Source organism: Larus michahellis, chromosome 7 (genome assembly GCF_964199755.1).
Source record: "Larus michahellis chromosome 7, bLarMic1.1, whole genome shotgun sequence".
Taxonomy (NCBI): Eukaryota; Metazoa; Chordata; class Aves; order Charadriiformes; family Laridae; genus Larus; species Larus michahellis.
Genome location: NC_133902.1, coordinates 3960109 through 4028333, shown reverse-complemented (window position 1 = coordinate 4028333; position 68225 = coordinate 3960109). Strand labels below are relative to the sequence as shown.

Sequence of the window (68225 nt, the reverse complement as noted above, 5' to 3'; positions counted from 1 at the left end):
CTTCCTAGCGAGGTGATGCTCAGGTGGCTGAGGGACCCTTCCTTATGGGGCGATGCTCAGATGGATGAAGGGACCCTTACCCACAGGGCAATGTTTGGTGGGGCAGTGGGGCCCCTTCCTTGTGGGATGATGTTCAGGTGCGTGAGGGACAGAATCGCACAGCGGTTGAAGTTGGGAGGGACCACAGGAGGTCATCACCCAACCCCCTGCTCAAGCAGGGCCACCCAGAGCCGGTTGCCCAGGACTGTGCCCAGAGGGCTTTTGGATACCTCCAAGGATGGTGACTCCACCACCTCCCTGGGCAGCCTGTGCTCCCCTCACAGTAAAAAATGTTTCCTGGTGTTCAGAGAGGCCCTGGGCTTCAGCCTGTGCCCGTTGACCCTGGTCCTGGCACAGGGCACCACTGAGCCTGGCCTCATCCTCTCTGCACCCTCCCTCCAGGGGCGTGTGTACACTGAGAAGGTCCCCCAAGCCTTCTCTTCTCCCAGCTGAGCAGTCCCAGCTCTCTCAGCCTCTCCTCATAGGAGAGAAGCTCCAGTTCTTTAGTCTTCTTCACTGGACCCTCTCCAGTACGTCCAGGTCTCTCTCGTACTGGGGAGCCCAGCACCAGACCCAGCACTCCAGGAGTGGCCTCCCCAGCGCTGAGCAGAGGAGAAGGATCTTCTCCCTTTTCCTGCTGGCAAAGTTCCTCCTAACGCAGCCCAAGACACCATTCCCCTCCTTTTCCCCAAGGGCACGTTGCTGCTTCGTGGTCAACTTGGTGTCCACCAAGACCCCCAGGGTCTTATCTGATGAGCTGCGGTCCAGCCGGGCGGCCTCTGGGACATCCCCGTGCCTGGGGCTGTTCCTCCCCAGGGGCAGGGCTTTGCGCTTCCCTTTGTTGAACTTCGTGAGGTCTCTGTCAGCTGGAGAGGGCAATGGGACCCCTTCCTTGTGGGATGATGCCTGATAGGGTGATGGGACCCCTTCCCTGCAGGCTGGTGCTCAGGCAGGTGAGGATCCCGTCCCTGTGGGGTGATGCTTGGTGAGACGATGGGACCCCTTCCCTTATGGATGATGCTTCAACGCGGCAGTAGAACCCCTTCTTTATGGAGTGATGCTCGGTGAAACGAGGGCACCTACCCCTGCAAGGTGACATGTTCGGGGGCAATGGGACCCCTTTCTTGTGGGGTGGTGCTCAGTCAGATAAGGGCACCCATCCCTGCAAGGTGATGTTTTGGGGGGGAAAAATGGGACCCCTTCCCTGCCGGGTGATGTTTAGGCAGGCGAGGAGCCTGTGGGGTGATGATTAGCGGAGTGATAGGAGCCTTTCCCTTATGGGTGATGCTTTTTGGGGCGATGGGACCCCTTTCTTGTGGGGTGATGCCTGATGGGGTGATGGAACCCCTTCCTTTCTGGGCGATGCTTCATGGGACAGTAGGACCCCTTCCTTGCGGGACAATGCTCAAGATGGGCGAGGACCACTTCTAGTGGAGTGATACTTGGGGCAAGGGAGGTGATGGGACCCTTCCCTTTCAGGCAATGCTTCATGAGGCAGTAGGACCCCTTTCCTTGTGGGGTGATGCTCAGTCAGACAAGGGCACCCATCCCTGCAAGGTGATGTTTTGTGGGGTGAGGGGACCTCTTTCTTGTGGGGTGATACTTGATGGGGTGATGGAATCCCTTCCCTTTCAGGCAATGCTTCATGGGGCAGTGGGACCCCTTCCTTGTGGGGCAATTCTCAGCCAAACAAGGGCACCCATCCCTGTGAGGCAACGTTTCAGGGGGCAATGGGACCCCTTTCTTGCGGGGTGACGCTTGATGGAGCAATGGGACCCTTTCCCTGCGGGGTGACACTCAGGTGGGTGAAGACCCCATCCTTGTGGGACGATGCTCCATGGGGCGACGGGACCCCCTTCCCTTTCAAGTGATGCTTGGTGGGGCGATTAGACCCCTTTCTCGTGGGACCACGCTCGCTCAGACAAGGGCACCCATCCCCGCAAGGTGACGTTTTGTGGGGTGAGGGGCTCCCTTTCTTGTGGGGCGACGCTTGACGGGGCGAGGGGACCCCTTCCCTTTCGGATGACGCTCCGTGGGGCAGTGAGACCCCTTCCCTTTCGGGTGATGCTCCATGGGGTGACGGGACCACCACCACCCCCCCCCCGACATGGGCCAACACCTTCAAAGCCTCAGCGACCACCGCCTTCCTCCCCCCCCCCAGGTGACCTCCCCCTTCTTTCCACCCACAACAGCGGGTCCCCGCGACACTTCCCGCCCCGTTCCGCCGCGACGGGGACACGGCGGCAGCCACTCGTGGAAAGCCCACGAGATGGCAGCAACGGGCCACGCTCCGGGATGCGACCCCCCCCTCTCCCCCTCCCCCCCCACCGCCTCCATCGCCCCCTCGGGGGCCGTTTCCCCCCCCCCCCCAACTCCATCCCGCCCCGGTCCCCCGACGCGCACCGGGGGTGCGCGTCGGGGGACCGGGGCGGGATGGAGTTGGGGGGGGGGGGGGAAGAAGAAGCGGCCCCCGAGGGGGCGGCGGAGCTGCGCAGCCGGTTGCAGGTGGGCCGGCCCCGGTTGCTGACTAATCCCGGGGCTGAGTCACGGTTGCGGCGGGGAACGCTGCGGCAGCGACACCCGCTCTCCTCCCCCCCCCGCCAACCTCCCGCGCCGCCCCCCAGAACCGGAGAGCCCCGACGGGGCGGGCGCCGGTCCTGCGTGGAGGAAAAAAAAAAAAAAAAAAAGGGAGGGGGCGGAGGACACCCCCATATCCGAGGTGGGGGGGGTGGGGGGGGGTTAAAGGAGTTTTGGGGGGGGGGGGAGGGGTTAGAGGGGGTGGCATCACCCTAAGGTGAGCAGTTGATGGAGGACGGGGGGGGGTTTTATGGGGGGGGGGTGTCATTCTCTGAATCCCTCTGCAGGTATTTTGGGGGTGTAAGTGAGGAATTAAGGGGTGGGGGGGTTGTGGCCTGAGTGTCGTCGTCGTCGTCGCGTCGTGTCCCCCCCCCCGTCCCCCCCCCCCCCATAGCAGCGTGCGGCCTTGCGCAGCGGCGGATGCTGGCGGGCGCGGATGCTGCTGTCAATGACAACGCCGCTGTTGCTGTGGCGACCGGTGTGATGCTTCGCCAGAGCAGAGTGAGGTCAGAAGGCTCCAGCAGGAATGGGGGGGGGGGGAAGGATAGATCCCCACCACCACCACGTTCCACACACCCCCCCCCCCCCGGACACGACTCTAGGCCCACCTTGGGAGGGTTAGAGGGGGAGGGATGGCACTTAGGACAGAGAGGGGGCAAAATTAATTCAGCTGCGAAGTCGCAGCCCGGCCGGCTCTGGGGTACCGATGGCTTTTTTTTGGGGGGGGGACGACAAGCCCCAGCAGGACCATGGGCCAAACCCCACTGTGAGGCTGGAGGGGTCAGGGCAGGACGGTGCTGCAATGGGGTGCCCTCCCCCCCTCCATACTCTAAACTCACCCCCCCACACACACACACCCCACTTCGTGCTGCCCCATCCTCCTGCAGGGCATCAGGCTGGCACCCATGGGTGCCGGCGGCACCCGAGGGATGGGGGTTCTTTGTGGGGGCAGGCAGGAGGTGCTGCCCAGGACACTGCCGTGGGTGGGAGGTGCAGGTGGGCAGGGGGCACCCCCCAGGCTGGTGGTCAGGTGTGGGCACCCCTGGAGTCCGGTGCAACCCCTTCCCGTCATGGGGGGGGGGGGGTTCAGGCGGCCCCACATCGCCAGCCCCACGGCGACGCCAGGAGGCCAGGATGGGGGGCCACGCTCTGGCCCAGCGGGGTGGTTGGAGGGCGATGGGTGCCCTGGACCCCTGTGGATGCCGCGGGGGGGGGACACCGTGGGACTGGGGCAGGGGGTGCCCCACAGCGCAGCCCTCGGTGTCGCGGGACCCTCTGCTGGTGCCTGGGGGGGTGCCCGTGGTAGGGATGCGGGGTGCTGGGTGCTGCTCCTCAGTGCACCCCGAGGAGCCGGGGACCGGGGGGAGAGCCGGGGGGGCCCGGGAGGGGGACGGGGGTCCCGGTGCAGCCCGGACCCCCTGCCCGTCTCCGAGCCGCTGTCCTCCCCCCGCGCCGATATAAATAGTAGCGTCTTCCCGTTCCCTAAATTTCCTCGCTGACGTAGCGCTCACGTCATTGTGTAGGTTGATGCTTTTCTATGAATGAGCCCGAGATCCCCGTTACTACGAGCCCGATCCTATAAAAGCCCCGCGCGCTGCGGACAGCGCAGCTCCGCCACCGGCGCCGTTCCCCGCCGGGAGCCGCGGGGCCCCGGGACCGGGCAGGGAGGCGCCGGGGCCCGCAGGAGGTAAGGCACCGGCAGGGCTGGCCCCCCCCCCAGGTAAGCAGGGATGGAGCCCGGTGCGGGGGCGGGAGGGGGCAGCGAGCGCTGCACCTGCCCGCCCCGGGAGGTGGGGGGGGGGGGGGCGGGAGACACAGACACACGACGGGGACCGGGGGACCGGGGGTGGGGGGGGTTGGCTCTGCGGCGGGCGGGGGCGGCGCGGTGGCGCCTGGCGCAGCCCCACGTGCGGGGCCGGGAGGCGGGGGGCGGCGGGGGCGGCGGGGCCGGGGGCGGTGCGCGGGGGCGGGCGCTGTGCGCGGAGCCGCCCCGGGGGGGCGCACGGCGGGGCCCGGCCGCCCGCACCTTGCGGGGGTTTTGGCGGGGGGGGGGCGGGGAGAGAAGAGGGGGAGAAGCGCATCCGTGTGTGTGTGTGTGTGTGTGTGTCCGTCCCGCTGAGGGTGACACCGGCCCCCCGCTCCGAGCCTCTCCGGATCCAACCCCGACGGGACCCCCCCCCCCCCAGCCCCACACCGCGGTGCCGCTGTGCCCGGCACCCCCGCACCACCACCACCACCCCCCCCGCCTCGGTTCCCCCGCACTACGTTGCGATGCCATCCCTGCAGCCCGGGAGGGGGGGGTGTCCATCGTCTTCACCCCGGTGTCTTGCCCCCCTCCCCACCCCCGCACCCCCCCCCCCACCTTCCCGGGGAGGGGGGGCGTCGGAAGAGCGCGGAGACCCCGTCGAGGAGAGCCCGAGTCAGCGCGTCGGCACCTTGGCTCTAGACTGCTTACTGCTGCGTAGGGACAGGACAGTAACAGTCTACAGTCATGGCTACTGAAGCATGACCCACCGCCGGCCCCGCCACCGGCACCGGCCCCGCCACCGGCCCCGGCCCCGGCCCCGCCGCAGCGCCGGGGGGGGGGGGGGGAGTGGGGGGAGGAGGAGCTGTCCGTGGTGCTGAGCCGTCGGGGAGCCCTCCCCGCCGCGGGGGGGGTGGGAAGCGCCGGAGGGAGGCGGGGGGGGGGGGTTGTCCCGGTGCCCGCCTGATCCCGCTCTCTCTTTCCCCCCCCGCAGACACCGAGCCCGCCACGGCGGATGGCCCCCCCCCTCCCCTTCCCGCTGCAGCCCAGGTAGGACGGGTGCCCCCCCGCCCCGCGGACACGCGTGGGAGGGCGAGGAGCGGTGGGGGGGTGGGGGGTGGGGGGGGCGGGCGGGGAGGGGGGAGGATGCTACCGACACCCCCCCTCCCCAGCACCGGGAGCCCCCCCCGCGCCGCGGGAGGGGTGTCGGGCGCGCTCGCTGCGGTGGCGGGGCCGCCTCCTCGCCGTCGCCAAGGCACCGGCTGCCCCCCCCCGCCCCGTTTCCCCCCCCCCCCCCCCCCCACACTCCCCGACGCCGCCCGGGCGACCGTGGCTTTAGATTGTTACTGTGCCGCTGGGGGGGTAACAGTCTACAGCCATGGTCGCCGGGCCCGGCGCACTCGCACCGCGGGCAGCACCGGCCCCACCCCCACCCCCCGGCGGTACCGGAGGCGGCGGCGGAGGGGGCGGGCGGGGGGGGTCCCGTCGGGGGCGGCCCGCCTCCCGGGGCAGTAGGAGCTCACATGCAGGGTGCAGCTCGCCGCACATCAACTCTTACTGTTCGGGGGGGCGGGCGCCGAGCGGCTCCTCCTCGGGCAGCGGGAACGGCGGGGACCCCCCCCCCTTCCTTCACCCCTCCTCCCCATCCTGCCCCCCCGCCCCGCAGCCCCTCACCTGCCCTCCCGGCGGGGGCAGCCCCGGAAGGGCCCCGCCGGGATCGTCCCGCCGCATCTGGAAGCGGCTCCCGGAGCGCGTCGGACGCCGCCGTGCCGTGTTCCCCCCCGCCCCGTCCCCCCCCCACCGCCGCCGGTGTGCGCGGTGCAGCGGCGGGGCTGGGGCGGGGGGGGCGGGGGACAGCGGGCCGTTGCCGGGAGCGGAGCGCGGGCCGGTGGCGGGGCTGGCGCGGAGGGGACTGAGCGCGGCCCGACGGGACGGGACGGGACGGGACGCGACGGGACGGGGCGGGCGGCGGCCGGGGGCGGTCGCAGGTTGCACAACCCGCCCGGCGCGGCCAGGAGATTCCTGAGAGGCGAAGTCAGAGCGGCCCGGCCTGCCCCGGCACCGGGCACCGGGCCCTCGGCAGCCGGCGGTGACTGGTGACGGCCGGGCAGGGCCCCTCGCAGGGGGCACCTGAGACCCAAAGCCCCGGAGACACAGCGGGGGGGCGTTGGACGAGACCCCGGAGGGATTGAGGGGGTGCCTTGTCACGTGGAGGTGGGTGATGGGGACACTGGGGATGGGGGGGACAGGCCTGCGTGGGGTGAGCGTGGCATCGGCAGCACGGGGACACAGCCCCCGGACAAGGACGTGCAGCCCGGGGGAGGTGGGGGGCTGTAGCCCCAGCACGGGACTCCCAGGGGTGTCCCTGGACCCCCCACTGGTGCCACCTAAGCTCAAGTAGGTGCTGTGCCAGGCCCCCCACCCACGCTCCCCCTCTCCAGAGCAGCCTCCTTAGGAGCACCCACCCATCGGGGTCCTGCACCCGGCAGCTCTGCCCTCACCCAGAGGGGCATGGCCACCGTCAGGTCCCCAGGGGCCAGCAGGGCTGTGGTGGGGCAGAGCAGCCGCGGGCAGGGGGATATCACAGGCACCAGGTCTCCACCATGTGCTGCCCCATCTCCTGCCGGTCCCCTTTGCTGCCCGCTTCCGCTTTTCCCGCTGCTGCACACCTCCAGGAAGGGGATTTTTGGGCCACCCCACCATCGCCCAGGTAAAACGCAGCTGTTTGACACATGGTGGCCCAGCGCAGCCGTGCCACAAATGTGCCACTGGCCATGAAAGCCACCCTCCATCCACTGGAAAAACCTCCCTGCTCCTGCCCGGGGTGGGCAACGGCAACAGCAGCGCATAGAGGTCCAGGCCACAGCGGTATCCGTGTCCCTTCCAGGGCATCCCCAGGTGAGGGGACACATCCCACTGGCTTCACCGTGGCCCCTCGGACCCCACGCTCCGGCCTCGGGAAGTCTCCTGCTGCACTGTTGTTGTTTTGAAGGCCAAATCTCTCCCGCTGACACCCTGGAATTAAGTTTTTCTTCCAGAGTCCTTAAAAATATCCTGGATTTCTGACACCGGGACTCAGCTTCCGACGGTGTTTCCAAGCCACCGGGCCTGGGGCCAGCCATCAGAGCCGGGGGAGAGAGGCCATCCAGCTCCCGTGCTCCTCCTCAGCGCGGAGATGATGGCAGTGCCGGGGAGGAACGCGGTGGTGCCGGGGAGGAACGCGGTGCCTGCCATGGCCGAGCCGTTATTTGCCATTTCTACGGCAGGACGGTGCCCAGCGGGGCACAGGCACAGCACAAACGCTGCCGTACCTCATCCTCGCTCCCGGCACTTCGGCGAGCATCCCTGCACATGGCCGGGAGGGTGGGAAGGTTCTTCCTTGGGGTCCTCCAGCAACCCCACAGAGCCCCACGGCTGAGGACTGGGCTCCCCCCCCAGGGGCTCCCCCCGCCCGGGATTTCTCCACACATCCTTGTGAGAGCACGTGGCTCGAAAAAACAGCTTCTGGCGGAAGCCTGTGACCCACTCCCGGCTTCACCAAGGAGCACCCGTGACTTGCTGGCACCCTGGGAATTTGGGGTGGGCCAGGGGGGGCTGAGCCGGCGAGGCTGGCGGGGGGGGCGCAGGGAGAGGTGCCCCACGAAAGGCAGGGCAGCCGCCCGCCCCCCCGGCCGCCCGCACACGCTGTCGCTGCCATCTGACAGCTCTTGGCGAAAATGGCCTTTTGTGATTCAGCCGTGTTTATCCCAGCCCGCGGCCCGGCCCAGCGTGGGTTTCCATGGAAAACTTCCATCCAAAACAAGGAGAGAAGGAGCTACAGCGGGAGTGACTCAGCCACAACTGGAAGCTTCTGCGGGTAAAGCGGGGAGGACGGGGTGGGGGGGGGCTGTTCCCAATGGCTCGGTCCCGCTCTGGCAACGGGGCCTGGGGATGGCCCCCAGCTCTCCCCTGCCCGGGGGAGCCCCCGTGACTCAGGGGGAGCCATGTTATCTGTGAAACACGTCACCTTCCCCGAGCATCCCCCTCCCTGCACCGGGCCCCGCTGGTGGGGACAGGGGGAGGAAGAGCGTGAGATGAGTAAGGCTCAAATCCCGGCAAGATCCGCACCCGATGCCAGGCTCGGCGGGACGGCGGGACTTTTTTCCAGCGCTGCCCACGGGAGCCGGTGCCCGGCGAGCCCAGCGCGGGCGGCTGGCAGGGTGGGCAGCGGAGGAGGGCCTGAGTCAGCAGCGGCGCAGGGAGAAGGGGCGCGGGGAGCTGGGGAGGGGGTGGTGGGTGTTTGTGGGGAGGCGGCAGCAGCGCTGGCAGCGTCTCTGCCCGTGCTGGTCCTCTCCTGCCTTCCCTGGGACACCGGGAGAGGGCTGGGGGCTCTGCTCAGCCTGGGGCGGGGGGCAGAGCAAAGCTGTGCTCAGGACAGGCTCCTGGCAAGCGCAGCCACTGGGGGCACGCAGGGGGCTCCCACTGCTGTGCTGGGGGACAGAAAGCCCCCCCCCCCCCCGCCAAAACACCCAGGCTCCCAGTGCCGCTGGGTAACACCGGTGGCCGTCCCCAGGTCACTTGTCCCCCAGGCCACCATCACAGCTGCATCACCCTCCCAGCAACCCCCACACACTGTTTTGGGGGAAATCCCAGCTCCTCTGGGCCATGCGGGGTAGGGGAAGAGGAAACTCCCCCCCTCCAGCCACCACGCTGAGCGAGGGCGAGGACCTCGGTCAGTCTGGTCTCCGGGCTCACCCCCACGGGCAGGCGATGAAGGCACCTGCGACCCGAGATCAGCTCTGGATCTGCGAGAGGTGGGCAGGGGCCGGCGCAAAGGCGTCTGGCCGGTGGAGAAGCAGGCGCAGGGCAGGATTCCTGGGATAAACCCCTCCATCCAGCAGGGACAGCCGGTGATGCCCACGGGAGCCGCTTCCCTCCTCCCATCACACCAGGGGCCAAGCACCACCTTCCTCCGCTGCTCACACAGGCGCCTCCGGCAGCTGCGGGGCGTGTTAATTTGTTTTTATTAATTTGTTTAAACCCGGTACAGGAGCCACCTGGCAGGAGCCATCTTTTCACACACGCTGGCAAGAGGAGGCAGGTACCGTAGCACCCCGGCTCGGGTCACCCATCCCTCAACGCCCCTCCACCAACCCGCCCCACAGGAGCTTCCTGCGGGGCCGGCGCCGTTCTGCTCACTCACCGCACGCCTGGGCTCCTTCTCCCTTCACAACATCAGCGAGCTGCGGAGGCGGCTCCCCCTGGGAGCGGGGAGATGCCGGCCGGCGGCTGCGGGGCCGCAGTGCGGGCTGCCGGTGAGCGGACATGGCTGCAGTGCCTCCTCCGCACCGTCCCGCGGAGCCGCTGGGGCCAGAGTGGGGGAGATGCTGCGCCGGGAGACCACCGCAGCGAGCGTGTAGCTCTACGATAATTAAACAGCTAACGAATGGCGGGTAGGCGAAGCCCTGTCTGCCACCACCAAGGGCTGAGGTGGGGGGAGCGGCAGAGACAAAGGTCCTGCTGCTTTGTCACGGTGGGCTGCTGCGTTCAGCCTCGCAGCCTCAAGCTGTGTCCCTCCCCCCAAAAAAAAAGGCCTCTGGTGTCCCCAACGCAGTGACAGACACCCCACACCTTCACATCACAGGCAGCACAGAGGTGACACAGCCCACCTGGTGCCGCTCTGCGAGGTGGCAAAGCCACCCAAGCCCCGCCAGCCCCCCAGGAGTGAGGCCAGCCCAGGGCTGGGCTGCAGGGAAACCAGCCGCATCCTCCCACCATGCTGCCGGTAACCGGCAAGATACCAGAGGGCAAAACTCACAGGTGCGGGAACCACTCATTTCTGCCACATTGCTTTTAACCCGCGGCAGCTCCCAGGCCTGTTCCTGGCTAAGGGAACATGAGAAGCGCTTCTGTCCCCACTCCTGCACCACAGTGTCCTCCATCCCTCGCAACACCGGCCCCGCGCTGCCCCGCTGCTCCCCAGGTCCCAGCACTGCACAAGAAGGGGGCAAACTGAGAAGTTTCATCCTATTTCTCTCTTGTACCAACTTTATCGCGCTGTACCCCCAAAGAAAGCTGTGCTTAGAGAAGCCCTGTGAGCCCGGCAACTCTGGGCTGCAGACTGGAAAGCCCAGCCTGCCCCAGCAGCGGTCAAGCAGGACACCTGTAATTGTAACAGCAATAAAGATTTCCACGTGCTTCTGGAAAATGTCAGAGCCAAAAACGTAGTGACAAATTTTTCTTGTTCACAAATGCACTTTCTACAGAGGAAGATACAAAAGCCTCGCAACACACGCACACTGAACCAGCAGACACCCCGTTTCAGAAGCGAACACCAGCCCTGGCACTGCCAGGGATAAGAGGTTTTTCTAGACCCAGACCAGCTGGAAGGTTGGCTTAATAGCTTTCACCAGCAATAATAAAAAACACAAACCTTTGGGGTACAAGCGCTGCAGGAGCTGTGTGCTCTGCAGACGTTTCCTGTGGCCAAGCTAAGGGACCCCAATTTTGAAGAGCTATTCAAGTCTCTGAAAATACCCCAGACACACAGAACAGCGTCACCCTCCTGTCCTCAAACCCTTCACCGTCATACGCACACACCCACATATCCAACAAAGCTGCAGACAAAAAAAGAAAGGAAGATAACGAAGAACCATTTAGCCTGGCCCTGGGTTGACACTGCGCTGTGAGCTGATGAGGACTCTCTGGCCCCTCTGGAAGGCACGGAAACACAGGGATGTTTCACCAGGATGGCAGGCTGCATGTGGCTCGCTGGAGCCCCGTTTATTACAGAGACTGTTATCAAATGGCCCCAGCCCCTGGGGGCTCAGCCTGGCCCTGTCCGGGGCAGAATTGGTCCAAAAAGTCCAGGTAGGCCTTCTTCTGGGGCGCAGCTGCAGGGACGAAGTGCCCGCCGGGGTGGGTGAGGACAACAGGCTCCACAAAGTGCTGGGCCAGCTCCCTGCTGAGGGGGGCAGCGATGACAGCGTCGGCATCGCCCACGACATGCAGCGTGGGCAGGGCAATGGGTTCCCGGTAGAAGTGGCTGTGGGCCGGGGCGCGGCTGGCGAAGCCGGCCACCAGGATGGCGAAGGCCACGGGGAAGCGGGGGTCGCCGCGGGCCCGCAGGGCGCACACCATGGCGGCCAGCGCCGCGCCCTGGCTGAAGCCCAGCAGCCCGTCAAAAGGCCCGTGCTCCGCGAGCGCCGCCGCCACGGCCGACAGCGACTCCTCCAGCCCCGCCGGAGCCTCCGCCACCTCCCCCGCCTCAAAGGTGCCGGGCCCGGAGAACCACCAGCCGCGGGGGAGGTCGTCCCCGTCGTCGTCCTCGCCGCCGCCGGGCACGGGATGCGGGGCGTTGACGGCCACCAGCTCTGCGCGGCCACGCAGGGCCTTGCGCAGTGCGCCGGTGCGCTGGTGGAAGCGGCGCTCGCTCTGCCGGTAGCCGTGCAGCCCCAGCAGCCGCAGCGGCCGCCCCCCCGACATGGCGCCCGCCGCCACCGGAAGTCGAGAGAGCCGCTTCCGGCTGGGTCCCCCTCCTTCCCGCCGAAACACAGCGCGCTCATTGGACGGGACGGACAGCGGGGCGGGGCCGCTCTGGGCTGAGCGCCAGCGCGCCCCCTGGCGGCGGGAGGCCGCGGCGCGGGGAGCGGGGCCGCCCCGGGAGGGGACCCCCGGTGCCACCGGGGGCTGCCGGGGACACAGCCTGCGGCACGGCCTGGCCTTGCAGGGAGGCAGGCCTCGCGGGATCCGGTCCGGGTGTGGCGGGCAGCGGTGTCATGGAGGGACGGAGGGGGGGGTGCCCTCATTCATCCCGGCGCCAGCACCGGGAGGCCCCGGTGGTGCTTACCCTCGGGGGGAGAGGGGGTGGCAGCGCCTCCCGCCTGTATCCACGCCGGGTCCTGGAGGGTGGCGGCAGCAGGACGGGGTGCAGGCTGCGCTCAGGAGGCTGCTGTGCCCCCAGTGCTCGGCCTCTCCTCACCCTCCGCCGGGGTGGGGGGCGCGGGCGGCGTCCCCTGCAGTGGAGAGACAAGGGGGGGGTCAGGATTGGGCCCCCAGCCGCCGCCTGACCTGCGATGAGCCTGCCCGTGCTCAGCCCACAGCACCCCACGGGGCATGGCTGGGGGGATCCCCCCTCCCAGAGAGGACCCGGGCTAAGCAGGTGCTCGCCCCGGTGAGGGCTGGCTCGCATATCCCCCCCCAACCCCCGGCGGGGCTGGCACCGGGCCCGTTACCGTTCACCAGGAACGAAGCCACAGGGTGGCGCTTTGGGCACGCGGCACAGTACGGCTCCGGGAGCTCAGCCTGCGCCAACGCTCACAGCACCCGTCCCCGCCACCCCGCACGGCCACCAAGAGCGAAGGGACGGAGTGGGGACCCGCTGCCCCCGTGACACCCCACCGCCCCGGGACGGGACACGCTGCCCACCTGGGCCGTCCGGCTGTGGCGCGGGGGCTGTGTGCCGGCGTGGTTCACTGTCCACGGCCCCAGGGACTGGCTGGCGTAGAAGTCCATGGGGTACGGCTGCTGCCACTCGACGTCCCGGAGAGCCACCGCGGCCTGCGGAGGGGAAAAGGAGCTGAAGCCAGAGGAAGCTCACGGCGCCGGGGATCCAACTGGTTTCCCAAGAGATTGGAAATCCCAGCAGCACACCCGGACGCAGATGGGGAGAGGAGGGGATGCTGCCCGGCTGCAGGGACGTCCCTGTCCTGGCAGCTCGCAGCCCCACAGCTCTGCGGGAGGCTCTGGGGCGTCACCCCACGCCAGGGCTGGTCCCCCCAAAACGGGAGAGGGGTGCTCACCTCGTAGGGTGTCAGCAGCGGCTTGCTGAAGGCTTCTCCCCAGTCAATGGAGAGCCGGGGACAGGCTACCTGCACCCACCTGGAAGGGAAACACGCAGCAATGGATGGGGATGAGCGTTTTGGGAAGACCAAGCCACAGTGAAGCCCCCCAGCAGCACCCCCGGGAAGGAAGTGGAGCGGGCAGGGAGCAAGGTCTCTACTGCGATGGAGCCACCCTGCCAAGGACAGCCATGTCCCCACCCCGCCCTGGGGACACAGCACGTGCAGGGGTGCACAGTGCCAGCCCAGGTGACAACAGGACGGATGTGACAGCTTCCAGAAGGAACTGGAGGCCCGGAGAGGGATGGGGCACCCTGGGGGACCACGGCATGGAGGGGCGAGCAGGGGGTCAGCAGCACTCACGCGTCCACGTCAGGGAAGAGCCGCAGCTTGCTGGGGAAGATCTCGGACAGCAGCACCCGCACGAAGGGCCGGCCCAGGGCGCGGAGACGTGACTCCAGGTGCTGCAGGGGAACAGGCAGCCAGGGCAGTTGGGGGCGCCCAGATACATGTCCCCCCCAAGCCCCCCAAGCCCTGCCCACAGCCCCTTCCCAGCCACCAGACCCTCTGTGGGTCCCAGCTCTGCCCCACGGCCACGTCCCCTCGGCAGTTGCGGGCCAAGTGCAGTGATGGGGACCGTGGCCATGGCTCCAGCTCGAGCCTGGCTCTCCCCAGCGCATGCCTCAGCCTAATGAAGTAATTACCGCTCAATGACAACAATCTGTTCTCGTTAGCGGCTGCCTTCCCTGGGATGCCCGCCTGCCACGGGCTGGCCACAGCCAGAGGCTATGGGATGAGGAGAGGAGCCCAGGAGGGACCAGGGACGTCCTTGTCCTTGTCCCCCACTCCCTGGGGCGGCAGTGAGACAGCGGCTGCCGGGACCTCACCACCCGGCTCTGCCTACTGGTCCTTGCACTGCCCCAAATCTCACCTGCGGCTCCCCAAAAATTTCTGGGTGTGAGTGGGGCCGCTGTAGTCAGGGCACCCCAATCCCGTGGGGCAGGACATCGCGGTTCCGCTCCCCTCACCCGGCCGGGGGGCAGAAAGCACCAGCACAGTAACTGAGTGGGGACAGTGAACCCGATCGGAAGTTCATCCAATTAAAACAAACCCAGGGAATTAATTGCCAAGCTCCCCGTGCAGGGGGGGGTCTCCGAGGCCAGCCAGCTTTCCCCAGCAAGGGGCAGGTTTAATGAGTCCTTGTCCGGCCTCCCTCATCCGCTGCTAATTGCCCTGCCCGCTCAGCTCGGGGGCACGCAGAGCCTGGCCAGTGGCAACCGATGGGCTGCCAGCGGTGCCCAGTCCACCCTTGACCCGGTAGCGAGGCCACTGTGCCGATGGTGCCACCGCTCACAAGTCCTCCCCGCCCCTGCCCAGGAGCAGCGCCTGGTGGCCAGGCAGGGGCCACGGGGAGGGGGCCGGTACCTGCAGGATGCCGGGGGAGCCCTGGCGCCCCAACGTGCCCAAGATGAGTCCCCAGCAGCGGGCGCCGGCAGCGGTGGCGATGGCATCCTGCCGAGCGCGGCGCATGCGCTCGTGGCCGTAGTGCTCCTGGGAGAAGACCTTGCTGTAGGGATCGTACCTGCGAAACAGAGCCAGGCTCACACGCACCCCGTCACCCTGCTCCTCCCTCGTCACCCTGCTCCTCCCTCGTCAGCACTAATTGCCTCCCACAGCATGTCTTTCCCCCACCCCAGCCAAGGCAGGGCCCAGACAGCTATTCAGGGCACAGAGAGGGGACAAGGACAGGGATAAGGCAGGTGTCCCACCGCAGCCCCCCAACACCTGGCGCAGCCTGGGCCATGCGCTCGGCTCCACGTTCAGCTCCCCTCTGTCCCGGCTCATCAATTATGAAGAAATCTTTGATTTGTTGCTTTGTTTGACGAGGAGAATTTTAATCAAATCCCGCTCGGGTTTCGGCAGCTTCCCCGGCGCTATAAACCTGACGCGCGCCTCCCGTTAGTAACAAACGACCTACTAAGAAATTCAGATTTCGCCAAATGGGCCCAGCCTTTCGCTCTTGATATTTCATCTGCTTTCAGCGGCCTCATCATCGCGCTTTATGGCCTCTGCCTGCAGCAGCCGGGCTTTAATGGCTGCACCTCCATGAGCTTTCACAGGTACTTGTCAAAATGTTTATATTCAGCCGGAGTAAATGGCTGGCGTTCATCTCCCCGCCACACCTCTTCACCCGCCCCACGGCCCCTCGCCTGCCTAAGCCCGCTGCAGACAGCTGCCTGCCCAGCCCCGGGGCGAGGGGTGCTCCGGGGGTGCGTGGTGGTCCCCGGCGGTCTGGGGTGCTCCCCACCGTGGGGTTGTTGGGTATAAGAGCGGGTGCCCGTGGACTGCCCACATAGAATCATAGAATTGCTGAGGTTGGAAGGGACCTTTAAGATCATCAAGTCCAACCTTTAACCCACCCTGACAAAAGCCACTTCTAAACCATGTCCCTGAGTGCCCCATCTACCCTTTTTTTAAACACCTCCAGAGATGGTGAATCCACCACCTCCCTGGGCAGCCTATTCCAATGTTTAATAACCCTTTCAGTGAAAAAATGTTTCCTAATATCCAATCTAAACCTCCCCTGACGTAACTTGAACCCGTTTCCCCTCGTCCTGTCACTTGTCATCAGGGAGAAGAGGTCAGCCCCCATCTCTCTACGACCTCCTTTCAGGTAGTTGTAGAGGGTGATAAGGTCTCCCCTCAGCCTCCTCTTCTCCAGGCTAAACAACCCCAGCTCCCTCAGTCGTTCTTCATAAGGTTTGTCCTCCAGACCCCTCACCAGCTTTGTAGCCCTTACAGGGCTACACACTTACAGGCAGGTTCTCCCCCCCGCCTCCAGGTTGTCCGTACCTGTAGGCGGGTATCCCCGGGTTAGCGATCATGATGGACTCCAGGTGGAAGCGCCCGTCGCCCAAATATCTGCCAGGAAGGAAGGGAGAGCTACAGCACACAGGAAAGGGCAGTGCCCATCCGTCTGCCCACCCGTTTCCCAAGCCGCAGTGCACTGAGATGCCGGAAGCCTGAGCTCCCGTGCCAGGATCCGGGAGCAGCGGGCACGGCTGGGGCCCCCCCATCCCCGTGCAGCGCCCCCCTGGCACACCGGGAAGGGGGAGGCGGCCATGCTCAGGGCGAGGAGGGATGTCCACGCCAGCGCAGGGCAGCCAGGAGCTGCTCCATCTCAACGGCTGGTTCTAGACGTTGCTGCTTCCATTTCTAATCGGATTTCAAGTCAGCAATTACATTTCAAAGCCTTTCATTCAGCTGCCCTAATGGAGTGAGGGCTTGGAAAATGAATTCAGACTTAAAACTTGACTAGATTTTGCCCTTAATTGGAGAATGACATTTTGGGAGATCAAAGCTAATTTGTCTGCAAAAGTTAGCCCCAGAGACGGGCAAAAGAAGAAAATAATAATGCGGGGAGGACGCAGGTACACTGGCTGCATGCACCTGCGCGGGCGGCCGGTCGGTACCGCACCGCAGCTCCTCCGGCAGCGGGAAGGACTCGCTCTCACCGAGGCAGTGCCAGTCCAGCCGCCCCTGCCTGCTCCTGATGCCCTTGGGGAGAGATGGAAAGCAGCGCCTCTTCCCTGGCCCCACTGCGACTCAGGGTGAAGCCGGAGCCCCCAGCACCCCCCTGTCCAGGCAACTGTGAGCCCGGCTTCCCGCACAGCCATGCTGGAAAAGTGCCGGTGCCGTTGGCTCCTGGCAGGATGGGCGAGAAGGGGCTCGGTGGAGCCCGAACCCACACCCGGGCTCCCCGGCTCCCCCCAAGGGTGGGGTCCTTGTATTTATTTATTCTGCAGCGCACTGTATTCACAGTACATTAAGCATTTCCATTACCTAAAATAATTAGGTGATAGGAAGCGAAGTGCTCCCTCTAATTTGCTGTCCTTAAATAAAATTAATGTTGCTGTGATGTTGGGCCCCGGCCATTTGTCTTTTCCAATTATCCACCCGCCCTTCCATCTATTATCTATTCTGATATACGACTCAATTATTTCCTCTGCGCTACGAGCACACGCCACTCCGAGCAGTGCGGGGAGCTGGAGGTGGCCCATCCCAGCCCGCGGACATCCCCCTGCCACCCCCCAGCACCATCCCACGGCTGGGCAGGGGGTACAGGCAGGGTGGGCAGGCTGGGGCAGGCAGGAGGGTTCTGGAGGACCCCGGGTACTTACACAATGGCATCTGTGTCCTGGGCGAGCCGGGGCGACGTGCAGCCTAGGATCTCCCCTGGGGATAGCGGCTTGCACTGGGGCACACACACCTTGTACTGGGAGCGCAGCTCCTGCGATGCTGCCTGCAGGAGACATGGGGTCAGCTGGCCAGCAGGGACAGACAGTGGCACGGCGCGTGGCCGAGGTCAGTGATTCCCGGCATTGATGGAGACCCCTGGGGGGATACCCCGGCCCTGGCAGTCCCAGCTCCATGGGGCACGAGCGTCACCGAGAGTAACGGCCCGCACAGCCGAGATGCTCAGCCGAGATGCTCAGCCGAGGCTCAGACAATGTATCAATTAAAAGACAAGGGAAAATGCTTAACGCTTCAATAGCCCCATGTTTAGATAGACATGGCTCAAGAGGCTCATTCATCTCCTCCTGTCCTGCCCAGCCGGCCGTTCAGGGGCAGACAGACAGACCTGCCGGAGCTTCCCCTGCCGCTGCCAGCACTGCATCAAAATGCCAAGAGCTCCACTGCCTGCCCTGACATTTACAGAGCAGCTCCCGGGGGAGCCAGGGAGGGGTGCCGCCATGAAACATTGATCAGAGTTATTATAAAGTACTTGATCAACATTACGGCAGCAGCATATTATCGCAGCGACTCATCAGAGGGGAACCTTCACCATCAGCACGCCGGGGCAGCCGCTCCAGCCCTGGAGCAGGGTCAGGGAGGGATCGAGCCAAGGCCAAGGCTGGGGGAGGCACAAGCCCCATCCCACCCCCCACTGCCGGGGGTCTCCCTCTCACCTGGATGGTGGAGACGAACTGGATGGTGCTGACGAGGGCCAGGGAGGTGCCCGCTGCAAAGTTGAAGCGAATGGTCTCGAGGAAATGGGATGTGTCGATCTTGATGTCCACGAACACGTAGAGCATCTTCAGCCCCTGTGTGGCGTCGATGGGAACTGGTGAGAGGAAGAGAGAGGGTGTGAGTGCAGGGTACAACCAGGGCTCCGGTGAGCTTCCAGCTGCTGCCACACGCAGCTGGGGGATAAAGCATGTTGGCAGTGCTCCCTGCGCTCCAACTGCCCCCATGTGGGCAGGCCATGGTGTGCCACCCCTCTGCCCACGCTGGCACCCCGGGCAGGGGGTGCAGATGGGAGCCGCAGAGAGCACCCGCTCATTTCTCTCCAGATAATGGCAGCCTGGGGAATCAATGAACACAAATCTAATTACCCCCAGTGCTAAGAAGCCTGTGTCACCACGATTAAGTGAATAATTAAAGTACACAGAGTCCACATCGATCCACAGCTCTGCGTTCACTTCCCATTTTGGTGCTCTTCACCTGATCACAATTAAGTGCAAATTACTCCCTCCCGCAGGGCACGTGGGGCCGGGAGGGAGAGGGCAAGCGCCTGTGTGCTACGCCAGGATGCGCCCTGCCATCAGCCGCGGGGCTCCCCGTGACGGCGGCTGCACTGAGCTGGTTCCAGCAGCACCGTGGGCAGTCCAAAAGGAGCCCAGCACCCCCTCAGAACCCTGCAGGCACCCCAGGGTGCCCGCAACCCATCCAGTCCAGTGCAGGCAGGGACCACATGGCCATGGGCCACGGATGGTGGCAGGGCTGGTGAGAGGCAGCCTGGCAGTGTCTGCCTGTCCCTGCAGGGAGCAGGTCCAGAAGATGTGATTCCCGTCCCCCGGAGCATCCCAGCTCTCACACCAGTGTGCTCCCGAGCACTGCTGGATACAGCCCCTTCCTCCCCTTGCCTCTGTTCATTCATGTAATAGCAGGCTACAAACCAGGGGTTTTATACTCCCTGTTCCAGTGGTGCCCATAACCCTCTTTCCGTAACAAAGCACCTAGCACAGATATTTATCACCGCAAACACTCACGCCGACGTGGCTTTCGGGACAGAGTTCTCAACTGGGGAGTCAATATTTCATACGGAGCCTGACGCAATTCTTCAAACACATCTATATGGCCCCATAAACATCCAGGAGGGCTGCCGGGTGCCGGGAGCGCGGCGGTAATGGCAGAAATGCACGTGCCTGCTGCTCACTACGGCAATTCTTCCGATCCACCTTAAAACCCAGAGCGTCTTATTGTTATTTTTGGGCTGATTCCATCCTGGGTGGACTTCAAAGTTAGCAGCATCTGGGACAGCAGCGCAGTTTCCATGGCAACTGGATCCAGAGTACCGTCCGCCTGGGGAGCACACAGCCTCCTCCTCCCTTCCCCGCCCAGCCTGTGCTGCACCCGAAAAGCTGCCTTCCCTGGCCCCACGCTGGCCCCTGGACGAGCGGGACCCCCAGGCCATCTCTCCCCTCCATCGCCGCTCCCAAATTCCCCCCAAAGCCCGCCACTACGGGGTGGGGGGTGAGAGCAGCCCCGTCCCCATTGGTGGCTTCTGGGTGAGTGGAGCCCTGCCAAGCCACGGTCCCGTTGCTCTGCTCTTGGGCACAGGGCTGCGATTTTGGACGCTGCGGTGGCGCGTGGCTGAGCAGGACGAGCACGCCCTGCTGCCCCCAAAATTCTGCCCACAGGCAGCTGCTCAGCCAGCCTGGCCCCATCCAAAGCCTGCAACTGAAGCTGGAGAACAGAAATCCCTTTGGGAAGGGATTAGCCCTTGGCACTAAGTCTCCGAGCTGGCATCGAGCGGGGCGGGAGCCACTTGGCACAGCATGGTGGCAGCAGCACAGCCTCTGCAGTGCCACGCGTGCCCGCCTTGGCAGTGCCCCGGGGCCGAGTGTCACCTACTCAAGCAGCTGTGTCCGTAGTGCACCAAGAAGTCAGCGCCCAGGGCCCGGGCCGTGTAGTCATCCACGCAGCATGCGCCGTAGGTCACGTCGCCCATCACCACTGCCTCTGCGTCCGTGAACCTGCGGGGAGGCACAACAGTGAGGGTCACGGCTAGCTGCTGTCATCGCAGCCCATGTCCTGTCCCCCAGCTCTGTGGCACGCCGCTACCGGGGCACCCTGCGCTGCCATCGAGCCCCTCGCCACGCGCCAAAGAGGACGAGCACTGGCTACTCTCCGAGATGTCAACATGATTAAGCTGGAGAGCGGTAATCCGCCTCTTCAATTGGGTAAAGCTGTTTGCAATTCAGCGGATTATCTGCTCATCAAACAATACGCTGCCAGCTTCCTAATGCTCCAGCGGGGAGAGGAGCAGAGGGAGACCCGGCGCAGCGTGGTGCCGTCGCTCCTGCCAGCCGGTCCCAGGGACCAGAGCCACCAGGATGGGCAGAACACCCACCCCGGCACCCCCAGCCGTGCCAGCCAGGCTGGCTGAGCCATGATACCACCGCGCCCGGGCACTGTGTGAGCCAGTGCACCCAGCCCGCGCCTGGCTGCGTCACCGCGGGTGCCAGTTTGGCCAAGCTGGGTGTGCTCCAGGAGCAGCTGGTGCTTAGGTGGCACTTGGCAAGGGAAAGTACCGAGCGAATGCTGGCACCCATCCCTGCTCTGTCACCCTGGCACTCCGGCCCAAGCCCATCTAGCACCCACCAGCCTGCAGAGGGGCACACACCGGCACCAGACAGAAAAGCCGGGGCTCTGGCATCATTTAAAGGTGCCACCTTTGTGGGTATTTTATTGCACCATTTCGGGGGATTATTAGCTTGGCTGCCTTCCCAGGGAGCTGCCGTAGTAGTTTACGGATGAAAGCAGGTATCGCGATGACAAAGCCCCACGCCTGGAGGAGCTGCTTAAACCAGATGCTAATTCCTAATTTATGTGGAGGTCAAGCCAGCGGCGGTAGCGCGGTGCCAGTGGGGTCCCCCCTGCTGCTGGCACGGGGCTCGGGTGAAGGGGCTGGGAAGGCAGGCACCCCGGCACAGTGTCACCCCCCACTGGCACTGGGTGCTGGCTGGGGGCCAGGGTCCCGCACGCTCCCCTCCGAGCGCCAGGCAGGGAGTGTTACGTCGGCGGCAAGAATAGAAATGGTGGGCAGAGCTGGGCAGATGGCAGAAGGTGGAGAAATGGTGGAGCGTGCTGAATATTAACAGCCCCAGCCCATCCGTCAGTGCCCGGGGAGGGGGACAGGGGAGCAGCTCAGCTGGATCATCCCCACAGAGGGGGCAAAGGCATCCCCACCTCCTGCATCCAGCCCAGGCATCTCCTGTTCCCCACAGTGTCCCAAGGGCTGGGGACATGGTTGGGGACCGTCAGAAGATGGACCATGTCCCTGCTAGCACCCAAATCCCATGGTCCCTCACCGCCAGCATGGCCTGGATGGGAGGATGGCTCCTCCATTGCCTGCATGGCCACCCCATGGGGCTGGGGGCTGCCAGAGAAGGTTCGAGAAGGCTCTTCCCCACCCCCCTGAACCCCCAGCCCCCTCCTCTAATGAGAGGTGATGAGATGAACATGAATCAGACTCCACACATCTCAGCAAAAGTGGAAAATTATTCAGCTCCTTAAGATTCAGGACGGGGAGGTCTGACTCAGAGCGGCAGCCAGCGCCGCTTAATTTTTTATAGATTAAAATGTATGCAAATTGGCCCAAACCCCAGAGAAAGTCCCTGGGGGTGAAGAGCAAGAAAGTGAAATAGCAACGGCAGAGGGAGGGGGGCAGAGGCTGGCAGAGGTGCCCGTGGCCCCTGCCCGGCGTGCAGGGCTGCAGCCGGCAATACACGGCCACCGGCCCACGGGCAGGGAGAGAGTGGGCTGAGCCCTGCCCTGGCCACAGGGAACCGTCCCGCTCCGGCTGCAGGGAGTGGAGCCATGGCCGAGCAAGGAGTAGAGAGGCCGCAGAACGATGCCTGGTGAGGAGGGAGCCCAATGGTGCCGCCACTGTGGCTGGCGAGGCTGGAAGGGTGCCGGCAGCCCGGCAGCGCCAGCAGGACAGGCACAGAGGCACCAGGACGGCACACACCGGGGTCACCTGCGCCGGCTGGGCTGGACGGTCGAGCAGAGCAGCAATCATCTCCCGAGGCAAATCAAAGGCAAGCGCAGGGGCCTCCCCTTGATGTTTTAATCAGTTCGGTGTCGCCAGAGCCTTTCATCAAACTACAGAGGAAGGAAACGTCAATTAGCAGCCACCTGCCTCCGACGCGGGTCGGGAAGCTGCTCACTAACCAGACCAGACCGGGATGCAGGCGAGGGGCAGCCACGGGAACGTCCTTGCGAGTGTTTTGTGTCCCGTCAACTCATCACAGTGGCGGACGGGTCCCAGCGGTGTGCTGGCAGGGAGGATGCCGTGACGGGGCTGTCCCCACCCAGCGCCGAGCCGCTCACTACGGCTGGGAGCTCATGAATATTGAACACGTGGGGAGGTTATTCATCTTTTACGTCCCGCAAACCCCAGCTCATTCTGAAAAACCGCCCGGCCTTAGCATTTTTCTCATCTCCCCCCTAATTCATTATCTCCTCCTTTAAACAGATGGCTCCCGAAATCCCATTTATAAAGCGCCATGCTCAGCACTGGCAGGATGCGCGGCCGACCAGGCCAGGTCCCGGCCCCAATCCCAACTGCCAGGACCCCTGGATCCTCCCAGCCCCGCTCTTCCCCAGCCAGTGTGGGACAGAGGCGACAGCAGCCCAGGGACAAGTTTGGGGGCTGAAAACACTGGGACAGACAGGCACACACACAGGGCCGGCACGTCCCCAAGCATGGGACGGCTGCTCCTTGCCACCCGAGTGCAGGCACTGGGCTGGAGTGGCCCTGATTTATCCCAGCCCCTCGACAAATAAATGAGAGCATTTGCTGCTGGCAAGAGCGTGGGGTCCCTTGACGCCGTGGCAGCGTGTGAATGATGCTGTGCTGGTCCTCACTCTGTGAAGCAGAGCCGCTCTCCCTGGCAGAGAGGAGCGCTCAGCCCCAGCATGTCGCCTGTGCCCGGATCTAGCAGCCCTTGGCAAGGAGGGGACTGCGGGGACTGGGCTGAGAGTGGCTGTCCCTGGCACTGCAGGGCTGCTGGAGGATGGAGCCGGCACCGAGAGTCTGGGGCATCCGTGTGTCCCGCTGGGGACAGGAACATGGAGCAGGCTGCTCCTTGCTTCACCGTCACCATGCCTTGCCTGCGCATGGCCCGTCACAGGACGGTCACACTGTGACTTGGTGTCACCTCCCTGCTGGGAAACGCCTGGGGATAAGCAAGAGGGCTATGCCCTGCAAATACCCCACACCCTGTCCCCTGGGGGAAAGGCAGAGCCCCACCATCGCCCCACAAACCCTACACCCACTGCCTGCCCCATGGCACCCGAGCCCAGCCTATGCCAGGGAGAGGTGCCAGGGGGTGCCGCTGTCCCAGGGCGGGTATGGGGGCTGAGCGCCGCCCCGGCTGAGAACAATGTGCTTAATTAGCAGAGAAGCCCGTCACCAAGCCCCATTACCAGACTCCTAACTTCATTAGCACAGGAAGGCTGCACGTAATTAAAATAATGAGTTTGCAATTTTACTGCAAACGGCACTGGAAGAGCCCCACTGCAGACGGGCAATCACCACCTGCAGGCAGCACAGGGTCCCGCAGAGCATCTGCAAGTGGGTCGGGACAGGGAGAGGTGTGTGTCCCCGCAGCCCTTCCAAGAGCGACCATCTCCAGACGGGTCCCCTCCTCTGAGGGGACCTCCCTCTCTGTCCTCAAAATGGGTGCCAGGGCCAACCCCGTCCTCCCAGAGGGCATGTCCCGGAGGCACCCCAGCTTTGCTGGCCATGCAACTGCAAAAAAAACCCAACAAAGTAAGGCAAACCAAGGGCCCAGAGCATGGTGGTGGCAAAGCCACCACAGCCATCCTGCGCCCAGATGGTGCCTGTCCCCTCTTCCCCACAGCCTGGCCACGGTGCTGCCCATCAGCGTCAGCTCCCTGGGCTCCATGGGGACATGAGGAGGTGGCACGGGGTACGTGGCAGTGGGCACTGCACCTGCGCGCTGGCACGTCCCAGCCCTGAGATGTGACAGCCCTAGAGACCCCACACACTTCCCCCGGCCTGGTTCCCCCCACACCGTCACCGCCTGGGCTGAGGTTTTAAACATCTCCAATGAAGTGAGAACTTCATTCTCCCTAATGATGCTGTTGTATGGTTAATGACGGTGATTAAATTCCCCTGCACAGTGTGCTGCACCGCGCTGCCAGCGCCTCCGGGTTGCACTTAGAGGACAGTGGGAGAAGGGAAGGCAGCACCGGACGGCAGAGCTATGGCACTGTGACGCTGAGGCCAGATCCTGGCCTGTGTTAGCGTCCCAGGATGGCCCTTTGGGACCTCCAGGTGATGCTGCCAGCCTCGCCATGGCACTCAGTGCCACATTGCTCAGTGGCACATGGCAGACGCCTGGCCAGAGGACCCGGTGCCCTTGTCCTGCCCACCTGCCAGCCCCAGAGCGGACAGTCTTCATGGCACTGGGGACCTGCTGGGCACACCAGCCTTCAGGGGCTTTCTTGTCCTCACTATCAGAGCCACTGGCCATAGCAGGAGCCATAGTGGGGCATTTCAAGCCATGCCAGAGCTGCTGGGCTGTGTGCACGATGTTTAACTCTTTACTGCTCAAGCGGAGATGATTCAAGACCCTCTGTCACTCTGAAATGTCCTCGTACGCTGCTGGGCACGGGCACTGGGATGCTCTGCCTGCCCACAGAACTGCCTTGCACAGATGCTCAAAAGCCCTCAGGCCGGTCGTTGGGAGGTGGTAAGGCGGTGGCAGGGCAGTCTGCGCGGGTGTCAGGATGCCCCTGGGCCCCCCCCCCCGCCATTGCATGTCCCTGCCACTGAGCCACGGCTGATTAGCAGGAGCCACTCGTCCCGTCGCGGCACGGGGAGACGGAGGGATTAGCAGCTGCGAAGCCTGACAGCCGACTTTATTAACAAGGAATCAAAAGCCCAGCTGAGAGCCCAGCTGATCCGTCTGCTCCAGCCCCGGCGGGGGGAGAGGAGGGATCCTCTCCTGGCTGAACCCCTCCGCACCAAGACGTTGGCACAGGGGACACTGCTGCCACCTCCCCGGCATGACAGCAGGTGGGTTGGGGGGCTACCCCCTCCCTGAGCCGCGGTCCGAGCTCCCCCCACGCTCCTCTCCACGCTGCCGCCCCCCAGCACGAGTTACCCTCCGCCGAATTACATCAGCCGTGACAAACGGAGCCAATTTGGAAGGTGCCGCGAGAGCGTCGTGATGCGTTTTCGGCAGCCCGCCGCCCCGCCAGCTCAGCCGACCCCGGCCCCGCCGCCCCCCCCCAGCCCAGCCGCTCGCCCCCAGCAACAGCTTCGATAATGACAAACCTATTAACGCTAATTAACTGGGCCTCACACCGGTCAATGCTGTAAGTGTGCTCTTGATTTCAAAGGCTCCAGGCTAAGTACCCCACCGGCCTTTCCGGAGGCAGTGGCAGTGACACTTTGGCTACATCTTCATCCCCGCAGCCCCCCGGGGCCCAGCAAACCCAAGTGCAATGCTGGGAAGCCTGGATGAGGTTCTGGGGGGTCCCTACCCCACAGCCCCCTCCCCTCCTTGCCCCCTCCGGGGCTCCCTGGGGGCCTGCTCACTCTCATATTGCAGTGGGGGACACAGTGACACCACCAGCCCCCTGCACCGGGACAGACCCACAGACAGCACAGCGTCCTCCCCAAGCCGCCCGCGCTGCGGCAAAGCAAAGCCGCGTCCCCTCTCTTGGCCCTCCCCAGCACTGTCAGGCCACGGTGCAAATATTGTATTAAATAGCAGCTCCAGCAGAAGGGACAAATATTCCAGCTGAGTGGCAGCAGACACGTCTCCAGTCGAGCCAGAACACACAGGGATGGGCACCATTGCCCCAGGGGCACCAGCCCCGGGTACAGCTCTACAGCCATTACCAGAGCGTGCAGAGGATGGGGAGCTCGCTGGCACCCCCAAGTCCCAACTCCCACCAGCAAGGGGGGGACAGGAGGCTCCAGGGATGGGCTGGGGAGAGGAGCTGCTTGCTGAGCGTTGCCCCCCTCAGTGGACGCAGGTATCCCCAGCATGCTCAGCCCTCGCATCCCCTCTGTCCCCAGTGGGAAGGGGACAGGCCACCCCGTGGCCAATGGTACGCTGAGCCCTCACCCCAGCCTGGCTGCGGCAGCCACCGCCGGAGCACACGGCTGCTGTGATTCCCATCACGTCGGAGGCTCGTCCGGCCCCAGCGCCGGGTGAGTAGGGCCAGCAGGAGCGGCGGCCGAGCCACGATTCCACATTAATGCCAGCGATGAATATTAATAGCAGGAAGAGGCAGGCGCTAACGAGGCCACCTGCCGATTCACACCTCACTTACGGCAATGTAACCGGGTCCCAAGCGCGTCCCAGAGAGACCAGGGACAGGGATGGGCTCACTCCTGCCCATGGCCTCGATCCTGCAGCCGGCAGTGTTGGTACCCGGCACGGCCACCTCCTCAGTCAGAATCACGGATGGTACCCGGTGCTCCCGGCAAGGCACCGGTTTCTGGGTGCTGCGCAGTGGCAGCAAGGGAAGGATACGGCCCTCCTGCTCGGCCTCAAAGCCATCCCTCATCCAACCTCCAACCCACTGGTGCTGCCACGTCACTGCTCTTGGCCAGGCACCTCTCCCCACGCAGCACCCACCTCCCACCTCCCACCACCCATCTCCCACTAGCACCCCCCCGTCCTGGCACTCAGCATCCCTCCTCAGCCCTGTGGAGCACCCCGGGCAGGGAGGGTGAGTCCAGCAGCGATGCCAGTACCCCAGCACCCGCCAGCACCCCAGCATCCACCGGGAAGCAGGGCTTAAGGTTTCATTCAGATAAAAGAGCCCCTTAATCCGCTGCCTTTGAAGTCGGAGACATGAAAGCGGCTGGGTGCCAAAGCTGGAGAGGAGGCAGCTCTGCTTAAAGGGACAAGCCCACGCGGAGCCGCCCGCACTCGCACCCATCCCCTCTGCCCCCCGCACCCGTCCCCTGCCCACGCCAACCTTCCCACCACTCCCTTGCCCAGCCCGAGCGTGGGGCTGCCACGATCCCAGGAGGGAAACGATGGCAAAGCGGGGACAAAGCCCGCAGGCACGGTTGCCTTCCCATCTGGCACGGCGATGGCTGCTCGGCTAGCGGCGGCGGGGAGGCAAGCCTGTTCACCCCGGGAAGGCAGCTTACTAATGAGTGCCGCGACCCCTATGGCAGACGAGGCACACGGTGCTATTAGCACTAATTCACTGTGCGAAAACAGAGAGGAGCTAGGGAGGGGGCAGCCACAGCGAGGAGAAAGCCGGCGGGCGGGAAGGGAGGGAGGTGCACTCGGCGGTGAGATTATGGCCAATTTCTACAAGGTGCCTGCATCCACTGTGGCTGCAAAGCCCAGCTCATCTCTGGTACCTCTAATCTCACCTCCCAAGCGGCACAGAAAATCAGGAGCCACACGGAAGCAGGCACCCAGCAGAAGCCGCTTGCCTTTGGGCCATCACCATGGCCTCAAGCACTGCCAGCTGGAGAAAAGCTGCCACCGAGCACCTCTGTGCTGCCCTGAGAATGGCACAGCCAGACCGAGAATGGAACAGCCAGACCGTGGCTGCAGAGGCAGGACGGGGCGTCCACTCACCGGTGGCTACAGCGAGCACACAGGCACCGAGCTGGTGTTCGCCAGTTGTTGACACGGCTGCTCCCTGGGCCATCATCCCAGCACGGGCCCCGACACACTGAGATTGTCAGAGCGGCAAGGGGAGGAGAAGCCAAGTGGCAAGGGCTGGGCTATCGCCGTGGCAGTCCCGGTCCCCAGGGCTGGCAGCACGTCCCTGCGACCTGCCGCAGGGCAGCAACGTCGCCTGCACCCAACCAGGCTGTGGCCAAGGTGTCCCTGCGAGAGCAGCCACACTGGAGGCCTCCACACCCCCCTCGGCAGTAGCCCTGGATCTCATCCTGCCCAGGCAGCCCCGTCCAGCGGCCACCCCATTCCTGGCAACAGCCCCCATCCCCTTGCCAGCCCCCGGAGCCGAGCAAGGAAGCACACAAAAGCCATCATCTTACCGCTCAACGATGTCTGCGATGGTGCAGGCAAACATGAGGAGCCCCTCTGGCATCTGCAGGGCCACTGGGAAGAGAAACAGCCCCAGGATTAGGAGAGGACTTGAAGGGACGCCCCTAAGCAGGGACCTGGGCACCAACCCCTGGGGCCAACACATCCAGCTCAAGTGGCAGCTGCAGGAATGATCCTCCCCAAAAGAGCCAGAAACTGGCCAAAAATCCGTGTGGCTCTGGCAGCCGGGGTGCATGTGGTCCTGCCTCGGGCCATATCCATTCTCCCTGCTCATGCCTGGCCCCTGCGCACACACCTCATCCCTTTTTGAACCCGCTGACACTGCTGGTCTCTCCCGCTTCCCGCAGTAATGAGTTCCAGATTTTAATTATGTGCTGCACAGGAAAAGGTACTTTCTTCTGTTTATTTTAAACTCGCTCCTAATAATGTAAACGTATGCCCCTGGTTCTCCCAGTACAAAAAAAGAGTGAATAATCATCCCCTATTCAGCCTCTCCGCATCATTCACAATTCTATATCCCTCTATCATATCCCCCTTCGTTTGCCTCTTTTCCAGCTAAAGGATCTAAATCTGTTTAATCTCTCCTTGTATAGAAGCTGTTCCAAACCTTTGATCGTCCTTGCTGCCCTTCTCCACACCTCCTCTCCCTGCCTCTCTCCCCATTTTGGGAGGGTGGTCATCAACGACGCAGCATTGTGCCTAGCAGGAATTTATTCATCAACGAATTATGTTTCCCGGTTTGCTCCCTCCTCACAGCTTGGAACAATCCTTTTGCTTGTGCAGCCCAGCTGGGCCCCCCAGCACCTGGGGTCCAGCCAGGAGTCGCCCACGGGCCCCCCCAGACTGCCCCTGGTGGGGAGGAGCAAGGACCACGCTGGGGCAGTTGAATGGAGGAGGCCCCATCAATCCCATTGTCGTTTCACCACCCGATCCCGCTAAGACACACCAGCTCCAGCAATATCTACCCAAACGTCCTCTCCAGGTCCCCCCTCCAATAGAAATCCCTGCGCTGCCAAGCCCAGCCTGCTGGCCAGCACGGTAAAGACCTGGCCCAAACTGGGCTAAACTCACCCCGCTCCAACCCGCAGGGCCCGAGGAAAGCTGCATGCGCTCTGCCAGCCCCTGCCTGACCTGGCAGGGCTGGGCAGCTGAGGGTCCCAGCGTTCCCCAGCCTGTTTGGGACTGCCCTCCATCCCGGACTGCTGCCAACAAGCAGACCCACAAACAGTGAGAGGGCGGCAGGAGGCAGGTGGGTCACTCTCTGCCAGCACCGCTCTATAGGGGCAGGGGTGACACCCCAGGCCCCCAAACCCCGCAGCAGGCAGGGTGTAGGCAGGTCTGGTCGCAGCCCGGTGGGAGGCTGCGTTCCCCCAGCAACGAGCCCCTGGCTGGGCTCTGCATGCACAGATTTTTAAATCCCAGCACGGCTGGCTGGCTGATGGGCTCCGCTCCCAGCTCTAAAGCCTAAATCCCAGCCGCATATTTACATTTAATTAGGAGGTGCCAAGCAGCAAAACGCGGCAACAAAAGCCGGAGCGGCACGGCTGGGCAGTCTCAACACGTCCCAATGGGCAGCCCTGCATGGGCAGCCCTGCCTCCTGCATCGTAACTGGGCCGGACTGGGCAGCCCTGCAGCCTCCAGCCCCTCGGCATCGCAGCCAGGACTGGCTCAAGCAGCAGCTCACAGAATATCCCCCACGACGTGTGCCAGCTCCTCCCAGGCCCTGCCAGCTCGGTGGCAGCCAGCTGGGACATTCCCAGGTGGACGCAGCATTTCAAATCCATCTCTGCCCAGAAGCCCTGGCACCACACAGCCCTGTGAGCAGGCCCTGCCCACATGCAAAGACAGGGTGGGGACATTGGTGGCCACCTTTGTGGGGACAAAGAGGGAGGCTCCATGCCCTGATGCCTGTAGCTGATCACACACCGAGAGCCAGTCCGGCCACAGCGGGATGCGCACACCAGGGTGGGGGACAGCCCTGGCACCACCCCACAGCACCACAGCACCTGCTCCAGGGCCGCCGTGGCCGGTCCTCACCCCTCCAGGGCTACAGCAACTCCCCCAGGACCCCAAGGAAGGTTCAGACCAGGGAGTAGCATGGCCCAGCCCATTAGCCCCTCCAGCCCCCCCCAAGATGGGTGTCATGGGGCTCTCCCTGCCTGGCTCTGGCAGCATGGCAAGAAAGCGCAGGGAGAGAAGAGAGCAGCAGGGACCTGGCCAGCATCCCAGACACATCTCGCAGGCTGACAGGTCCACGCAGCTCAACCTGTCCTGTCCGATGTGATTATAATCCAGAGATACAGATCTATTAACCCCCCTCGAGGGGATGAAAGCTTGCCAAGGCAGAGCCTAAACACTCAGGGGCATGCCAGGCAGCTCAGCACCATCCTTCCCCCAGCCTCACCGGACCCGCACCCTGCCCCAAGTGGGTCCCCTCGCTGCCAGGGAGCTCAGTGGCACCAATCTGCCATTCTGCAGACCCAAACCCCCTTGTCCCTGGGGCCAGTGCTCACCCTTCTTGGCCTGAGCCTGCCGGATCCGCCAGACGGTCTTGGGGATCTCGAAGTTGTAGTTTCGGGGCAGAGCCTCTGCCGCCTCCCGCAGCTCCGCGTTACTGAGGATCTCCTCGGGGATCTGCTGCGCTGCTCGCCGCACAGGGCCTCGGACTGCGGGACAAACGGGCTGGCCTAAAGGAGCGACTGGGAGGGCAGCGCAACCCATGCCCCACAGGCTACTAGCATCCTCGCTGCCCTCATGCCACACTCGGGGACAAGCGGGCAGGAGAAAGGGGTGGGATTTTGCCCTTCTTGGTGGCACTCGCGGAGGGGAAACACCCTCTTTTTTTGCCCAGAAAACGCTGCTGTAACTATGTGAAACCCTCAAGTGGGACTGGCTCCCCCCAAACTAGGGGGACACCAGGCACAGCTCATCCACAAGCACCCCCGGGGCACCTTCGGTGAGGAGGGGGTGTCCCCCTCCTGTCCCATCAAGGGGATCCCGTTATTCGAAAGGGGGAAAACTCAACAGCAGCGGGTGAGCCAGGCCCGTCCCCGGGAGCTTCATCCTGAAGCCGGCCCCCGCCAGCAACCGCCCCCCTACAGCTCGGCGATGCCGGAGAGCGGCGGGGGAGTGACAGCAGGGGGATTATTCACTATTTCCAGCCCAACACTGGCACTCATGAGCCACCAAACCCTCCCCGCACAGCCCACGGTTGAACCGCCAAAGGGCCAGCTGGGCCGGGACAGTGGCGGGGGAGGCCGGGACGGTGGCGGAGCCACCGTCCCGGCCTCCCCCGATGAGCCGACCGAAATAGCACCCGGCACCGCCACCGGGAACTCAGCGTTGACCCGGCTTCGGCCCACCTGCGGCGGGCACCGGGACCGCGCTCCCGACCCTCACGGAGGCCGCCATGGCTCTGGGAGCACGTGAAGGCGGGAAGGCAGCACTAAGCGAACCCGGCGCTAGGCCAGAGCAGTCGCTGGACGAGAGATCGAGCGCGGGAGCGCGCCGCCGGGCCCCGACGGGACGGCCGGTGCAACGCGGACCGGTGGGTCCCGGCAGGGTCCCGGTGTCCCCCTGGGTGTGCAGTAGCCTGTGCCAAGCGCTGCGATGTCGGGGCTGCTGCCCCCCCTTCCCCCCGCCCCTCACGTCGGGGCCGTGGCCCCTCCGCATCCCCCTCTGTGCTGACGGCCCCGGGGCTACTGGCCCCACATTGACGCAGGGACGGGGCGAGGGCACCGGGGCTGTTGCCACAGTGGCGAGTCCGTGTCCCGTCCTCCTTGTCCTCCCCTCCGTGTACCGCAGCAGAAGTCAAGACCCTTCGAGGCGTGGGGCAGGAGGGACCCCGGGGTAGCGCGGACCCCAGGGGGCGACAGGGGACTGGGGAGGCAGCGGGGCCCCCCGGGGACAGCGGCGACCCCGGCGGGACAGTGGGAACAGCAGCGCTCCTGGTGGGATAACGGCACCCCCGGTGGGGCAGAAGAGATGGAGTGACAGGGACCCCGGGGGCAGGAGGGACCGCCTGAGGGGCAGCGGGACCCCGGCGAGGCGTCGGAACCCTGATAGGGACAGCGGGGACAGCCGGGACAGCGGCGACCGGGGCGCAGAGGGGACAGCAGAGCTCCCGGTGGGGCGTCCGCGCCCCCCGCTGGGCTATCAGGGACCCGGAGGGGACGATAAGGGGCGGAGGGCACCGTAGGGGGTGGCAGGGGCCCCCGGGGGGACCACAGGGACTCCCGGGGGGACAGTAGGGACGGTGCCGGAGGGGAGGGGACAGCGGAGACAGCCGGGACCCCGATCAGGTGGCGGGACCACGGCGGGACCGGGACACCGCGGGGCTGAGGGGGTGATAAGGGGCGGAGGGGACAGCGGGGACGGCAGGTCCCCGGGAGGCGACAGGGACGGTGCCGGGCAGACGGGACTGCGGAGACAGCCGGGACCCCGGCAGGCGCGGGGGGGCGGCAGAGCCCCGGTGGGATACCGGGGGGAGAGGGGGGTACCGGAGAGGACGGCGGTGATGCGGGGGGGGTGACACCCGGTCCCCGTGGGAGACCGCAGAGCCCCGGGGAAGCGATGCTGGGCCATGTCCTCCGGTGGGGCGGAGGGGGCCGGGAGGCGAGGTGGGGCGGGGGGGAGGGATGTGCGGGGAACGGGAGCAGCGGCACTTTCACGAAGTGTCCACGGGAGGCGGGAGAGGCGGCGGCGGAGGAAAGGGGGGGGCCCGGCCGGGCTCGCCCAGCCCTGCCCAGCCCTGCCCGCCCCGTCGCTGCCCCGCCCCGCCCTGCCCAGCCCTGCCCGCCGCTGCAGGCAGCGCGGCACCGGCACCGGCACCGGGAGCCCCTTTATAGGCTCGGCCCGAGGGGGTGGGGGGCGGCGGCGGCCCCAGCCCCGAGGGGGCGGCTCCCCCCTAAAAGCCGGCGGCGGGACGCGCGGCGGGCAGAGGCGCGGCCGGCGCTCCCCGGTGTTCCGGGGCCGGCGCTCCCCGGTGCCGCTGCGGCTCGGTCCGCCATGCCCCCGCGGGGGCCGTTCGCCCGGGCGCCGGCTCCGCGTTCCCGGTGCAGCAGCAGCCACCGCTGCCGCCGCCGCTACCGCTCACCGCCGCCGCGCCCGCGGCTCTGAGCGCCGCCGCCGCCGCCGCCGGGAGACCGCGCCCGCCCCGGCTCCAAGATGCTCCGCCAAGGTGAGCGCCGCACCGGGAGGGCACCGGGTACCGCGGGCAACCGGGGGCAGCGGGGCCGGCCCCGAAGTTTGTCTCCCCGCCGAAGTTGGGGCCGCGCCGCCGGGCGCCCCCCCGCCTCCGCCGCCGCGTTACCGGCGCCGCCGCCGCCGCCACCGAAGCTGGGGCACCCCCCGGGGTCCCCGGGGAGCGGCACCGGCGGCGCACGGCGGGAGCGCAACGCGGCGGGGAGGGGAGGGGGGGACCGGGAGGAGCCGGGGGAGGCACACGGCGGGCGCCGGGTCCCGCAGGATCGGGGACGCGGCGGGTGCCGCGGGCACCGGGGGACGGCGGGTCCCGGAGGCATCGGGGCTGCGGCGGGCGCGGGGGGGCACCGGGGCACAGCGGGTCCCGAGGCGCCGGGGGCACGGCGGGTCCTGGGAGGGGTCGGTACTCGTCCTTCGGGGTGGGGGAAGGTGAAACGGGGCTCACCGGGGGTCGCGGGGGGTTCGGCGGGGAAGTTGGGGCAAGCCGTCCCGTTCCGCCCCCCCGAGGAGATTCGCTCCGCTGTGACATCACGCTATTTCCATGGCAACCGCCTGGGACATCATCGGGGAGCTTTTTGACATCACGGCGAGGGGAGAAGCCGAACCCCCCGGGGGGTCCGGGATGGGGCGGGGGGGCAGGACGCCCAGCCCCGCTGCGCCCGGGCCAGAGAGATGCCGGGGACAGCAGTGTCGTGCGGGGGGACCCCGGCCGGACCCCCCCGCTCCCGTCCCACACCCCGGGGAGGGGGCGGTCGCGTAGCCCCGGGCCCAGCCCTCGCCACCACCACCACATGCCCCTCTCCAGCGAGGCTCTGGCAGCGGGAGAAGGTGCCAGCACCCGCACCCGCAGCCCCCCACAGCCCCCCACATTGGGGAGCGGACCCCCGGGTAGGGCTGACAGACCCCCGCTGCCACCCTGGGGATGCTTTTTCCCACTGGGGGGAATGTCACCTTGCGGCTGCGGAGCCTCGCGCTCGGATGCTCCTCTCTCCGGCTCCCGCCTCGGCTTTGTTCGGCGTATTAAGCCAAGCGGGCTGGTAGTCTTGAGAATAAACCCCGAGCCCTCGGAGCAGCCCCGGTTCCCAGCCCCGGTGCTGCTGGCTGGAGGAAAAGCATCATCCAGGCTGGGAAAACGGGAGCCCGAGGTGGAGGCAGGCGGCAGGGTTGCATCCCACCAGGGGTAGCCTGTTAAGGTCAAGATGTACAGCTTTCATTTCTGGAGCTAGAAAAACAAAATGCAAATTGAAGAGCCTGTGGGCTAATGCAAAACCTATTCTTAAAGTTTTTGTCTTGTTAAGCAAGGAAATAGAGTGCCAAATAGGCTTTGTTAAGTGGCAGTCTAATTAATAATTTAAAATCTTGTAGCTGTCTTTCATTAGAATTTATCTGTACATCAACCACAAAATCAGTCAAACACACTCATTTATAAGTTAATGCCATTCCTGAATAATTCAACAGGCAGTTAGAGGAGGCCTCCATCCCGCCGAGAGGCTCTCCCCTCCCCGTCTCGCTGGGGCCAGGTGTCCCCGGGCAAGGGGTCCCGGTCCCTAGCATTTGCCCCAAGCGGGGTGCGGAGGGGACACCCCATGCGGGGGGGCGAGGGGAGATGGGGAGAGCTGCCACCGGGGCGCAGGGCCAGGGCCAAACCCCTCAGGGGTGGCTGTTTTTGTGGAGGCACATGGCAGCGCGAGGCTGTGCTGGTGAGAGGTGGCGCAGGCTGATGGTGGCACTGCCGCCGCCTTCCTTGTCCTACTGCCGGGCACTGGGGTTGGGCTTGGGGCTGGGGGATGTGGCAGGGCTTGGAGGAACCATCGGTGACGTTCCCAGGGGAAGCAGCTCCGTGTGCCCGCTCGTGGGGGGACGGCTTCATGAGGTGCCACGCGGGGCAAAGGCATTTGTGGTAGGATGGACGGTGGCATGGCTGGAGCATCTGTGATGCCCAGGGGTGTTTTGAGCCTCCTGTGCCATGTGAGCTCCAGCCACGGAGGCACCAGGCAGCCCCGGTGGGATTTGGGGCGGATTTTGGGCACTGGGATGTCATCGGTGGCATGGCAGCGGGTGACAGTGCAAGGTGCAACTCCAGCCTGGGCGAGGATGTTGGAGGGGCCGGTCCTATGCCGTGCATCCCGCCGGAGGTGGCCGCAGGCAGGAGTGCAACGCTGGTGATGCAGGAGAAGGAGATTTCCAGGTCAAGGATGACACCAAGGTCATGGTCAGCCACGTCCCTGCCATCGTCCAGCCCCTGTCCCTCCCTGCAGGGGGGCAGCCGGCGGGCAGGGTGCGGGCACAGGCTGGGCTGCGTTTCCTGCACCGGGGAGCCGAGAGCCCAGAAACCTTTCTGCTTATAAAAGTTTAATTTCCTAAAGAGCTGAGAGGAAGCCACAAGCTCTCTGTGCCCAGCGAAGCAAGGCGGGTGGCTGGAGGGGGGTCAGGATGAGGCCCAGGCTGTCCCTGCGGCGGTGCCGGGGCGGAAGAAGGGGGGCTTGGGCAAGCTTGGGCAGGCGAAGGAGCCGTCGCTGCTCAGTGACCCACGCTGATGGAGCTGGGCAGGGTCAGAGCCGCAGCCGCGCTCGGCTGAGTGTTATTCCCACCTTTTCCCTAAAGTCCCACACTTGGTGCCCTGTGGGCCCATCTGGGTGCCCAAGGCCATGGGTGACATTTCAGGCGGCCTCGAAGCGCTGCCCTAAAAACACCAGCGAACCTGACGGGAAAACATAAAAATAAGCATTTTCTGGTGTGATTTCACACCCAACCTTTCCCCAAGGCACCTGGGGGTGCCGTAGCCGGTGGCGTGGGACAGAGCCGCAAGCAGTGGGTCCCCATGGTTTGCAGGATGAGGCCATGAGTGGGACATGGTCACCTCGGGGCAGGGCAGGGGCTTGGGCTGCTGAACACAGCTGGAGCGCTGATGGGTTTTGGCAGCAAGAGCCAAAACCGTGTTTGGAGGCAAAAACCCCAGGCGGGGAAGTGCGGGAGCCGGGAAGGGATATGGTGGTGGCTGGATACGGACAAGGCCACCCCCCATCGGGGTGTCCCCTGCCCTGGAGCAGCCCAGAGGCAACCCCCCCTTGCAGAGGAGTGACCCGGTACACATCTGCTTCAGCCCCACAGCACTGGGGGCAGCCAACCATCCGGCTCTGCCCCACATCGGGGCACCCCAGGGAGACACAAGGAGCTGCTCCAGCTGCTCCCGAACAGCCAAAAACTCGGGCTTTGTTTGCAAAGTGCAGTCCCAGGGTTTAGCCGTGTTGGGCATAAACTCTAGTTATTAACGGCAGATTATGTCCTTAAAAGTGCTGTGGTGGAGCGGCAGGCAGCGGCAGGCAGCAGCAGGCAGGAGAGGTGCTGGTACCCCAGCGGTGGTGGCTGTTGTTTGGATTCCCCCGGGGGCGGGATGGGTGAGGTCCTGCCCTGACCCAGCACCCACCGAAGGAGGCTGGTGTCTGATTTAAGAGCAGAGGCAACAAGTGGGAGGCCGTGGGGAGAGCCATGGGGCCAGGAGCAAGTGGGGGTCAGCAAGGAGGAGCTGGGGGTCCGTGTGCCGGCGTGGGCAGGGGGTGCAGGGCACAGCCCCCGGGGTGCCACTGGGATGCGGGAGCATCCTTATCCTCTCTGGTGAGGGTGCTCCTTCCCCGCTATTTTGGGTGACGCTGCCCGAGCCCAAGGTGGGACGAGCCCCAGAGCCCCAGGTCCCTCCGCCGGCAGCGCGGCCGGTGCCGTCCCCACTCCGGATGTCAGCGCCGTGTCCCATCTCCCAAACTGAGGAAGCGCCGATCCCCCGTACCATCCCTGCGGAACGGCATCGCCATGGAAACCCGCAGCCCTGCGCCTGCCGCCCAGCAATTGGGGGGGACGACAACACTTTTAGGAATATTGTTTTCACTGATGACAAATGATGGAGGCTTGACGCTGATGGAGGAAACGCCTGCGCCCGGTGATGGGCATCACCTGCCCTCCCCAGCGGCTCCTCTTTCTCCTGCCCGTTTCGTCGAAGGCAGGGCACGGCTTGGCACATGCCATGTGCCGATCTGGCAGCCACGGCGCTGCCAGCGTGTTAAGTGTGGGCAGCAGCAAGCGGCAGATGCAGGACAGGGAGATGCAGGGGGCAATCTTCTTTGCGCAGATTAGGATTGGGGGGTTATTAAGCAGAAAATGCTCCATGTGGTGTAGAAAGCTCCTTTTCCTCTTTAATAGCACATGTGCCCGCTGGCTGCTTTCTTCCCGGTGGCGCTGGCACGGTGGCTCAGAGCCAACCTGGCTTTGGCAAGTAGTGATGCTCCTGCCCGGGCTGGTAGTGCCGTGACCGCCCCGGTGACTCCCAGCACGGAATGCTGGTGACACTCGGAGCCAAGTCTCTTCCTGGCTTGTGTCCAACAGGATGGGACGGCAGCGGGTTTCGGCCCCGGAGAGGTGATGGCACAGTAGGCTGGTGGTCCATAGCGGTCCATTGCATCCCGACGGTGCCTGGCCACGGGGAGAGCGGGGCGCCGGAGCTGGAGAGCATCTCCGATGCTCCACACGCACCCCAAGTCCCAGCGTCACCATCGCACGGGAAGGCTGTGGCTGTTGTTTACCGGGGAGCAGCGGCAGGAGGGAATTTGGCTGCTGCGCTGGCTGGGCTCCTTACGGAGGCAGCCCTGCAAGCGGAGGGGAGGTGCCAGCGGCTCCGCCAGCCCCGTGTGCCGCACTTGGGAACCGCTTTTTTTTTTTTTTTTTTTTTTTTTTTTCCCCCCAGCTGTGTTTGCACTGGTGTTTACACTGATTCGCTTGGGGAAACCCCAGCCCCGTGGCCACAGGACCCCGGCGGTGCCATTCCAGGGGCGCGAAGCCCGTCCTTGTGCACGGAGAATATCCCACTGCTTTTTCACCCTGCGACGAGCCTGTGGTGGCCCGGGGTGAGCTCTCGTCCACAAGACCTGTGCCCAGCCAGGCAACAAGGAGTATCTGGGCATGGGGATGCCCCGGAGCAGCCCAGATCCCCCGGTGTTGAAGGCAGAGAGGGGTAAAGGCTGCCGGCAGCATCATCTGCCTGCCACTGCCAGCTCCTGCCCGCCCTGAGCCGCCCTGCCTCCTCGCTGCCTGCGCATTCAGCATCCCATCGGGTGCTGGATGGGGGCACCCCGCGGGCAGCACTCCGGAGCCTGGAGAGGGGCCGGGATGATCCCCCCTCGGCAGGGATGTGCCGAGGTGTTTGTGCTAACAAGCCCGACGTATTATAATTTCAATGGAATTTAAAAAACAAAATAGTCCTCAGACAAACGGCTCCGCAGTGCCTCTGCCAGGGCCTAAGATCTGCTGCTATCTATTTTTTAATAATTGAGGGTAATAAATATGTATTTCTTTCTCCTTTCTCTCCGTACTCCGCAGCTTGTCAGCTCCCTGCGTCTCTCCTCTGATCAGACCCCATCTTTGCCGCGCGGAAAGAAAAGAAAAAAAAGGGAAAAAAAAAAAAAAGGGGAAAAAAAAAAAAAGGAGAGGGAAAAAAAAAAAAAAAAAGATCCTTTAAGCAAAAAGGATTAAAGCCTTGAAAGTAGGTCTGCCCGAGCTGCTCGGCTTCTCAATGCTCCCCGCCAGCCGCAGCCAGGGCCAGGCAGGGCTGTGTCGGGACAGGAGGAGCATCCCCAGGGGGGTGAATCCGTCCCCGTGGGGTGTTTGTGGGTGCGGAGCCCAGCTGGGCAGCGGCAAATCCCCCGGGAGCCGGGCAGAGCCGCCAGGCAACTTGGCAAACCGCTGTTGGGAGCCAGTTCTGCTTCGGCGGCAAATATTCCCCAGCGCTTTTATTCCCTCTGGTTTTCGGATGGGGACGTTGGTCTGAAAACAAGGCGGGTGGGGGGGGTGCTGGTGGCAGGGCCAAGCACGGGGCGTGCTGCGGGACGCCCCCCCCGGCCCTGGGATGCTGGGGCGGAAGAGGCGCTGGTGTGAAGGAGGCGGCTATTTATAGCTTCCCTCGGCTTTTGTTCCTTTTCCAGTAGAGATCTCGAAATAGAAACAGCGCCGGCTGCGCGGCCGCTCCCGGGGCCCAGCCTGGCCATGGGGGACACCTCCCAGCCCGGGTTGGGGGGACACCCCCTGCCAGGAGGTGCCGTCGCGTTGGGCATCCCCCCCGTCCTGCATCCCTTGAGATGGAGCTGGCGTGGGATGGGGAGGGGGAGCCGCCCCGCTGCCGCCCGCCCTGTGCTGACGATGCTGGTCCGGACCCTGGCAGGGGGGACAAAGGATTCCCGGGGGGAGCAGATCTGCGGGGGTGGGGGGTGGCACCGGGCGCCCCCAAAGACAGCGGGTGCAGCCCTCAAGAGCACCCTGGCAGGGTGCGTCCCTGTTTTGCAGCTCAGCCGTTGCCTCCTCTTCCCTCCCAGCATCCGACCGCCCCCCCCAACCCCAGCCCCCCTTCCATCTCTGATCAATATAGCTGGGAAAAAAACAAAACAAAACAAAGTAAATATTTAATACGATCCAGGGAGCCACGGCGAGCGCTCCCCCCGTCTGTCTCCTCCGCCAGCCGCTCGCAGCAGCTCCCCGGCCCTAATGAGCCTGAATGCAGCAGGGATCGATGGAGAAGACAACCTCCGCAGAGGGGTCAAGTCCGCCACGTCCCCCCCTGCCAGCGCTGCGCCGGAGCCAGGGCTCGGCCCCCCGCGCCCCCCAGGGCTGCCTGCCCTCCTCCTCCTCCTCCTCCTCCTGTCCTGCTTTTCCTCCTCTGCGTCCCCTTTGTCCTCTCAGGCTCCCGGGAGGGTCAAGGGCTCTGCTGCCCCAGCGCAGCCATCCCTCGTCCAGCTGCCACATGGGACACGAGCTGTCTCGGGCGTCAGCTCCGGGCTGGGGGCTTCCACAGGGTGGGGGACAGGATGGGGGCATGTAAGGTCCCCATGCTCAAGGATCACCTCCTCATGGGTGGCGGTGTGGAGCCCAGGGGGACCCCGGCCACCCCCGGGGCTGGTGCCACCTTCCTAATTGGTGCCAAGATGCTCTCTCTGATCATGGTGTGACCAGACCTGCCTCCTCCTCCTCAGCAGCCTCTTGCCCCTTCGCCTCGGTCCCCACTGGGGACCTGCATCCTCTGGTGTCCCCCAGAGACCCCGGGCAGTGACACTGTGAAAGTGCGGGTGCCGGGCGGCTGGCAGAGTTGCCCCAGCGATGCCAACATGGGACCTGCCTCATCCCCCTCTGGCTCCACGTGTTTTCCAAGTTCAGATGGTCCCTATTGCTCCGATGCCAACGCTGACAGAGGGGCACTCATTAATGGGACCTGCTGAATCACCTATCGCCCTGACACAGCCGACCTCCACCGGACAAAGTCCCCGTCGCGTCCCCCAGCCCGTGCCATGGGTTTAGGAGAGGGGCCGCGCCATGCTCCTGACCAGGCGTTGCATCGGATGGACCCATCACCGCGTGGCCTCATCCTGCCCCGGGCCGTGGCTGGTTTCCCAGCGGGATGCAGAGGTGGCAACCTGGCAACTCAAGAGGAGCAACTGGCTGCGCTTCTCTGCCACCATTAGCGCTTTGCAAATTGGTTTTCTGTGGAAAAGTCAATTGTCCTTGGTGGCACCTGGGATGAACCCGTCACTGAGTGCTGTCCCCGGGATGGGACAAGATGAACAGCTGCCCTGCCTGACACCCCTTTGCCAGCCCCACCAGACCCTGAGGAGCCCCGGCCGGGCTTGCCCCTGCCCTGGCGTGTGCGGAGGATGCCGGGATGGAGCGACACGAAGCCCCGGCCAGGTTGCGCTTGGGGACGGCGACTGGATTTACAGCTGGAAAACAACCTGGTGCACCCTGAGCACGGAGCGGGGAAGGTCCTTCCCTGCTGGCTTGGGGACTGTTTCATGTCTCCAAGGCGATACCGAGCATCTTCCCGCAGCTTGGGGGTCGAGGTGCCGGGACAGGGCTCCCCACGGGAAGCACAGCGGTGGCAGCGGCGCGAGCCGGGACAGCGGCGTGCGTCCTGCGTCACAGACGCAGGCTTGTGGCAAGGTGCCGAGGAAGTTTTGCAGCAGCATTAGAAAATGTTGACATGTTTTTTGAAACAATTTCAGATCTGATATCTGCGCCAGATTGAGTTTGTAACCAGCTTTATTGTTTAAGCCTGCTGGGATTTCATCAAAGGCGTCTGCTGTTTACCCAGAACCATTTCATTGGAGAAAACAGCAAACAGACCTGCATTTCTATCTGATTTCACTTTTCCCTTTTCCTCCTGAATTTAAGTGCTTGTGAAAAGCATGGCTGATAAGGCAGAGCAACGTGGATAAATCCCGAGGACTGGCTCGGCAGAGACTCCACCAGCTGCTCCGAGTTTATTAATAGACGGAAGGCAGTTGTGGGACGGGCTGCCGGGCTGCCCGAGCTGGTTTTGGGATCTCCATCCCGGCAGGTTGAGCCGGGTCCTGGCTCCTGGGGATGCTAAAGGATGGGCAGAGGATCCATGCAGACCTTTTTTACCACTTTCAGTGCAACTTTAGATTCAAGCTATGAAGGAGCCGGTGTCTTGTCCCTCCCCAGGGACAGCGATGTGCTCCGCGACACGCCGGGCCAAAGCCGATGCAGCCACGGGAAGCAGAGAAAAATGAAGGAGACACCTTCAAAAGGGGCTCAGCATAAACCACATTAATCCTCCTCGCACCTCAGTCCCCAGGGGCCGCCTGCCCGGCTCTGCCTTCTGCCCATCCCTGACCTTGGAAAAATGCCTTAGAAGAGGGTTCAGGGCTCAAAATGGGGGCCAGAAGGGTTTTCCAAGGAGCTGCCCCAGGGGCTGTGACCTCTCCACCGTGGGTGGCTCTGCCCTGGGCATCCTTCCCACAGCGGCTTTGTGGGTGCTCCTCATGGTCACCCATCACCAGCATCATTTTTCCCTGGGGTTTGGCATCTTCCCCGCTTGGGAATGCTCATCCCTACCTTCTCTGACCTTTGGGACCGGGACATGATGGGCTGGGGGCCGGTGAAGCGCAACCCACCGCCTTTCCCCAGGCCCCTTCGGCATCTCCTGGGTGCTGGTGCTCCCCGGGGCGGGTTGTGCCGGCGGCACCTTGCCGGCGCTCCGAGGGCTTGTCTCTTCCATCGATCACACCTGCACGGTGACAATGTAATTTTTATCTCCGGTTGTTTATTTCTCAGACAGAACTACTTGTAAATTCCGAGAAGAATATATATCCCCCGCGCGTGACAGATCCAGCACATGGCGATTAATCTGCCCTCTTAAGACCTGAATGCAAAAGTGTCCCAATGTCACTCCTGGACGGGGTGTTGAGCCCCGGGGCAGCGCTTTGGGGACGTGCAGGGACCTGGTGGCAAAGCGTGCCCTGGTCCAGGCGATGCTTCCCTATTACTTATTGCACTCGCCGTCCGCTCCGGTGGTCCCCGGTCGGTGCTCGCAGCCGCCCTGGCTCTCCAGGCTCAGGCTCCAGCTCTTCTTTTTGGGAGGTTTATGCAAATATAGGGCTTTTTTTTCTTTTTTTTTTTTTTTTGCTTCTTCTTTTTTTTTTTTTTTTTTTTTTTAATTCCTCGCCGCTGCCGCTCCGCCGTGCCCCAGATAGCAGAAGTGCTGAGGACAGGCGTTTGCGTCAGGTCCTGCGGCACCCGCGTCCCGGCCGGCCGAGGGGAGGAGGGATGCAGCGAGGGCATATCCCAAGGGGAAAGGGGCAGAGAGCAGAGGACGGAGGGGTGAAGATCCTTTAATGGCCAATACCGCCACACACATCACGCGAGCGAGGATGGGCACCAGCGCCCAGCGGGCACAAGGCTGTCACCAGCCCAAGCATGGCTGTGTCCCCATGGAGGGGCAGGACGGGGATCGGGGTGTCGATGGGGGCTCTGCAGCAGCCCGCAGCCCCGTCGGCAACACCCCCCGTGCCATAAAGCCGCTTATTTACAACCTCCTACTCGGGAGCATCTGGGAAGCGAAGCGCGTCATTTCCAGAGAGAGCAAAATGCTGCATATTTCAGTGTCTTTTGAATTTTTTAGGTTTCCCTGAACTGTGCTAATGGGTTGGCGGTGGCGGGGGGGGGGAGGCGAGGGCCCAGCCCAGCTCCCGGCCTGCCTTGCTGCTCCGCCGCGCGGCCATGACTGCATTGCTGCTCTTAAAATATTCAGTGCTGTTGGCCACAATTTCACAGCGGGTCAAAGCGCGCCGAGCCAGCAAGAAGGAGGGAAAGTGTGACAACGAGATTAACCCCAGCCCGGCAGGTCCCCTCCGCGCTCGGCAGGCTGAGCACGATGTGCTGCGGCCGCCTCCTCCCATGGGGACAAAGACCGGAGGCCGGGAGGGCTGCGACACTCAAAATGCCTCCAGTCGCCCCGTCTTGCTGCGGCCGTGGCGTCACCTCCAAAATGCTGCGAAGGGACAAGCGGGAGCATCCCGGGTCCCACCGGGAGGGCTGAGCATCCCCTGGGTTCCAGCATCTCCCCCAGGCAGGGGATGCTCCTCTCCTCGTTGCTGCAAAGCCGGAGCTGTGCCGGGCGCCCAGCATTGCCCTGTTCGCGCCGCTGGATGAAGGGCTGGAGATACCCCCAGGTCTCAGGGACGTTGCTGAGAGTCCTCAGGGCTTCTACACCCCGAGACATCGCCATTCCCAGGCCTCGCACAGCCATTAGTTAGCGCTGATGACGGAGCGGCGGATTTACGATGCAAAAGAGCAGCCACTTGAACCTAGAGGGGATTGCGGATGGGGGTTTAATAATCCTGCCGCCGGCCCAGAGTTTGCTCTGCAGTTGCTGGCTTGTCTGCCAGGCTTTTCTAAGAAAACTTCTGGGGCCGGGAGGAAAGAAATGAAGGAAAGCAAGTGGTGTTGGCCACCCGTGCGAGGGGGGATGGTGGGAGGCGTCCGTGCGGCGGCATGGAGCCCAGGGTGGATGGGGGATGCTCCATGCCAGGCCCAGACCCGGGAGCCACATGGCGTCTGGAGGCTGGAGACCTCCAGCAACTGCCCCTGGCGTGGGTCGTGAGCCCTGGAGCTGGGCTACGCTGCATGGACAGCTTGGCTGGGGCTTGGTCTTGTGTCTCGTGCATCTTCCTTGGCTTCTCGGTGCCATGCCGTAACTTCAGAGCTCACCAGCGGTAGCACGGAGGTTCTGCAAAGCCCTTCTTGCATGCAAGCGTGGCGTCGCCTGCAGGAGGGGCTGGAGCTGCTGGATGCTCTCCCAGGGTTTTAAGGACACTGTGGCTGAGCTATTGGGGTGTCGTCGGGGGTCAGGATCAGCCCCCGGCACCCCACCGGTCTCCAGATACAAGAGGCGGCTGCTGGGTTGGGGGGGGTCTGGCAAGGAGCTGCCGGTGTGTTGACCCTCCTGCATCCCAGGTGGCCACCTCCATCCCGAAGGCAACCAGCCCTGTGGTGGCACTGTCCTGTCCCCAAGCACACCGGCTCGGCCCCGAAATCTCACTCCCCAAGGGTACACAGGCGCATTGGCATCTCTGCCGTGGTCGGGGGCTGGATCCGCCGTGTCCCCCTCGATCTGTCCCCGGGGGTGCCCTCCTGCACCCCGCACCGGCGGTGAGCCGGGCTCTTCTCCCTAATTCTGCTTGATCCCTGCTAATGTACCAGCAGATGTTCTCATTATCCATTTAAACATATAATCCTCCCCTGAATCCCGCTAAGCTCCTGGCCTCCCCGATACCTTGTGGCAGTGCGTTCCACAGGTTAATTATGCATTTTTAATTAATCACCAAGCAGAGAGTGACCCAACAATAAGGGATGCGAAGCTCCGGCAGCTGGGAATAGCCGGCAAACCGTCCCCCAGGCGGAGCCGTGACGGTGTTGTGCTCTCCCCGAATGACAAACCTGGCTCTAAAAATTCCCAGTTTGTGGATCCGCCATGACTGGGGGATGGGACAGAGCTGTGCCTGTGCGGATGGGACCCCCCCGCGCCCCATGTCCCCCCGCCAAATGGGGAGGAACCATATCCCCACCGGAGCCGTCTGCGTCCCACCTGGGAGCAATGGAGCGAGCGCAGGGGGAGGAGGAGCAAGGCGGAGAGGGGAAAAAAATCACATGTTGTTTTTAAAAGGCATTTTTGAGTGAATGCTGAATAGGGCTTGGGAAAATTGCCTTAAAGGCCTGTTCTCTGCAGGGACGGAGCTTTTCATGGAGCACGAGTATTTTGAAACTTAATTGCACATTTGCACGGGCTAGTGTTTTTATTTCTCTCAGGTCTCCGAGGTGGTCTTTGAAGATTGCTGTCTCTCTGTAATGGTTTTCTTTATCTCAAATAAATTCCGCACACCTGCGAGGTGGAGCTGCTTGAAAGAAATGATGTCGAAATTGGCTCTCGATTTAATAAATCTGCAAATGGAGCCGGGATGCAGAGAGGCGAGGTGGCTGGTGGGGTCGGCTGCGCCGCCTCCTCCCCGCTGCCCACCTCCCCGCTCCCTTCCCCTCTCCTGCCCTCTCCATCAGCTCGCTTTCAGCCTCTCCACGGCCGGGCCGAGCGCGGGGCTGAGCGATGCTGGTCCAGACGTTGCCTTTCTCCCTGGCAGATGCTGCCAGCAAGTCTGAGGGGGCTCTGGCTGAACACCCTGCGGCACAGACCCCTCTAACGCCCACCCAGCCACGCGTTACCCTGGCACAAACCCACCCCTGCGTCCGAAACCGGTGGGAAATGATGCCGTTGAGCGTGCTGGGATGTAGAGCCCTGCCATGCGCCGCGAGCGTGCTGGGATGTGCCAGCCGGAGGCGATGCTACAAACCGAATGCCAACTATCCCAAGGACCCACCGATCCCGTTTTCTTTCCTGGCTTTGGGGTTGGAATTTGGAGACGTGATTTGCTCCGGCAGCTCCTCCCGCAGCCCTCACAGCGTGCCACCAGCCATTCCTCCTGCCCCGGTAAATCCACGCCGTGGCTCCTCAGCTCGCCAGGGGAACGTCGAGCCGGCTCTCCATTTTGGAAGCAGAGCAAAGTGCTGGAGAAACGCCTGCGGCACAGTTGAGCAGAAACAAATCCCCGGGCGGCCAGGGCAGCGTGTGCCGGGCAGCCCCCGCTGTCAGGCGGAGAGGAATGGGCGGCCGCGGGAGTACACAGACAGGTTAATGGCAGCCGCGGATGCTGCACAATTGGATTTTGCCTCCCCGTTTCTTAAGGAATCAGCGTCTCTCCCTTGCTTAGAAATCCGGCCGTCCCCCTCCTCTCCCCAGGAGCCGCGGTGGCAGCGGGGTGACCTGTCGCCTGTGGAAAGCACCCCAAAGGCTACTCAAAATGGTCCTTGCCGGGCTCCCCAGACCAGAGGTTACCCGCCTCCTTGCACAAACCCCGTCTGCGTGCGCTTGCTCGGCTTCAGGCGAACAAGGCGTCGGGCGATTTTATTGAATTGCTGGATTTTGTTCCACTCTGTTATTCGCCACGATTGAATTTGCTGCCGTGGAGGCAGGAGCCGGCCCCAGCCAGAGCTCCCGCGCCGTCCTCACTGCTCCAGTGGGACCGTGACCTTGTCTCGGTATCTCACTTAGCCCTCGGCTGGGTAATTCGGTGCCGATGTCGGAGCCAGGCCTTCGTCTTCCTCCCGCCGAGCATCCTGGCGTGGTCCGACTCCCTCGCCTGAGACAAATCCTTGCTCCGCTCCACTTTTAACCATTGACCTTGTAAATGCTTTCAGGGAAAGCATCCACCTTCCCAGCTCCCTCCTCTCTCTTTCTCACCCGATTGTGTCCCTCCATCCCCAACTCCCTGGGTGGCTGTCGGAATTTCGATGCCGTGCGCATCCCCGTGGTACCTGAACCCCTGGGCAGCGCAGAAACGCGCGTCCCATTATGCAAACCGTTCCCAAGTTTTAGTGACACTCGCCAGTTCACGGTGTCAGCTGGGAAATGGCACTTCATCTTTCTCCTTCCCTGCGTCTCAGACTTATGTAAAAAACCTCGGGCTCTCCTGAAAGTGGGATTCCTTGGCCCATTTTCTCTCTGTGCTGGAAGCAGCCGGGGCTGTGCAGCAGCGGGATGGTTGTGGGGATGGGAGCGTCCCACCTTTCATTGCAAGTGGTCTTTGAGCAGCGCAAACCCGTACGGTGGCACCGATGCCCCGCTCCCCCCTGCCGACACCGCGGCCAGAGCAGCCCCAGGACCAGGCTTCATCACACCCTGAGCCCTTAGCGGAGAGACGGAGCCATTCCTGGTGTATTAGGGAAGGCAGCTGGGAGATCCATGGGCAGCCAAGGGGCAGAGCCGGCCGGGAAAAGGCTGCCGAAGCCTCGGTCTCTCCATGTCGACAGCGACGGCTCTTCGGCCCTTCTCCCCCACTGCCTGCGCCATCGCCTCTGCCCCGTGATTGAATTAGGGGGCTGTAACCCGCCTCCCTCCCAGCCCTGGTCCCCGCCGCGCCGGGCTCAGATGCTGAACTTGAGAGCCATAATTTAATAAGGCTCAGGCAGACAGCGCGCTCGGATAGCCGTCGGGATCTCTCACCTCCTCCCTGCCCAGCCATGCACTGATTTATGCTCCCAGGTGACAGCCGGGATTTTGCCTGGGATTTTTGCTCTCCCGGGATGCGTTGCTCTTTTCCCAAAGCGGGAAGCTCGTGGGGTGAGCCGGGAGCTGCGGTCAACGCGGTGTTCTCCTGCAGGACCCTTCGTTAGGCTGGCCCTTTGTTTGGGGGAGGGAGCAGCGATGGGGAGCAGAGAGACCCCATGTCCTTACGGCAGCGGCCGCTCTCGGACTTCCTGGGAACAATGAGTTAAAAGTTGCAATTAGTAAAGTGCTGACGATGGGAAGGTGGGGTGGGAAGGGAGCAGCGCTAAATGAAACCTGAAAGGTTATTCCAATAAGCAGCAGCGCAGTTTGCAGCTGCGCTCGCTTTCCTGGGAGCTGGGGGACGAGGGACGGCATCCAGGGAAGGGCGAGAGACGCCAGGTGGGATGAGGGATGTTGCTGGAGGATGCTCCAGGCACCGGCAATGCCTGCGGCACACGGGGGCTGCTCTGTGCCCTCACCAGAGCGACAGCACGAGAAATGTTGGGAGGGGTTTACAAAGTGCCCCCAGAGGAAGCCCGGTGGAGGCTGGCAGAAGCTCGGCACTTACTGGAGTGAAAAATACTCCAGCATATCCCTGATTCCAGGGGAATGAAAGCGGGAGGGAGACAGGCCGCCACACCCCAAGGATGCTCACACCACGCTCATCCCCAAGGATGCTCGCACAAGCCGGGAGCGTGGTGGGGTGGGTGCTGCCCATCCTGCGGCCCCGCCGTCTCCTCCGTGGGGACCGAATCCTGCCGCAGGCATGGAGCCCGGAGCTCCCCCCCCGGCGTTTGCGTGGGGAGGGTTTTGGGGAGCGGTGTGAGCCGCGCTGCTTTTGGCAGGGGATCCCTGTAGCGTGGAGAGTTGGGGGGCTGCCCGGGGGGAGGTGGGAGCCGGGTTGGAGAGGAGATGCACCGCGCAGGGGTTCCCGGGAAAGGCGTTTCTCTTCCAGCTGAGCGGGCAGGAGCCCAGGCAGGCGGCGGCAGCCAGCGGTGGCCTCTCCCTGCCAGACGTAGCTGTTCCAGCTCTCTGCTGGTGCGACACCACGGAGCTATTATTAGACTCCAGGAGGTCTCTGTGGGTAGCTGTGAACTCCCCGATGCCTCCAGTAGCTCGGTAGGTACCAGGGCAGAGCAGGATCTGCCAGCAGTGGTGGGGATGAGAGGACTCATCCAGCTCAGAGCGGGTGTGGGTGGCACGAGGGATGGTGGAGCACCCCCACCTTGGGGACACGGGGAGCCATGCACCACAGCTTGGGCTGGAGCCGCGGCAGGAGAAGGCAATTAGTTGTCTAACAAGAGGTTTGGCTGATGAGGAGGGCACGGAGCCCCTGGGAACGCTCAGGGGGGTCAGTGGTGGCCAGGAGAGATGCTGCCCCGGCAGAGATGCGGGATGCAGGGCTCTGCGTGAAGCCGTAGCTGAAAACCCCATCTGAATTTCACAGCATCGCTCTGAAATGGAAACACGATGTCCCCATCGCCGCCATCCTCAGCAGGAGGCGTGGGGGAAGGACAGTGGGGCTGTGGCACACCGGGACACCCCATCCCGCGCCGGAGGAGGGCTGGGGCTGGGGAGACGTGCCGTCTCTCCGCTCCCACCCTCTCCCCCAGCCTGGTTTCCAAGCAGGAGTGTTTAAATGCCTTTTATGTTGTGACTCAAATGATGAAAGGCCCGAAAATGGGACTAACAAAGACGAGTTGTACTTCAGAATAAAAAAACCCATGAAAGCAGCAGATGCTGTCATAGGAATAAATTGTATCAACAGCGATCAGATGGGAAGTGAAAAGTCAGAATGGAGTTGCTCCCTCTTTCCCGTTTCCAGAGAAAATGTCTGGGTCCATGAATTTAGCCAGAATCAGGCAGGATGAAAGGCTTTGTCTGACAAGGCATTTCAAAGCATCTGGGAGCCTCCAGAGAAGATGTGGCCACTTGGACAGGCAAATGGAGCCCCTCAGTTTTAATGAGCATTTCAGTTGCCTTCCTTTATCCTTCTGCCAAGATCTTCCTTTTTTTTTTTTTTTTTTTCCCCCTACCCCCCCCCCCCCCATTTCTGCTGTTTGTGATTTGTTTTAACTTCGCAAAACGTGCATTTAAGCAACACGATGTGAGGAAGCCGAGGGTAACACATCCCTGTCACTCCATACAGCCCGCCCTGTTGCTTCTTGCCGTAAATATCTCTCCGCTGCTGCCGGGTTGGCACCATGTGCCTGCAGCCGGGACCCTGGCACCGGCACCCTGGCATCGGCATGGCCATGGCCCCCTGGCAGTGCTGGGAAGGGCGGCAGGGCTGGGGGGAGAGCAGGAGAGTGGCCGTCCCCCCCCAGCCCCATTGGCAGGAGTGGAGCCATCCCCCAGCGATGCTCCTTTGGGGACAGGTTGTGTATTTTAGGAACAGCCCGGCTGAGCATCAGCGAGCAGCGTTGCATTCCCAAAGGCTGTGTCCGGTCCCCCCACACCAGTTTGCACAACCTGCCCAGACCCAGAAGGATGCGGGCAAACTGGGAGGGGGAGGAAAGGATGCTCTCTCACCACGCAGGGAGCAGGATTGCTTTGGAAGGTGGATGGCAGTGCCCAAAGCAAACCCCTCCTGTGCTCTGTGAGCCAACGGGGCACAATCCCCGCGGCTGTCCTGCATCCCACCACTTCTGCCGACCCAGCAGCTCCAAAAAATGGGTGTCACTACCCCCGCAGCCGGAGGATGCCCCCAGCGCATCCCCCAGCCCTTCCCCAGCTCAGCCAGGTCAGATGCTCTCGTTGCTCAGCCGTACCTTGCTTCTCTTCATCTCGCAGTATTTCTCTGCAGCGGTATTCCTAACGGGAATTCTGGGCCATGGGCTCCAGCCTGTCCGTCCTCAGCAGGAACATCTGCTCCGGGAAAGGCTCGGGTACCACTGGTGCGGAGGTGCGTGCCTGCCATCCCGCGGTACACCTCTCTTCCGATGCAACTGTGGGGTTTTTCCTTACATTTCTGGCTGATCCGGCTCATCCTTGGACAATCTTGGGGGACGGATTGGTGGGGGTCCAATGCCTGAGTTGTCCATCCCACTGCTAGGACAGACGAACGCCGGCGTGGGTGGCTTTATGCCAACGCCATGTCCCCCTGTGTCTCGCGCTCACCGATATTACGTCGCGGAGAAGGGATCGTAATGGGATTTATAATGACTTACTGAGAAACGGGCTCTCATTAGCTTATAGGGAAGCGATGGGAGTCACGCGAGGGGCGCTGGCAGCCGCCGGCAGCAGGACAGGGCTCCAAAAAGTGGAAGGTAAAGGAGCCCGGCCCCCGCCCCCCGCATCCCCCCAGTGTGACAGCCGGGCCATGAGGGTTATGCCATGCATCGATCGGGAGCCCTGCCAGTCGTGGGGAAAGCTGGGACGTTGGCTTTGAGTTTTTAATTGGCTCCTAAAGCAGTAGGAAATGGCTGGAGCCAGCGGCAGGGAAGCACTGCGGGGCCGGCGTGGTCTCCTCCTCGCCCCCCCTCCACCTTTAGGGGGGCTCTGGCTGCTCAGGCAGCACCCCCCTGCCCCCACGCTCCCCTTCAGCCCCTCTGGGTGGTGACAGCCCAGCCTCCACGGTGGCCGCAGGTCGCAGTTGCTGCGAGCGTCACCTCAATTCCCATACACCCTCTTCGGTCCAGGAATACTTTTCCTGGCCCTCCCTCCGCTCATCATCATCCTTCCTCACCAGTTGCAAACCACCCAAATAATCCACCCGGTTTAGGGCCAGGGGCCACGTCCTCCTCCCCAGCCCCGCTGCGCGCTCCGGGTGCAGAGCGGGTACCACTTCTCAGCATCTTTCAGCATCTCCCTTTCCATTCCCAGCTCCTGCAACGATTTATCCTCTCCCCATCTCCCCTTTCTGCTGCGACCGGATCGCACACGGGCTATAATTAATAGAAATTAGACTGTCGAGACCTTGCAGCCCCCATCCCGTAATTACTTGGCCTTGCTGTGTTCGAGGCGCAGAGATCGGCGGCGAGCTCGCAAACCACCGGTGATGGCAACGCATCCTCTTAGCAAGCTATTTTTATTAAGCTTTGTGCTGGGGGATGTGCAGCATCTCCACAAAAGTCCGCGTTCCCAGGGGGATGCACGGGGGGATATTTTGGGATGAAATGCCGGCATTGGAACCAGACAAAGCAGGATATTAGCAAAGTGCCGTGTCCCGACCACGTTCACCCGCTCATACATTAATTCCTGGCTCCCCACCGCTCCAGCCACCCATCGTCCAACCGTACAGATTTCAGGGGCTTGGCAAAGCTGAGGACCCCCCCGGTCCTCATCTCCCCCACATCCCCCTGCATCCCAAGAGGCCTGCGGGAGCGTAACGATGCCCGACATCTAACTGGGCACACGGCATCTCCCCACCGGCTCATTAAACCTCCTAACGACCCCTGTGCGAGGCGCGGGTCGGCCCCGGATGATGGACCCCTGTGTGAGGCGCGGGTCAGTCCCGGATGATGATGGGGATGATGGGGATGATGGGCAGAGGAACAGCAGAGCGCAGCTATTCACACCGCTCTGCTTTTATCGCTGTGCTTTTCGCGAGCCGGTAAAAAGTTCAGTGCAAAGCACAGGAGAGGTCTCTGAAAGGCAGCCGCGCTCACGACCCAGCGTGCCGGCACACATCTCCACCAGGAACGGGGGTTTTTATGGTGTCTGTGATGCTCGCTTAGCTGCCGACCCGCAGGGATGTCCGCTTGGAGGGCTTGTAGCATCACCCACCCCAAGAAGGAGACCAAGGGCTTGGGGAAAGGTGCTGCTGCCCATTTAGGGTGCGGGAGAGAGACCTGAGCCTGCGGGCTGGGCTCCAAATGACGCCATCGCTTCTTTCTTTTGCGGGGGGAGGGAAGAAAATGTGACAGAGCCGGCGGCTTTGATGCCTGCCCGTCAGTCTCCTTCCCCCCTGCTGCAGGCAGAATGATGTGCCGCTGAATGGGGAAGAAGGTACATGACAGGCTCCAATTTGCCCTCTTCTCCACCAAACGCAAGGACATCCAGTAAATCTGAAATGCAGAAAGACTGAAAAGGGATGAAAGGGAGCCAACGCGGCACGGTACGTAATTGGCTTGTGGATCTCGATGGCACAGGACACTGCTGGGGTCGGGACCTCAGCGGGATTACACGTTTATAGAGCTAATACTCTCCCTATTAGCCATGCTAGCATAAAAACACTGCAGAAGGGCCATTCTCCTCCCTGTTTCAGGCTGCCATCTGCTCCCTGCTCCATCCAGGTAAAGGCCCATCCAGCGCATCCCAGGTTTTCGGCAGCTTCCAGTTTTTGCATCTCCTGCGGCCGTGGGCTGGATGGCGGGGCAGCCGAGCATGCCCGGAGAGCCTGGGCAGCTGTCACTTTGCTCTTCCCTCTCACATTTGCTCTTTTCTGGCTGTATTTCTGATCCTGAAGAAACTCTCCGTAGGTCTTAGCCAGCCGCTGGCAGGGAAATGAGCTGGTGAAGCCGCTTTCGCTACGCATGAGCTTGTTCGGCATTTGATAACGATCTGGCTGGCGCTCATCTGGGGTGGGTTTGGTCATCTCATCTGCAATTGTTTTGCTGTAAAGCAGCTCGGAGAGTTGGCTAGCCGGCTGTTTTTTACAAAGGACACCCGTCCTTATTACTACTGTGAATGAACTACTTTGCATTTCTGTGAATGGGAAGGAAAACTTGTCACCTCAGGACAAAAAGGGAGTGGAAGCATCTGATGATCCCCCTGAGAAGCCTCAGACAATCCACTAAGCTCAAGTCATCCTCCTGTATTTCTCTCTCCTCGGGGGCAATTGGAATGATTAGTCCCTTCTCAAGCACCTCAAGATGTCTCTGTCCTTTGCCAATTCCTGTCCCCGCCTTCACTGCAGGCTGCTGGCGCATCCCGCCGGAGCCCCGTCCCGTGCCGGGGACCAGCAGAGGATGCCTCGTCCCTGCTGGGGATCAGGACAGCAGTGTCGGGAACCGCTGAAGCCCCCGGCTGTGCCTGAAATCCCGCAGTATCTATGCACGCCATGCTCAGGGTGTCCCCTGGGCCACGCCGTCCTCTCCCAGAGGAGCAGGAGTCCATCCTGGTGTCCATCGACACCTCCAGCCACAGCAGGACCCAAGGACTTGACTCATCCATGTGTAAAGCCAGACGTGCTCTTTCCCTCTGGCGTGCCTCGGCTCTGGGAAGGTCCCATGGGCTGTTGAGGTGCTGGTCCATCATGTGCGATGGGATGAGATGCAAGGGCACAATAAACCCTCTGGCAGCAGGGAAAGGAGAATCAGGAAAAGATGATGATTTCTTCTCCCTGGTATCCAGGGATAGGACACGTGGGAATGGTTCAAAGCTGCACCAGGGGAGGTTTAGACCAGACATTAGGAAGCATTTTGTTACCAAGAGGGTGGTCAAACCCTGGCAGAGGCTTCCTGGAGAGGTGGTCGATGCCCCAAGCCTGTCAGCGTTTGAGAGGCACGTGGACAATGCCCCTAATAACACGCTTTAACTTTTGGGCAGCCCTGAAGTGGTCAGGCAGTCGGAGTAGATGATCCTTGTAGGTACCTTCCAACTGAAATTTCTATTTCTATTTCTATTCTATTCTATTCTATTCTATTCTATTCTATTCTATTCTGCTCTATTTCTATTTTCTATTCTATTCTACTCTGTTCTGTTCTGTTCTATTCTATTCTAGTCTACTCCTCTTCTCTTCTCTTCTCTTCTCTTCTCTTCTCTTCTCTTCTCTTCTCTTCTCTTCTCTTCTCTTCTCTTCTCTTCTCTTCTCTTCTCTTCTCTTCTCTTCTCTTCTCTTCTCTTCTCTTCTCTTCTCTTCTCTTCTCTTCTCTTCTCTTCTCTCTCTTCTCTATTCCATTCCATTCCATTCCATTCCACTCCATTCTATCCTATCCTATCCTATCCTATCCTATCCTATCCTATCCTATCCTATCCTATCCTACAGATGTGCCCCCAAGCCCATGCAAGCAGCAGCCCAGCCTCTGGTTTAGATAATCTTCTCCAAAACGCTGGCTTTTGGGGTCCGCAGCGAGGCCGCGGGTTTGTGCCCCCCGTGCCCGCAGCCCCGGGACCGGCAGCATCCGACCACAGCTGTAACTCCAAGGGCATCGCCGCAGCGGAAGGCGGACCGCAACCCGGGGTTAAGCAGAGCAGATTACACGGGGAAAACGCGCTCTGCGCTCCCTCTGTTTCTGCATACGTTAGCCCTGAAACAAGCATTTTAAATTAAACAAGTTTCTGGAGCCGATTTTCCAATCCCACAGCCACTTCCACCATTGGCCTCCTTTTTCTCCTTCCCTTTAGCTGGAGCAGCGGGAGGAGGAGATGCAGACACGGAGAGGAGTGCTAATTAAACAGGGAGTTCCACATTAGGGTACAAATCCTCTGGACCAGCAAAACCCCTGCCAATTTCTGTATTTATTTATTATTTTTTTCAGTACAATTGTAATTTCCAGCGGTGCCTCCAGCACCGGGAGAGAGTTCAGGGGCTGCTCTTGGAGAGGATTAGCGCGCTGGAAGCATTATTACTTTCCTTCGCTGTGAATTCAGGAGTGATTCCCTGATGGCTGCACTCTATATAGAAGTGAATCGGTGCTAATTTGTTTTTGAGGATCACACATCCACCAACATGTGAAAGACAATCCTGCTTCTCGATGTATATTTCGAGTCAGTGCTACAGCAAACAACGGAAAATAAGCAAGCAAAGGAAGCCAGACCTCCCTTGCCCGGAAAGCCAGAGCTGGAAAAGAATGGACTTTTTATTTTTTTTTTGCTCGTGTGAGTTGGTGCTGCATCTTTCCAGGATTCTTTTGGGTTTTGGCTGCGACGGGCAGCGGGGGCACGGGCATCCCTCGCACAGAAAGCCTCAGGGACGCCGCATCGGACATCGGGATGTCAGAGAGACTGAGCATAAAAGGCTCCCTTTCTTTTTTTTTTTTTTTTTCCCTTTTAAATCATCGTCGAGTTTAACTGCAAGAGAGGAATAAATTAGCTAATTGAATCTGTAACGACAGAGGGGCCGGGCACCTGGCAGGAGAGCAGCCGCCCCGCCACCCATCGCTCCTCTCTCTTTATTTGTGTGATTCAGAGGGACGCGGTCCATGGGGAGATATCAGAGCCGGCTGAAATGGAAGACAAAGCTATTGTTTCAAACAGAGTTATCGATTTTTACATTATTACACTATGAAATTTATGGTCTGGTTTCCAACTGCGATAGGAGTTAATGACCACCATCCAGAAACTTCCAGGTGACCTTGGCCTCGACTTTGGTGGAGGAAGGTGAATAGCTCCGGATACCGGGTCGGCAAACGTAACATGAACTTGCGGCACCCTAAAGGACTTGATTTTGGGGTGCTGCTGACCTGAGCTTTAAACTCCACGCTGGTTGACAGCAGTGATGGAGGTGGGGGGTTAGTGGACCTTCTCAGCTCCAGATAAAATCCACATCTGCTGTTAAGCAATGTTTTGCTCCTCTTGAAGCACCATGAGCATCTTCGGAGCTCCTGAGCATGTTTCTCCACCCTCAGCCGCCCACCCGGCCCAGCCTGGCCGACCAAGGGTTTGCTCCGGCCGGTCACTGCCGGAGCAATGCAAACCAGGGAGCTGCGGGATGGCTGAGGAGCTCCAGGAGAGGAGAGAAAACCTACAGGAGAGGTACAAAAACCCCGTAAGAGGAGAGAGCAATGGGCAATGCCCGCAAAGCCGGCAGCTGCCTGCAAAGGGCATGGCCCATTCCCGGTGCCGGCCGGCTCTCCCATCCCAGCCACGCGAGGACGATTTGCTTTTTTAATGTTGGGGCCACCAAAGTGGGGTCAGGGTGACCAAGAGGAGGTTTATACCAGTCACCGCACGAGATACTGGTGATACAGAAGGGTTCGTAGGGGCTACGGCACTCCCAAGTCTAACGCCTTTTCTGGGATTTTTCTTAAAAGGTACCTCCCGATGCATCTTTTGGCACCAGCCTCTTCCCAAAGCTTTCCTTAGCAATATTCCTTCCAAATTTCCTTGTATGCTTCTTCCTCTGGGAAATGTCTTTCCACTTGCCAGCGAAGGAAGGCAATTTCCAGCTGCTGAAGAAGGGTTTTTTTTCTTGTAGTACCTCCTCCCTGGAACATCCCTGATGCTGCACCCTGAGCTAAAGTCGTGTGAAGCCAGTAGCCTCCAAGCTCATCTTCTGCCTCGGAGGTCATAATTGCCATTAAATCACAGCTTGCCTAACCAAATTATGCAAAACCGAAATTATCTCCAATGATTTTTATGTTGCTGAAACGTTCCAGAACTGCCGGGGTGATGACTGGGGGATTGGGAGCAGCTGTCACTCCATCAGAAACCGTAACTCCAAACAGCTGGGATCTGTCAGTTATTTATGACACCGTTCGCAACAAAAAAAAAAAAAAAAAAAAAGAGGGAAAAAAAAAACCAAAACGATGAAGGTGGATGGGTGGTTGCCGTTCTCCGGCTGAAAGGCAGCTCGTGCCGAAAGCAGAGCCCCGTGCCGTGTCCCGGCGGTGGGAGCTGCAGCCGATGCTGCGGGGAGCGAACCCGGCGAGGATGCTCCTGCTGCCCAGCGCCGCTGGACCACGGGGGCAGCACCTAAAGGGCTTTGCAGAGAGGCTGGAAGCAAGCTGCCGCTCGCTGGGGAATTCAGTCTTTGTGACAGTCAGGATGGGTTTGTTTATTTTATCCTCTGTGTTGCCAAAAAAAAAAAAAGAAAAAAGAAGAAAAAAAAAAAAGAGGAAAAAAACCCCCGCGGCTACTAAGCAGAGGTCTGACACCGCTTTGTCGAACCGTCCCAGATCTGAAGTTTCGCTCTTGGCTCGCGCCCAGTTGCCGTGGCTGCTCCGGCCTTGCCTTTCATCGTCCTTCACTTGGCGGATGAAATTGTGAACGTTGGAAGCTTCTTTTTCTCCCTAAACAACAGTTTCTCCCTATGGTGGTGCAAACATCCCCTTTCCGAGTTAGTTCCCAAGTTTCAAAGTATATTTTCCCCCAGGGGCCGTGGTCATCTCTTTGTGTCCCAGTTCACTCGGGGCGGATTTAGAAAGCATCCTTTGATAGATCCAGGGCGTGAACGGGGCAGGAAAAAAAATCTCTCTCTGGAGCTGGTTGACAGCAACGTGGTGGTGTTACACCAGGTGTGAATTTGGCCTCAGAAGAGGGTGGGTGAGTGATGCGTAAGCTTATGCCTTTTTGATAATCCCGGCTGTGAGCAGAAGCCAGATGCTTTGTCCCCACTTGTAGCTCGCTCTGGTTAAGTATTATTATTTATATTATGTAGTAGCTATACATAGTGTTTTATGGCGGTAAAGATACATAAATCAGCAACCAGAAGACGAGGGCTTTGCTCTAAAGAGCTTATAAATCTAACAGCTTGAGCAGCACCGGTAATGGACGCAGTAAGCAGGCAGTCAAAGTTGTGTGTAGACATGAGCTAAGATGGGTCTCCCAAAGCAGATGGCGATTTAGGAGAGATTTGGAAGAGAAGCAACCTGCTCCATCCTCCAGGCCAGAGCCCGGCAGAGAATTAGAGGGGCCGTGACCCATATAGCTTGGCCGGGCGGAGAGGGGAAACAGCCGTGTGAGAAGAGCAGGGAAGGGGCAGGGGGTGGCGGGGGCTCGTGGCGGGCCTGCCTTTTGGGGGGGGCTCTGCAGGCGCATCCCCCCCTGGGGCTGAAGCATCTCATCTCGTCCTGAGTGACTCCTTCCCCTTGACCCTGAGGGTCCTCATGAAAAGAAGCGGCGTCACATCTTCCTCAATAAACCACGGCTCTTGCCTTGCTCAGAGACACAGCAAAGCGTTAAAAGCCTTAAAACGCAAGAAAACCGCCGGCGCAGGTACACCCTGCGCTCTGGGTCCAGCAGTGCCGTGGGGACAGAGCGGAGCCCAGGCCAGCGTCCCCGCCGCGGTGGCAGAGAAGTGCTCCAGCCCTTCGAACCTTCCCCCCCGGCCCCGCCCCGAGCCTGGGTATCAAACCAGCTTTTCTTTTTTTTTTTTTTTAAATCTTAATTTCTTCCTGTGCTGGCACCGGCCCGGGAGGAACCTGGTCTGGGCTGGAGAGAGATGTGGCTGTGTCTGGCCGAGGACGCTGGCTCCGGGCGTCTGCATTCTTCTGGCCGCTTTCAGCTCTTGCACAAATTGAGGCTTCACGCTAAATGCATTACGCCGTATAACAATTAATCCCGTGCTACATATAGAAAGTCCTTACTCATCAATAATGCATGCGGGAGGAGCGATTTTCACTCTCGGTAATAAGGCTAAGACAATGGAAACAAGCAGGTAATGGAGAACATTTATAATGATGTTAATCTAATAATGAGTCTAATGCTGTTAAAAGTAAGACTGCAAACTGGACGCATCCAAAGATAAATTATTTCAAGCATTCATTAACTGATGCCTAATTAATGCCCAATTAGAGAGATGCTACATGGGAAATGGTTTGGACAGTTGGACGAATTCATTCCAATCGCTGAAACCTCAGTCAGGCGGCAGAAGGACACGGCGAGCAGAAGCCGGGGTGACACAGCGCGTCGGTGGGAGGAAGCCAGGAGATAAACACCCCCGTGCTGGTTTTATCCGTGTCAGCAGGGCTTTGTTTTTATTCACTTCACCGGCAGGTTTCTGCTGATTTTTGCACGCCGCGTTTGAAGCTCTCCCTCCCTGGTGAGCTCCGACACACCTGCTGGTGACCCTCCATCTGCCTCGCAACCTTTACAAGATGAAGTCGAAAGGGCTGCATCAGGAATAACAAGTTCAACAACTTAGGCAGGAAACCAGAGAACCAGGTTGGGACCTTGAGGGAAGCTCCCGAAGGTGTTTTCCAGCCTGGGAAGCCCAGCGAGACCCAAGCGCTGTCTCGTCCCGGTGGGGCTCGGCTGCTGGCCATGGCAATGCTGGTGGTACCAGCCTCAGGAGCATCATGGCTCCATGACCACAGCCTGTTTCGTTCCCGGATCTAAACCGTGACCAAGCCCGGGGCCTCCCAGGAATAGCTTCTCGCAGCACTAGGCAATTGGCAGGTTTTATGGGCTTGGAGGGAAAGCATCCTTGATGGGACCATGTGCCCATAGTGTGTCAACTGGGGAGTCCATGGGTTTCTTCTTTCCAAGGCCTGCCCACCTAATTCTTATTTTTTCTAAGCTTTCATCCTTCTGTTTCCCCGTTCTCCTTACCCCCGAGTTGCAGCACGTAGGTAGAAACATCTCTCTGGCTTTTCTTCCTACCTTCCTACCTTCTTCCCACTTTCCCACCTTCCCAAGAAGCTGAGAACCAGCAACCCCAGAGTATCCCCGCTGCCATCCATCTCCCTCTCCATAGGAACTCCAGCCATTAACTCACAAAGGCCTGTTAATTAAAGAGATGGACTCGGTTCCCTGTGACCTTTACCTGCGGAGTTATCCCCGCCGGCAGGGAGCCATTAAACACCGCGCTCCCTTTACACCAGGAGCCTCTGCCTTGGCCGTGCTCCAGGGAGACCCCGGCTGCCTTCGTCCATCGCCGCGCGTCGCTAACAGCCGCCTGTCATCACCATCCCCATACGTGAAATCGTGTATGCTCCGAGATCCCTGCCCGGCTCCACCTCCCGTCAGTTAATCCCGTTAGCCTGGCAACTGTCGTGTCACGGAAGAGCGCATAAAACTGTTGTTTGGAAGCAATATGTAATCTTCCAACCTGCTGCTTAGAGCTGGGAGATGGTTTATTGATTCAGGCCCTTGTGATTTGGTATTTGCAATAACAGACTCCGCATGTGGGAGATCGTCACAGCGTTTGTGCCTGGCAGGATTTTACTAATAAACATAAGACCTACAGAAGGTTTTGTACTTCAGTGTCACCGAGGTACGACGGGGAGCAGTGAAGCCGTCCCACTTTGGCGACGCACATCTGCGGGCAAAAAACCCAGCAGAACGTGCCTGCAAACGTAGCTTTACCTTTACCATCGTTATCTGGCACTTGGAGAATGACGATATCCTGAGGATACCGCTGTTTCCCGGGCTGGGCTCGCACGGCGAGTGGCAGCCAGGGCTCCCGTTTTGGCAGGGAGCGCTCGGTAGTCAGTGCCGGCACGACGCTCCCACCAGCACGGCCCCTCTCGCATCGCGAAGGCACGACAGCAAAGCCAAAATGGCACAGCGGTGACTTGGAGAGCGTCCCTTCTCCTACACAGCCGTAGGAGTTGTCGCGAATGAAGCGTTCCCGACTTACAGCCCCTTTCTGGCAGCGGCGCAGGAATGAGACATCCCTCCCGGTAGCCAATGCTTAATTTCTGAAGGGCAGTGCCTGGAAGAAGTTCCTCCCCCCCTCCTTCTCATCGCAGCCAAAGCTTGGTCCAACGCTTTGGCTAGCGACGCTATTTTATTTCTTTTATTAACAGCCCAGTCAGAGATGACTGCCTCTTACTGGTGATTAATGGAGAGTCTGAATAACCCAGTTTATCTAAAAATGCGACAACTTTGCGTTGAAAGGCTGGGTCCAGATGGATGGGTCACCTGCTGTTAACTATGTGGTAATAGATCTTCATACCAGGCAAAAGGCAACGGTAACCACGCAGTTATATTTCAAACACAATTAATGTGAAAACAGTGAGTTTTTTTCGCCTCCCACTTGTATTCAGCTGTAGGCACTGAAAAGAGGGACTGTAAAAGCCCAAGGGGTCCAGGCTCATGGACGAGCTGGTGATAACGACATGGAGTAATTAGAGATGAACTCCACTTCCACTCTCGTTTTTCAGATTATTCCAAGCCGAGTGCAAGGCGAGGACTCGTGGGCAGGATGGCACCGGCAGCTGTACGCCGCTCCGATTTTACTCCTTTCCCCTGCGAAGTCCAGAGGCAGAATTCATTAGACGCGAGCAAATTTTTTGCGTGTTAGGAGGAAAAAAAAGCCAAATCGAGGAGGAAAACCTGAATGAGGAATGACAAGCCTGGTGCCACGAGTCTGAAAAGCCGCTTGGCGTAGAAGGAATAGCCTGAAAGCAAGCCTGGTGCGAGGAGTGGGAGAGAGACGGGAACAGGGCGGTGAAAGCGGCACTCTGCGAGCTGAGCGGAGGGAGGGGATGATTACTGCCTTGCTCACCGCTTCTCCGCTGCAGCGAGAAAGCCCCGGTCACCAGCACACGCTGTAGCATTAGGGGACGCAATATGCTTTGCCACAGGACATCCATTTAAAAATATGTCTTGGGCATCCCACTTCCAAACGGAGTTTTCGGCTTGGCCTTTTCCACCGACTGCTGGCAGCGTTATTTTCCTGTAAAATCGCTGGGTTTTCAGGGTGGATGGCGGTGCCTAAGAACTGTCGTGAAAAGGGATGGCGGGGATGGGTCTGCGCCCTTTGGGGGAGCTGGGCGTGCTGTGCAGATGCGCTGCTCACGTGGGATTTTAGGTGATTCACTGGGAATTGCTAAAGCTTTCCCCCTGCCATACGTAAGCGCGGGCGATTTCAGAGGTGCGTAACAGGAGGGGTGGACGCCTCCAAGGGTTTCGCATCTCCTCTGGTTTGCTCTCACGCGTTGCCACAGCTGCCTTTCCCCCTCTGACCGGCCGCGCTGCCTGCCTGCAGGCAAGAGGCTTCGCCGCCTTCGCTTCCAGCGGGAATTTCCCCCGCCCCGGCCCCGGGAGAAAGTTTTTCCCGCCTGGTCGGGGCCGGGAGCGACGCCGCCTGCCTGTTGCAGGCAGGGCGAGGAGGCAGGGAGTACTCCACACATGGCATTTAAGCTACCGTGGGTGACGAGCCCACTCATCCCAGCCGCGGTCGTTTCCGTGGGTTAATTCAATGAGCTGAGTTAATTGGGGGCGCTTTTTTCACCCGGAATAGTCCCCAGGGCAGCCACGGGTGGGTGGCTGGGGGGGTGCCCGAGTCCCCGCTGACGCCGCTCTCCCCTCTCTCCGCACAGGGGGGTTTGCAGAGCTGCTGCTGGTGCTGCTGGGGCTGAAGGTGCCCGGCGCCCTGGGCTGCCCCACCGACTGCGTGTGCTACCCCTCCCCGATGACCGTCAGCTGCCAGGCTCACAACTTCGTCACCATCCCCGAGGGCATCCCCGAGGACAGCGAGCGGATCTTCCTCCAGAACAACCAGATCACTCTGCTGCTGCGGGGCCACTTCAGCCCTTCCATGGTCACCCTCTGGATCTACTCCAACAACATCACCTTCATCGACCCCAACACCTTCGACGGGTTCGTCAACCTGGAAGAGCTGGACCTGGGGGACAACCGCTACTTAAGGGCTTTAGCTGCAGACACTTTCCAAGGGCTGGTGAAACTCCATGCCTTGTATCTGTACAAGTGTGGGCTGAGCTCCCTCCCCAGCGGGATATTCGGTGGCCTCCACAACCTGCAATACCTTTACCTGCAAGACAACCACATCGAGTTCCTTCAGGATGATATTTTTGTTGACTTGGTTAACCTCAGCCATCTTTTTCTCCATGGAAACAAGCTCTGGAGCCTCCATCAGAACACGTTCAGGGGACTAATAAACCTGGATCGGCTGCTCATCCATCAAAATCAGCTGCAGTGGATTCACAGGCGGGCTTTTCACGACCTCCGAAGATTGACCACCCTTTTCCTGTTCAATAACAGCCTCTCGGAGCTGCAGGGGGACTGCCTGGCCCACCTGGGAGCCCTGGAGTTCCTCAGGCTGAACGGGAACCCGTGGAGCTGCGACTGCAAAGCCCGTTCGCTCTGGGAATGGCTGCACAGGTTCAGAGGCTCCAGCTCCAGCGTCACCTGCGAGTCCCCCGAGCAGATGCACGGCAAGGACCTCAAGGTGCTAAGGGCAGAAGACTTTAGGAACTGTTCGGGGTCCGAGTCGCTCCATCAGATTAAAACACATACTTTCTCCACAGCGGACAGAGGAGCCTCCAAAACCCACCACCCTCACCACTCCTCCAAGGAGAAGGGGAAGGAGAGAGGGGCCGAGAACAGTTTGCACAGCAGCCAGCCTGCCGGCCCCCCCGGCTCCCGGCCGGGCTATCGCAAACCCGGCAAGAACTGCACCAGCCACAAAAGCCGTAACCGAACCTCCAAACCGGTATCCTTGGGGCCGCGGAAAAACGGGCAGGAGGTTCCAGACTATGTGCCTGATTATCAGCACAAATTCAGTTTCGGGGCGATGCCAACGCTCCCCCCCAAACGGAAGGGTAAGTGTACCCGGCGGACCCCCATCCGCCCCCCCAGCGGGGTCCAGCAGGCAGCCGGCTGCTCGGGGCTCAGGGCATCGCTCCTGGTTTTTATGGTGGTGTTAGCGGCCGTCATACGCTGAGCCCCCCCGGCTGCGGACGGAGCGAATCTGTACTGCCACCAATCTACAAAGGACCAGAGTTTCTTTTCTTCTTCTTTTTTTGTACGTGGCGAGCGTTGGCCTGGCCAAGGGAGGAACGTTGTCGCGGCTTCTGAGGGTCTCTGCGTGCCCGGCCGGGCTGCCAACGCGGACTGTGCCGAACGCAGCGGGAGCGGATTAAAAGGCATTATCACACCTTGTCACAAACAGCCTAACCGAGCACCTACAACAACAAAAAAATGCCAACCTTACAAAAAAACCCAGATAACAGGGACGGTAGCCAATTCGCCGGTGACAACAACCGGACAAATGGACTGTATCCATGCTCTTGTGAAATCCCGTTCATTTGAGAGCGCTCTGAACGACCCCTCCAATTACCGAAAGGAACATAATTGCTGTAAAAAAACGATCACCAATTAAGCCTACGCTGTTTCTCTGAAAGTGAGTGCAAGGACACTGATACCGATGTAAGAAGGACATTGGTTCTCCCATGTTTTAGCCCCTTTGGCTCCAAACCCAGAGGCCAAAGTTGGCTGGGAATCTCTTGGAAGACAATCTCAAACCCCTGAACATCTCAGGCATTACAGCAGAACAGGGCTTGCCTGCTGGGCTTGGAGTAGCCAACGACCAAAGGAAAGACTGATTAGAGGTGGAATTAAACAAACAAACAAACAAACAAACAAACAAACAAAACCCCAACAAACCCAACACTTAAAGAAATGCGGTACCCGCAGGAGGTGCGGGTTTTTTGTAACCATGTTCACACACCTGAAAAAAAAAACCCCAACAAACAGAACAACCCCAACAAATGCACAGGCTCCCTCCTTCCCCTCAGTTATCCATATGTATGTCTTATAATGTTTATAAACTATATGGAAACTATATCTTCAGAACTAAGGATTGTATCGTTGAATTTATAGCAGACCAGTATATGATTTTTCTTTTTTTCTTTTTTCTTTTTTCTTTTTTTTTTTCTCGAGAAAACAAACCGGCAGCAGTGCCTACAGATGCTGAAAGCCATCGGGCGGGCTCAGTACGCGCGGGGCTGGGGTGGGGGGGGAACCACAGCGGACCAATGTTCTCAGCAATTCAGAGCACTAAATTTTGGGAGGGGTGGGGGGGGGGCGTTGGTGGGGGGGAATGGTTGTACGCCATGCAGCAAAGCCCGTATCCAGAGAGCCGAAACTCACCCTTACATCCTAATTTGTAACCGGAGCGGGGAGAGAGAGAGAGATTAATTAGTCCAAATAACTAGAGCCATAGTGCTCTGTCTCCGGAGAGCGCTGCGAGGCCCCGGGGAGGAGAGGGGCTTTTTTTGGGGATGGAGACAGAGAGGGGCTTCCCAGCCGCGGCGGTGGCGTGAGGACCTTTATAGCTGGACTAAGGTTTTCACTGGGGCAGCAAGGAGCAGTTCCCAAGGCTGCAGATAGTCCTGACAGCGTCGGGAGAGGTTTCGTTTCTTAAAAAGAACAGGTTGCGTCAAGGGAAGAATCAGAGAAGGGGGAAAACTACAGCTCAGAGGGGCCGGGCGAGAAGCGCCGTGCCCAGGGTTCCTGGTCCGCCATAGGAGAGGAAAATAAACGGTCCAAGAGAGCCGTAGGAAGGGGGTTGCGGCTAGGTGGAGGAGAGGGAGCAGATCTGCTTGTTCCCTTCATCCCGAGTTAACCCCCACGGCGGAGGGATGCGTTTGCCGGTCGGGGGCACGGCAGAGCCGGCGGCAGCCCACGGGCTCGGGGAGGCGCTGCCCGAATTCCGCAGTCGGCGTGACTTCCTCGTCAGCGTAGCTGTGTGAGACCAGACAGACACTGAGGTTAATGAAACAAGGGAAATAAAAGTGATCTTGGACAAGAAAAGGCTGCTGTTCATTTCGTGACGATACCCCAGCGGCGGCGGCACGTCTCGAGCCCGTGGCTCACGTGTGGGGCTGCAAAGGCGACGGCTCGTGTTTCCCACGAGACACACCACTAGCTTCGGGAAGAACGGGCCAGGTCGGAAAATCCGCACCCCCAACCGCTTTGGGGATGGGAAGAGGGTGTTCGCACAGCGGCAGATCCTCTGGAGGTATCTGGAAATGAAAAGGGAAACTCCCGAGCAAAAAAGAGGAAGAAAATTCCCCGATACATTTATTTTTAAGAGCGGTTGGGTGCTGGGAGCTGGCAGCTGGGGGGGCACGGCGTCTTCTGTCCGTCTCGCAAGCGAGGAGAGGCAGGGGCTTGGATGCTTCACTTTTAAACACCCTTCTTGGGGAATAGCGGGAGTAACTCTGGGAGGAGAAAGGAAGAGGTTACTTCACCAAGCCCTCTCCCTTCCAGCTCCTACCCAAACTTTTCTGTCTACAGGGCTCTAAAGCTCCACTAAAGGGATGTCCAATGCAGCCAGAACAAATAATCCGTGATCTGAAATAGCTCCCTCACGTCCTACTCTCTATAACCAATAGCAACTGAATGAGTCTGGCACTGTCCCTCAGAAGTGGAGAATGTTGTTATGTTGGTTATTTCATTTCATACTTTGGAAATCAAAGCTCTCAGTGGGAGAATGAAGAAGAGAAGCACTTTATTAATTTTTTTTAAGTCTACGTGTAACTCCTGTAATATAGGAGTGAAATGTCAGCACAGGAGATGCTAATGTTTTATAAATGATTTGGGTGCAGCAGGCACGATGGATACTCTTTGAGATGAATTATATTAGAACGGACTACGCCTGGCTCAAAACCATAATTGTATTTTTAGTATCTTTTCCTTTAACACGTAGGAAAAATAAAGGCAACTCCATGGTGTATTACAAGCCTTGTCAATCAAGCGCTCTAACGCCTGGCAATAAAGGCTACTGTTTAAAAACCAGAAGGGAGACACGATACACTGCTAAATAGGAGGTGTCGCTTGACATGGACTATGGATTTCTGACGTTCCTCCTGCCTTCCCCTGCGCTGCCATCCCTCCCTGCGCCCATCCTTCCTCCACAACCACAGCTCTTTGAGGATAAACTAAATTTTTATGGCATGCTCTGACACGTAGCCTCAATAACTAACGGCCCAGCTACATGGTTCAGCTCTGCCACGGCCCCTGGTTCACTCTCGTGTGGTTTTTCCCCCATCCCTTCACACAGCATGTCTTCATGCATTTTGAATGTTGCTCTGAGGGCTGGCATCAATCCCCTCTTCTCCGAAGACGCGCTCCCCACAACCGCAAAGCACGCATCTCTCCAGTTGAGCGGACGCAGGTATAACCATGACTTGCCAGAGACAGCCTGGCTCAGGCCGCAGATAAGTTGGAGAAATTTGGGATTTAATCAGAATCTCTCCCAGACACCAAAGGTTTGACAGGGAGGTGCCTGGGGTAAAGGGCTGAACCCCCCGAGGGGGTGGTAAGCACCATGGCCACCCTGAGGCAACGCTGGGCTGAGGTCCACGTGCTCCCATTTGGACAGGCGGGATCGATGGGCCAAGGCCAATGGGATGAGATTCAAAAAGGGCAAGGGCCGGGTCCCACACCTGGGTCACAACAACCCTGTGAACGCTACGGGCTTGGGGCAGAGCGGCTGGAGAGCTGCCTGGTGGAAAACGGCCTGGAGGTGTTGGTCAACAGACAGCTGAATATGAGCCAGCAGAGTGCCCAGGTGGCCAAGGCAGCCAACAGCATCCTGGCCTGTATCAGGAATAGTGTGGCCAGCAGGACTAAGGCACTTATTGCCCCCTGTGCTCGGCAACAGCGAGGCCCCACCTCGAGGGCTGTGTCCAGTTTTGGGCTCCTCATGACAAGACACTGAGGGGCTGGAGAGTGTCCAGAGAAGGGCAACGGAGCTGGTGAGGGGTCTGGAGCAGGAGTCTGGTGAGGGGCGGCTGAGGGAGCTGGGGGTGTTCAGCCTGGAGAAGAGGAGGCTGAGGGGAGACCTTCTCGCTCTCTACAGCTCCCTGAAAGGAGAGGGTAGCCGGGGGGGGGGGTCAGGCTCTTCTCCCAGGGTACAGGCGATGGGACAAGAGGAAACGGCCTCAAGTTGCACCAGGGGAGGTTTAGGATGGATATTAGGAAGAATTTCTACTACACCGAAAGGGTCGTCAAGCATCGG

The 68225-nt window shown here is 61.2% G+C and overlaps 3 protein-coding genes across 9 annotated transcripts; 1 reads left to right on the top strand and 2 right to left on the bottom strand.

Moving 5' to 3' along the window:
• Positions 1-9910: 9910 nt before the first annotated feature.
• Positions 9911-11824, bottom strand: OVCA2 (OVCA2 serine hydrolase domain containing). Its single transcript, XM_074594833.1, has one exon. The coding sequence runs from the start codon at positions 11822-11824 to the stop codon at positions 11141-11143; it is 684 nt and encodes a 227-aa protein (XP_074450934.1). The 3' UTR covers positions 9911-11140.
• DPH1 (diphthamide biosynthesis 1) lies at positions 10565-31690 on the bottom strand. 7 transcript variants are annotated; one of them, XR_012588341.1, is made up of 13 exons: positions 31635-31690; positions 30786-30938; positions 28262-28325; positions 20098-20219; positions 18150-18304; positions 17361-17482; positions 16033-16101; positions 14605-14761; positions 13543-13643; positions 13141-13219; positions 12767-12898; positions 12189-12354; positions 10565-11300 (listed from the first exon to the last, which is right to left on the bottom strand). XR_012588341.1 is itself a non-coding variant. In XM_074594830.1 (12 exons), exons 1-12 carry the CDS (start codon positions 31681-31683, stop codon positions 12280-12282), a joined length of 1278 nt encoding a protein of 425 aa, XP_074450931.1. In that variant the 5' UTR covers positions 31684-31690; the 3' UTR covers positions 10565-12279. The 7 variants fall into 7 exon arrangements, 3 of the variants coding, with proteins under 3 accessions (XP_074450931.1, XP_074450930.1, XP_074450932.1); XR_012588342.1 differs by having other exon boundaries at positions 11092-11303; XR_012588339.1 differs by lacking the exon at positions 31635-31690 and having other exon boundaries at positions 30786-31135.
• A 1439-nt stretch (positions 31691-33129) lies between these two features.
• On the top strand, positions 33130-66013 carry RTN4RL1 (reticulon 4 receptor like 1). Its single transcript, XM_074595463.1, has 2 exons — positions 33130-33451; positions 62779-66013. Exons 1-2 carry the CDS (start codon positions 33439-33441, stop codon positions 64140-64142), a joined length of 1377 nt encoding a protein of 458 aa, XP_074451564.1. The 5' UTR covers positions 33130-33438; the 3' UTR covers positions 64143-66013.
• Positions 66014-68225: the final 2212 nt, after the last annotated feature.

Excerpts from the sequence above, each read along its gene's own strand:
- OVCA2 (XM_074594833.1), bottom strand. The coding sequence starts at position 11,824 with ATGTCGGGGGGGCGGCCGCTGCGGCTGCTGGGGCTGCACGGCTACCGG.
- DPH1 (XM_074594829.1), bottom strand. The coding sequence starts at position 30,993 with ATGGGTTGCGCTGCCCTCCCAGTCGCTCCTTTAGGCCAGCCCGTTTGT. Across the intron at positions 28,326-30,785 it reads GCAGGCTCAGGCCAAGAAGG|TGGCCCTGCAGATGCCAGAG; the intron begins GTGAGCACTGGC and ends TTCTCTTCCCAG. Across the intron at positions 14,762-16,032 it reads CCGGGGATACCCGCCTACAG|GTACGATCCCTACAGCAAGG; the intron begins GTACGGACAACC and ends TCTGTTTCGCAG.